The 72,089-nt window shown below is 38.4% G+C and overlaps 1 protein-coding gene across 1 annotated transcript; it reads left to right on the top strand.

Moving 5' to 3' along the window:
* The first annotated feature begins 15,574 nt into the window (after window positions 1-15,574).
* Window positions 15,575-71,491, top strand: LOC131857410 (kinesin-like protein KIN-UB). The gene is made up of 10 exons (XM_059209951.1): window positions 15,575-15,899; window positions 16,884-16,984; window positions 18,776-18,898; window positions 19,359-19,544; window positions 60,054-60,275; window positions 60,410-60,575; window positions 69,847-69,996; window positions 70,336-70,424; window positions 70,685-70,897; window positions 71,153-71,491. Exons 1-10 carry the CDS (start codon window positions 15,806-15,808, stop codon window positions 71,174-71,176), a joined length of 1,368 nt encoding a protein of 455 aa, XP_059065934.1. The 5' UTR covers window positions 15,575-15,805; the 3' UTR covers window positions 71,177-71,491.
* The last annotated feature ends 598 nt before the right edge of the window (window positions 71,492-72,089 follow it).

Raw genomic sequence — 72,089 nt, 5'->3', positions numbered from 1 at the left:
TGTTATAGGAGTATTTTTGTAGAAACAATTTAACCACTTCTTCAAAATATTTAATTCCTATAGGTAGGCTTGAGAACCATTCCATGGATTGTCCTCCTAAACTTCTTGGAAAGAGGTGCATGAGATAAGTATGTTCGTGCATGAAATCCATACATAGGGCACAAAATTCTCAAACATGGTCTTGGGGGTTTGAGTTGCCATCATATTTATCAAACTTAGGAATTTTTGTTCTAGAAGGAAACAAAGGCATATAAAGACTCTTGTCGATTGGAAAAGGACAAATCGTATCCAAGGAATATTTCATAAGAGATTTGTCTTTGTCTTTCATCTCCTTAACCTCAAGTTGTAGTTCTTGAAGTTGTTTTGTCATCAATGCTAGTGGATTATCGTCTTCTTTAGTGATAAGACTTTCAACATTGTGATCAGGGGGGATTTTAGGTCCTTGTTTGGCAAATTCTAGAAAGTGTTCTTCTTTTTCTCGAGCCATGATAATCTTCATCATCTTTCTGGAGTTTTTGTCTTTTTGACATTTTGCTACTGTTTCTTCTCTAGGTTCGGAAACTTCAGAATTGCTGGAAGAGGAATCACTATCATTAGCCTAGATACTAATGTCATCATGAGCTTTACGTTTATCAGTCTCTTTTTCTTGTCTTCCTTGAGACATATTGGAAGATAAGGATTGATCCAAAAATGGTTTGTTTGAAGATGAAGGTCTGTCTGAGTATCGTTGTTCAAATATTCATAAAAAAATGGTTGCTCTTGGTAAAAAGGATTGGTTTGCAATGTTACTGTCTCTTCCTTTTTCTTGTTCTTGTTCTTAGAAGAGCTCTTGGTTTGAACATGCATTTACAACCAACTTGATCGAGAGTCAGATGTGATGCATATGTCAAGATTAAATCAAAGCTAGTTACACATTTTAATATAGTGATTGAGAGAGGTGACTAAGACCTAGTTTGGTTTCAGGAATGATCTATCCTGTATAAGACGTGATCTAAGCAACCTAGGTTGATTTTGATAAGCGATTGATAAGAGATTTGATAAGTTTGATAATTGATTGATTTGAACTCGCTGGAGATAATCAACAAAGTTGTGCAACACAATGACATAGGTGCACTATCGAGGTTGTTTATGCTCAAGATTACGATGACCAGATTTACGCTCACTTCAGACTAATTAGGAAAGTATGACAGTTCTGGAAAAGTACACAAATAGACAAGTTCTAGATTGACAAAATCAGAGATTCGTATGATAGAAGATACTAACTCAAATGACAATTTTACAAGTTCCAAATGACACAGACAGTTTCTTGTACAAGTTGTTTCCTATAATCGAACGACAGTTTAATGTTTACCAGATGACAACTTGTTGCAGACCAGAATCACTCGTATGATAGAGTTTATAAGCTCGGATGACAATCCTCAGAGACTAGAATGATAGTTTAAATAAGCTAGAATGATAAACTAGAAGACCCAAACAACAATGTATTCAACTCATATGATGAATTAGGAAGCTTGTACGACTATTGTGCTCAGAGACAAATTTTTGACAAGGAGACTAAGTTTTTTGACCATTGAATTTTGATTTTTTTGGTGTTTTTGAGTTTTTCTAGTTTTTTTTAGATTTTTTAGTTTTTTCAATTTTATAGTTTTATCTTCGGACAAAAAACATAGCAAACACATGAGATCCAAAGTGACATCAAACACAACACGCTAATTCTAAGGAAATTGGCTGAGAGAGAAAACCTTTGCTTGCAAACTCAGGTACACACCCAATAGCTAATCAAAATATGGCTGTTGAGTCTCACACAATGGATTCTCAACACCGTATTAGCTAACTCCAAATGCTAATGGGGGCACAAAATGGCAAGTATCTTGGAGAGTTACTATCTCTCTTGCACAAAGATTATCCCCCTTTTGGAGCTGAATTGAGTAGCTGCTATTTTTAAGTTCCTAGTAAGGATTTTCGTTCGAAATTACCCCTTGAAGTCATGCAAGCATGATTGAGGCCTATAGCCTGACAAGGTACCGAAAAAGGTTGTAGTCACACAAGCGTGATTGAGATTGCAAGGCCCTACAAAATGCTCGATATGAGAGATCTCAGAAAAGAAAACTCAAATAATCTCGTCCCCCGAGACTTTAATCCCAAAAGGCCTAATTATTATAGTGAGTTGGAATGCTTGGGTTTAGTTGTACTCACTTGGGTCTTTCTCATAGGGTGATTACTTTTTCCCACTATGATAGACACTCTAAAAGGTGCACAAATCTCAAAATTAGAAAAAGCTTCAAGGGTCTGGGTTTCTGATTGTCTGTGCAGACAAGAGCATACTCTCCTACCTCTTAGATTTTTCTTAAAACACAAAAGACAGATTTGTTCATTAACCAAAAAGTAATTTAAGTGCCTAAAAATGAATTAAAGAATTACATGATATTTGGTTGATTCTTGTTAGGTAACCTATAAAACCAACGCATCAATAGTCATGTTGTTTTTCGATTCTTTTACATGCTTGAGTTTGATTGGATAAATTCTTTGACAAGCCTTTTGTAGAAAATGAGTTAGGTTGTGAAAATATCAAGCAGAAAGAAGACAATTCAGGATTAGCGCCAATGAAATTCAAAGCTAAGTAAAGAAAACCCTAAAAAGATATTGTTTATAGAATGAGAAACTCAGAAATTCGTACGACAATTCCCATAGGCCAGAATGAGTATTCTCACCAGACCGAATGAGTAAAACCCAAAAGAAGATGACAAAATAGGAACTCATACAATGATTCCCACAGAGCTAAATGAGTATTCTCAGAACTCGTCTTGTAATGCATAAAAGCTCGTACAACCTTTTGCAAAGGTTGTACAGATAAAAACCTGAAAAATAAAATAAGGATTTTGCAAGGCCAAAAATGAAATTCTTGAGCCCCACAGTGGGCACCAAAAATGTGTGTGTGAAAAGTGGATTTGTATCTGTATCTGTATTTGAATGCACAACACTTCAATTAAGTCATTAGATGCATGGTTAGTAAATCAATAATCAACAATGAACAATAAACCATTACAAAGTGAACTATTGCCTTCTAGTAGATGTGAGTTTAGTTTTGCTCTCAGATTTCCATATGCAACACCAGTGATTAGATGACACCTAAACGAAGGATTTAATCTATATGAGAAAGAAATTGAGCTAAATGGATGCAAGATTAAGCTAGATATGCATGATTAATCTAACATGATTTAAGCAATATTAAGCTAGATGATTTAGCAAATATGCAATAACTAATATGTAATATCTCAATGCACAAATCTCAATAAGCCTAGAACAAAAACAACATAATAACAATAATCTCCAGGTACTTTTTTTATGAGAGATGAGGGCCTGAATTTATAGAAAATCCAGAGAGAGACCAACAGTCAAGATCGATGAACGATGAGCGACAGAGATCCAAGAGGAAGCACAATCTAGGTGAATTGACGCGATTGGTTGCTTTTCTCAACTTTAAAGAAAATTGAACTAATTTTAAGATAAAATTAGAAAAACTGATGTATTTCATACCTTTATATTTTGATATTCAGTTTTGATTTTTAATTGATTTAATTGATTTAATTGCTTTTCTAAGATTTTTCAATTTAATTCCATTTTGATTTCTTTTCTCAATTTTAAATTCTTTTTTCAAATTAATTCCTTATTTACAAATTAATTCTTTTTATATGTTTTAATGGCAAATTGATTTATTAATTAAATATGCTAGGATATTTAATTGAATAAATAGGATAATTGATTAGAATTATTTACTTGGAATGATTAATTAATTAAATGATTATTTATTAATATTGATTGATTTATTTGCCACGTGACATTGATGACTAAGAATTAATTAATTAGGTGCTCATGATTGATTTAATTTGCCTTTGGTTAGGACCTTGGTGATGTAGTCAAGGTTAGGGGCCCATGATTTAGGTGACCATTTTTAGGGTATTACAAAAGGTTATAACTTAATAATATGACCGCTTTTAATGAGGAATTAGACCCTCAATGGGTCAAACCTCTTAGGAGAAGATATGTTTTAATAAAAAGAAACATTTTAACATGTTTTATGATGCTAAAAGTACAACCCTAACCCCAAATTTGAATTAGGGTTTGAGGCATGTTAAAAAAGTGATAGAGGCAGTCTTTTTTGCATACGAAGAGATTGTTATTTTACATCAAATTGCAAGTTCGAGCTCAAGAAGGGTTTCTACAGCAGATTTGGCCTTCTAGGAACAAAAAATCTTGGGAGAAGTGAAAGCTGTACATAGCCTCAGTCCTCAAGAAGGCAAGAGCATCATATTTTCAGTTTGTTATTTGTTGGATATCGATTTGTTGAGGAATAAATTACAGATCAGTCAGTTGTAAGGACAAAAAATTACCATCAAATTGCAGATCAAGAGTTTACATCAGCACTGTAGTCATCCTTTGACCCAACCGTACCATATTCTTATTGGCAGTACCATTTGGAGCAACAACTAGGGTTATATCAACATTTAAAATTAGATCTGCTTTGCATGTATGCATTTTCATGTCATTGGTTGTACAAGTAAACTCGCTTCCTTTTGGCTTGGAACTCCAAGTGTGAAATTCCTGTTATTCAATATTCTAATATTTAGATCTGAAAAATTATTTGAAGCTATCAATAAAATCAGAGTTCTAAATTTTAGATCAGTCCATACTAATTTGTAAATTATGCTCAGAAAGTGTTGTTCTTATGCATGTCATGAATTTTAAACCCTTTGCATTGATATTTGGTATCACACTCCTAAGCAAAAACCAAAAATCCAAAATTGCAAACTTTCAAAAAACTCAAAAACTCAGTGAAAATAAAAAAATCATAATTGTAAGAGGGTAAAGTTAGAATTCTCAGTGAACAACTAGCTGGGGATCTTTCAATTCCTTGTAAGGGTTTTTGTCCTCACAAGGCCACAATATGAACAAGTTCATCAACAAGAGAAAAATCCAAGATATCAAATCTTAGCATAACCAAATGAGCTCCAAAACTCTCTTCTAAATCACCTCTAAAACCCATGCCTAGCTTGGGATACTTTTTAATTTAATTTAAAATCATTGTCTCTCGAAAAGTGGGCATACAAACCCATAAAGTCAATTTATTTAATATTTAGCACTTGATCCCTTCTAATTTTAACTTTGGGTGCCATATATTCAATTATCAAATAAATGTAATAAATTAATTATTTAATATAACTATAATTTATCATTATTTAAATTAAATGCATTGGACTATAGGGTAAGTGCACAAAGATAGGGGACCAAAAAGATGCCAAAAATGTTTTTGGCCCCATCAAGCGTGTGCACCCTATTTGGTGTGCGCCAAATAGGTTTGGCATGTCGAACCTAAGGTTTGGTCACTCCAAATAAGGCGAGCACCAAATTTGGCATGTGCCATATGGTGTTGCATTTTGACAAGTGCATTTTCATTTTGAGAAGCACAATTTGTCTTTCTCTTTCACTCTTTGTCTCAGAATATATACATAAAATATAAAAATACTTTAAGTTATATTTTATGTATATATTGGTAGGATGTTTGAGAGTAGTTTCAGATCTCTAGGAGTTATGATGCAAATTCTAGTATTTAGAGTATTCATATAAATTTTAGACAGTCAAATTTTATTAATCAACATGCTCGTATCATCATTCTCTCTCTGGTCTCTCCCTCTCCTTGCATTCCCCCTCTCTCTCTTCCTCAACCCCTACCTCTCTCTCTCTCTCTCTCTCTCTCTCTCTCTCTCAAGTTTCTCCCTCTCTTTCCCTCTCTCCCTCCCTCTCTTGCACTTGGGCTTTTTCTCCCTCTAGTCTCTCCCTCAACCCCCACCTTCTACCCTTTCTCTCTTTCTCCCCCCCTCTCTCTCTCTCTCTCCCTTCCTCCCTCTCTTCACCTCTCTCTCCCTCTCTATGGTTGATGAAAGGGAAAAAAATACCAGGGAGAGAGGGAGAGAGACTAGAGAGCAAGTGAGAGAGATGGAGGGAGGAAGGGACTGGTTGATGGAAAGAAAGGAAAATACCAAGGATAGAGAGATCTTAAGCGAGAGACAAAGAGAGAGAGTCGAAGTGAAAGAGAGAAGGAGGGATGAAGGAATGGGTTGAGAGAGAGAGAGAGAGGGGGGGGGGGGAAGAAGGGAGAGGTTGACGGAAAGAGAAGGATATATCAAGGAGAGAGGGAGGAAAGGTTGGAAAGAGAGGGAGAGTTTAGAGCAAGAGAGATTAAGTGGGAGAGGGAGGGAGGGGTTGAGGCAAAGAGAGATCCCAAGAGAAAGAGATGGAGGGAGGGAGGGAGGTAGGGGTTGATGAAAAGAAAGGGAGATACCTAAGAGAGAGAGAGAGATAAAGGAAGGGGGGTTGATGAAAAGAGAGGGAGAGACCAAAGAGAGAGCCCAAGTAAGAGAGAGGGAGGGAAGGGTGTAGAGAGAGAGAGGAATGGGTTGAGGGAGAGACCTAAGAGAGAGAGATCAAGTGGGAGAGATGGAAGGAGGAAGGGAGGGGTTGATGGAAAGAGAGGAATATATCAGGGAGAGAGGGAGGAAGGGATGGAAAGAGAGGGAGAGATCATAGGGAGAGAGAGAGGGAGAGATAGCTTAAGTGAGAGAGGGAGGGAGGGGTTGAGGCAAAGAGAGAGCCCAAGTGAGAGAGAGGGATGGAGGAAGGTAGGGGTTGATTAGAAGAGAGGAAGAGACCTAAGAGAGAGAAAGAGAGAGAGGAGAGGAAGGGGATTTATGAGAGAGAGAGTGTGTGGGGGATTGGGAGGGAGAGAGAGGTGGATTGGGAGGGAGAGAGAAAGAATAGAGAGAATGGGAGAGAGATATAGAGATGGAGGGAAAGAGGGAGAAGGGGACTGGGAAGGAGAGAGGGAAGAAGTGCTAGACGAAGAGAGAGAGAGAAAAAGAGTTAGAGGGAAAGAGAGAGAGACTTGAGAGAGTAAGAAATTTAGAGGGAAGGATAGATAGACTTGAGAGAGAGATAAAAAAGGGAGGGGGAGGAAGAGAAAAAACAAAATGGGATAGATACACCTGAGAGAGAGAGAGAGAGAGAGAGAGAGAGAGAGAGAGAGAGAGAGAGAGAGAGAGAGATGGGTTGGGAGAGAATGGACAAAATGGGATAGATACACCTGAGAGAGAGAGTAGGAGGGAGAGAGGGAAAGAGAGAGAAACTTGAGATAGAAAGAGAAAGGGATGGGGAGGGAGAGAGAGAAGGAATGGGATAGAGACATGTGAGAGAGGGGGAGAGTGAGAGAGAGGGAGTGGGGGAGACATAGAGACCCCTTAGGACACCATATGACCCCTTTTAACATCAGAATACATGACATGACCCCTCATGATGCCATATGACCCCTTAGGACAATATGATGTCCTAAGGGGTCATATGGTGTCCTAAGGAGTCATATGATGTTCTAACACATGTGTGGGCTCTTAGGACCCCATATGACACTTAATGACACCATATGACCCCTTAGGACACCATATGATCTCTTACGATCATATGATGTCCATCTGGTGTCCTGGGGGGTCATATGATGTTCTAACACATGTGTGGCCTCTTAGGACTCCATATGACCCCTAACAACACCATGTGACCCCTCAAGACACCATATGACCCCTTAGGACAACATAATGTTCTAAGGGGTCATATGAATGTTCTAACACATGTGTGGACCCTTAGGACCCCATATGACCTCTAATGACACCATATGACCCCTTAGGAAACCATATGACCCCTTAGGACCATATGATGTCCTAAGGGGTTATATGGTGTTCTAACATGTATGTGGCCTCTTAAAACCCCATATGACCAATAAAAACACCATGTGACCCCTTAAGACACCATATGATCCCTTATGACACCAGATGACCCCTTGGGACAATATGATGTCCTAAGGGGTCATATGGCATCCTAAGGAATTATATGGTGTTTGAAAACATGTGTGGGCGCTTATGATCCCATATGACCCCTAACAACACCATATGACCCCTTAGGACACCATATGACCCTTGAGGACACCATATGACCCCTTTTAACATCCTAGTACATGACATGACCCCTTAGGGAAATATGATGTCCCATTGGGTCATATGGTGTCCTAAGGGGTCATATGGTGACCTAACACATCTATGAGCCCTTAGGACCCTATATGACCCCTTAGGACCATGTGATGTCCATATAATGTTCTAAGGGGTCATATGGTGTTCTAACAAATGTGTGGCCCCTCAGGACCCCATATAAACCCTAACGACACCATATGACCCTTTATGACACTATATGACCCCTTAGGACAATATGATGTCCTGATAGGTCATATGGTGTCTTAAGGGGTCATATCGTGTTCTAAGGGGTCATATGGTATTCTAACACATTCGTGGAACCTTAGGAACCCATATGACCCCTAACAACACCATATGACCCCTCAAGACGCCATATGACCCCTTAGGACAATATGATGTCCTAATGGGTCATATGGTGTTCTAACACATGTGTGGGCCCATATGATTCCTTTTAACATTATATAACATGACATGACCCCTTATGACACCATATGACTCATTAGGACAATATGATGTCCTAATGGGTTATATGGTGTCCTGATGGGTCATATGGTGTCCTAAGGGGTCATATGGTGTCATCAGGGGTCATATGGGGTCCTAAGAGCCCACACATGTTAGAACACCATATGACCCCTTAGGACACTATATGACCCCTTAGGACACCATATGACCCCTTAGGATACTATATGACCCCTTAGGACACTATATGAGCCCTTTTAACATTAGAGTACATGACTTGACCCCTTATGACACCATATGACCCCTTAGGACACCATATGACTCCTTAGGACCATGTGATGTCCATGTGGTGTCGTAAGGGGTCATATGGTGTTCTAACACATGCGTGGCCCCTTAGGACACCTGATGACCCCTAACGACACCATGTGACCCATTATGACACCATATGACGCCTTAGGACAATATAATGTCCTAATGGGTCATATGGTGTCTCAAGGGGTCATATGGTGTTCTAACACATGGATGGCCCCTTAGGACCCCTTATGACTCCTGACAACACCATATGACCCCTAAGGACACCATATGACCCCTTAGGACAACACATGACCCCTTAGGACAATACGATGTCCTAATGGGTCATATGGTGTCTTAAGGCATCATATGGTGTCCTGAGGGGTCATATGGTGTTCTAACACATGTGTGGACCCTTAGGATCCCATATGACCCCTAACGACACCTTATGACCCCTTAGGACACCATATGACCCCTTTTAACATCCCAGTACACAACATGGCCCTTATGACACCATACAACAACTTAGGACAATATGATGTCCTAATGGGTCATATAGTGTCCTAAGGGATCATATGGTGTCCCAAGGTGTCATATGGTGTTCTAACTCATGTATGGGCCCTTAGGACCCCATACGACCCCCTAACGACACTATACGACCCCTTTGGACACCATATGATCCCTGAGAACACCATATGAACATCCTAGTACACGACATGACCCCTTATGACACCATATGACCCCTTAGGACAATATGATGTCCTAATGGGCCATATGGTGTCCTAAGGGGTCATATGGTGTCTTAAGGGGTCATATGGTCTTGTAACACATGTCTGGCCCCTTAGGACCCCATATGACCCCTTAGGACATCATATAACCCCTTTTAACATCCTATTACACGACATGACCCCTTATGACACCATATGACCCCTTAGGACAATATGATGTCCTAATGGGTCATATGGTGTTCTAACACGTGTGGGCCCTTAAGACCACATATGGCTCCTCAGGACACCATATGGCCCCTTAGGACAACATATGACCCCTTAGGACAATATGATGTCCTAATGGTGTCCTAAGGGGTCATATGGTGTTCTAACACATCTGTGGCCCCTCAAAACCCCTTATGACCCATAATGACACCATGTGACCCCTCATGACACTATATGACCTCTTAGGACAATATGATGTCCTGATGAGTCACATGGTGTCTTAAGGGGTCATATGGTGTCCTAAGGGGTCATATGGTCTTCTAACACATGCTTGGATCCTTAAGAGCCCATAAGACCCCTTAGGACACCATATGACCCCTTTTAACATCCTAGTACACAATATGACCCCTTATGATACCATATGACCCCTTAAGGCAATATGATGTCCCAATGGGTTATATGGCATCCAAAGGTGTCATATGGTTTTCTAACATGTGTGAGCCTTTAGGACCCCATATGACCCCTTACCACACCATATGACCCCTTAGGACACCTTAGGACACCATATAATGTCCATATGGTGTCCTAAGGGGTCATATGGCATTCTAACACATGCATGCCACCCTAGGACACCTTATGACCCCTAACAACACCATGTGACCCCTCATGCCACCATATGACTCCTTAGGACAATACAATGTCCTAATGGGTCATATGGTGTCTTAAGGGGTCATATGGTGTCCTAAGGGGTCATATGGTGTTCTAACACATGCATGGCCCCTTAGGACCCCATATGACCTCTAACAACACCGCATGACCCCTCAAGACACCATATGACCACTTAGAACAATATATGACCCTTGAGGATAATCTGATGTCATAATGGGTCGTATGGTGTCCTAAGGGGTCATATGGTGTTCTAACACATGTGTAGCCCCTTAGGACACCATATGACCCTCACATGACCCTAGAGAGGGAGGGAGAGGGAAGAGAGAGGGAGAGATATTGAGAAAGTGAGAGAGGGAGGGGGAGGAGAGAGGGAGAGATTGGGAGAGAGATACACCCGAGAGAGGAGGAGAGAGGGAGAGATTGGGAGAGAGATACACTTGAGAGAGGAGGAGAGTGAGATAGAGAGATAGAGGTTAAGAGGGGGAGACTTGAGAGATAAAGAATGGCAGAGAGAGAGAGAGAGAGAGAGAGAGAGAGAGAGAGAGAGAGAGAGAGAGAGAGAGAGAGAGAGAGAGAGAGAGAGAGAGAGAGAGAGAGAGGGCAATAGGGAGAATGAGAGATAGAGAAGGATAGGGAGGGAAAGCATGGGATAGAGACACGTAAGAGAGGGGGAAAGAGAGATAGGGAGTGGAGGAGATATAGAGAGACCTGAGAGGTAGATGGAGGGATTATGAGAGAGAGAGAAAGAGAGATTCATAGATAAAGAGAGTTTGAGTGAGAGGGAGGAAGGGATGGAAGGAGATTACAAGAGACTAGAGAGAGAGGTGAAGAGAGGGAGAGGAGAGGGTGAGAACGAGATATAATGAGAAAGGGAGAGAGGGAGGGGGAGGAGAGAAAGAGAGAATGGGAGAGAGATACACTCGAGAGAGGAGGAGAATGAGATAGAGAGATAGAGGTTGAGAGGGAGAGACTTAAGATATAAAGAATGAGAGACGAAGAGAGATGGAGGGAGAGTTAGAGAGAGGTGGAGAGAGAGAGACTTAAGTGAAAAGGAGAAAGGGAGGGGGAGGGAGAGAATGAGAGAGAGATAACTTGTGAGAGGAGGAGAGTGAGATAGAGAGATAGAGAAAGGGAGAGTGAGATAGAGAGGTAGGGGTTAAGGAATAGAGAGGGAGAATGCAAGGAAGAGACCAGAGAGATAATGTTGATATGAGCATGCTGATTGCTGAAATTTGACTAAGTTTGAAATTTATATGAATACTCAAAAAACTAGAATCTACATTATAACTCCTAGAGATCTAGAACCATTCTCAAACATCCTGACAATATATACATAAAATATAACTTAAAGTATAAGAAATAAAAAAAGACAAAGAGAAATGTGACTTATACTTGGTGCATGCCAAATGAATTATTCAATTTTTTTTCGTTTGGCACATGCCAAATTTGGTGTTCGCCATATTTGTCGTGCACCAAACTGTTTGCCTTGGAAAACACCAAGCCTTTGGCTTGGATTTGCCTTGGACATCCAACCCAAAGGCTTGGATGCCCTTCGTAGGCCTAAGACATGTTTTCCAGCAAGTATTGAAAATTTTCTTACTTTTTTGTTCGCGCTCTCCGTCAGGTTTGCACGTGTTTCAATGAAATAAAAAGAACACCACACAATCGTCAAGATCTCTCTTAGCTATCCAACCATATAATTATTTTTAAATTTTGATAATGTTAACGTCTTCATCCATAATTTCTTTTGTTAGTGTGTTCATTTTTTGTCAAAAACCAATATGTTGTATTTTGACTATAGATTTTTACTCGTTTATCCAATTTTGAAAAAAATTATATTTTCAGAAACTAGACTCCATTCTACACAATTTTTTTTTTTTTAAATTGATTTTTGATTAGTTTTCATAAATTTTTAAGGGGAGCACACTCAAATTTCATTAAAAAATTAGTGTCCACTTCGAAAATTGTCCAAAAATCATAAATTCATTAAAAAATTAGCCAAAAAATTTGGCATAAACTTCATGATGTTAGCTAATTTCTCACTAGAGTGATTTTAAAAATTTCAAAAAAAAAGTTGACATTTTAGGGGGAGCACACCAGGTGCTATGTTATTTTTTTTTGAAAAAACAATACCACTTTGTGCACTCATCCTTTTTGAAACCCTTAATCTCCACCATTTAAAAAAAAATAGTAGTTTAGAAAGTAGACTCTGAGCACTACAACTCTTGTTCTTACTGCATCCCCATATTTTGAGTGTAACTATCTTCATTTTATTGTCGAAGTTCAGATTTTGCTAATTTCAAAAGAAAAAAAAGTGGCATCCTAAGGCCCCTTTTTGGCCCCCCATCTTTGTGCACTTACCCTATATCAAATATAAGATATCAACATCAACTACATCCATCGACAAATCTAAAAATATTAATACTAACAATTGGCTTGGACGGTGCCTAGACTTACTTACTAAAAGTAATAAGTATGGGAAAACTATCCAAAACCACTCTAGAAAGGAGTGTTATGCAAGTCTCAACCTCCTAGGTTCAAAGAAATACCCATCATTGCCAAAAGCTAGATCAAGTTGTCATCATAAGGCCCCTAACCGTAACTCATTAACCTATATGAACTCATTGAATAGGCTAATGATCTGTCGTGCTGAAGTGCTTAGGAATTTTAAAATAGAATGTCTTTACCTTATTAGTCCCTCCTTGAATGGGCACTATTGCAATCAATTTTCAATTAACTAGGAAATATATCAACCAATCATTTGTTTTGATTATGTGCTATCAAAGTTTATATGAAAATTTTAATTCTTAGTGACTAAATATTTTCACTTCATATTATCACCTTCATTTTGTTTGAGGTTTCTATAATATTATGATTAATGAAAAAAATTATTATTTACAACATGATATTTTTGGTCCCTCACGTCCTATAAAACACCCACAATACTAGTTGATAATGATTGATAAAATACTATTTACTTATTGCTTCTAATTTACTCAATCCTATTAGCCCCACCAAAATAAACACTTGTTCAACCAAAAACCTTTTCTCTTAAATATTTAAAATTGGTATGCTCTATTATTTCAATAATTTAAATTGGGCACAAGCTTCTATTTACTTAAATATTTACAAAGTTAATTCAAAAAACAATAATATATATTGTTTAATAGGGCTATCATTATCCTCTATAACCAGTTTGAAGGCTTATCACATAATACTTATTTTATAAATGTTGCCTCTATATATATATATATATATATAAAATAAGGATATTCACATAGTATTTTTATTTGTGATACACATTAATTTCAAATAAATAGCAATAGTATGGAATAGTTTCTACATAACAATTGTTCAAGTTTTCTTTGATGAAAATTAGACCTTTTTAAATGTTATCTTCATGGTGGTATATATTAGTTTTATCAACAACACATTTAAGGATTCAAATATTGTAGCATATAATTATTAGAGACTTGACTATTGATTCCATTAGAAAATATATTATCATTAAGTGAAGTATGTATATAAATGAAGTATATGTATGTATGTATGTATGTATGTATGTATGATTTTCAATAGTCTTTTTATTTTTATGTGATACAATATTTTTTATTATGTAATTATATAAAATTATATAATCTTTAAATTAATGATTTGCACATAATTTCCATCTTAATTCTTCAACTTACATGGTTGTTGTCTTATAGACAATTTTTTTATCATTAAATAATCAACTTTTGAATTTTGTACTACTCTCTCCATGCATTACAACATGATCTATTTTTTTGAATTTGATGAACTTTCTTCAATATAAAAATTTGGTTTGTCTTGTAAGTTCACTTGTTTTCAAAACTAGACTAAAAAACACAATATTTATCATATTCCTTTTGATAGACTCATTGTAAAATCATTGTTTTCATTTGAAAAAGTAAACGATTCCAAGAGAAATGCAAGATTGGTGATTATAACATCGATCAATAAAGGAAACACAAATTAGTGATTTGAACATAAATACCAAAGCTTAGGGATCTTCGCAAGACAAAGCTCTCATAGGCCTATTTATATTACTTTAACATTAAAGTAAATCTTAAACATGATTAAGAAGATCAAGTATGCGAGGCAAAACATAACAAAACAATAGAGAATTCTTATTCTAAACTCTCTTGAATTTCTTTTGTGTTTGGAGCTCCTCCACTTTTGTGGATTTGAATCATTCTCATATTTTCTAATGATTTTACTTCATAAATAAATACTGATTTTACTTCATAAATAAATACACATGTATTTTTATGTGTAAATTATATATATATAAGAAACTGTCCAATATAAATTAAAGAATAAGAAAAATCTAAATATGTAAAATGAGATTCAATTTTATATTTTACAAATTCTAATTGATGCACGTCTTACAACTTAAATATAATTATTAATTATTATTTTTTTGATCTTTCATAAATCACTTATTTATTTCATATTATTTGAAAAAAGATAAAAGTAAATTTTATAAATAAATATTGATGGTGCTTCAAGAGGCAATCTAGGTGCTATAGAAATTGGTGGAATTAGAAGGGATAATACTGGATTGCTATAGATAATATACATGGAGGCCCAAATTTGCCTTAATAGCTGTGGAGAAAGCTTGTGAGCTGAGCTGGAAAAAATGTTATTTGAGAAATAGATTAAATGGTTTTGATTTCCTTGTAAATAATGTGAAATATTCTTAGTCTTCTTGGAGGCTGCCATTATATGTGGAACAAATTTTTCATCTGTCAAGAAATTTTGATTCCATCTCTTTTGTTCATGATCTTTGAGAGTAGAATGCTATTTCTGATTGCTTGGTTAAATGGGTTTTTGATGTTGATCATGGTTAGAATGTTATGAATTGAAGATCTTTTTTTCTATTAGCGTCACAACTTCTTCCACTCCTAAACCATGAATTGAGTTGAAAGTTTGCTTTTATTTTTTGTTGTCTTAATTTTATTTTTTTTATTTTTTATAACACTCTATGAAAGTGAATTTGTAGCAAGAAAGAAAGAAATAAATAAATAATTTTTATTTAGATCAAATTAAGCCGGCCAAAATTTTGGCCAGGGACCCTTGCATTGAAGTTTTAAAGTGGGGTGCCGGCCGCATGTATGGCTAATATATGCCACCCTCGTTTCAAATTACTTCCCTGCCCGCATGACGTCCATGAAATAAATGTCTTTTATTTCTCGTTTATTTGTTGTTGTCAACGTAGCAGCTAGATCCCTTGTACCGTTTCTCTGTTCTTTGCTCTCTCTTCGCTTTCATACGTTTTATATTTAAATTAACTGAAACGAAACGAAATGAGATGGATTGTTATGCTAGCATTATTGTAAGAGTAAGAGGGCCTGTGAGAAGGCAATGCCAATGGGAATAATGAGAGGGGCAGGGGCGAGCTCAAAGCCTTCATACCCCGCAAGGCGCCCTAGCAGTGCATTCAAAGACGATTCCGCAGGTCCATTAACATTAATTTCACGCAAATGCATGCAGATTTTCTATTGTAGTTATTATTTGTATAGATACAACTCTCTGTTGTTAAGTTTGGGAATTTTCTTGTTCCAATGGAATTCACCATTAAATTGCTTTGAATTTTGTATTATTTGTTTTGTCGAACATACTATTTATCTTTCCGGATGTAATGCCTTATTATCTTGAATTTGCTGTTTTATTTCTACGAAGACCTCGCGGTCTTATAAACGAATTCATTTTCCTTAGATGCTCCTGTTTAAAATTTCAGTTTTCTTCCTTCAATTGACAAGGAGTATTTATAACTTGTGATATTTGGTCGGTCTTATGTGTGAGTTTATTTTCAAACAGGCTCCTTTGATAAGTTCTGTAGTTTTGGTCCTTATATAGACTAGAAATGTTTGAATTTGTATTATTTAGTGAGTCTTATGAATGAATTTACTTTCGACACTTGCTTCTTTGAAATTATTTGTTTTGCACAGTTTCCTTTCTTCAATTAAACTAGAAATAATCGAGATTTGTTTTAATTAGTCGTCTTAGGTGCAATTTGTTTTCTATGCATGCTTTCCTTTGTTATTTTGAAGTTTGCAGTTTTCTTCCTCCAATAAAGTAGAAATATTTGAAATTTGTGTTATTTGGCCGTTCTTATGTGCTTAGTTTTTCATGCATGTTCCCTTGTTATTTTAAATTTTGCAGCTCTCTTCCTTTTGTGGTAAACGATCTTTAAAGTTTATGTTATTTCGCTGGTCTTATGTGCAGAATGATTTTCCTCGTATGCTTCTTTATTCTTTTAGAATTTGCTGTTTTTTGGATCCAATAGACTTGAAAACTTTGAAATTTGTGTAATTTGTTTGGTCTTTGCAGAATTATAGTTCATATATGGTCCTTTCTTATTTTCAATTTCGCACTCTTTGTTTTGTTGTCTAGAAATATTAGAAATTTGTGTATGTTTGATCTGAATGATGTGGTATAGTGGCAGGGAGAGTAAGGGTAGCAGTGCGGTTACGGCCTCGGAACGCAGAAGAGGTTGCTACAGATGCTGATTTTTCTGATTGTGTTGAACTGCAACCTGAGGTCATATCCTTTGTTTTCCTCTCTTTTCTAATTTGAAGAAATGTAGAGTATAACCAGATGATGAAAAGCCACAAAAAGATAGAAGTTGTAGGCATTATGTAGAAAAAATGTGAGAACTACAATCAATCAAAGATTAAAGTATATGATTTATAAGCAAAATGTATGGAATAATTAAGGTAAAGGCTGTATTTCTGAATTCAATCTGGCTTCTCAGTGGCTAGAGAGTGATTTCGTCAACTCCATAGTGATTATGTTCAAATGGCTAATCCAAACAAAAAACTGTGGAAGTTATTCCAGAATCTTGCAAACACAAGGATTTCAAATTGTTTTTCTATTTTTTATTAAACATAGATAGGTTTTGGGAAAGCATAAATCATGTTTCATCATGAATTCTATTAAAGGTTTATTTGAAGTTTAGTTTTTCTTTTCCCTGAATAAAATTGGTAATTTCCATGCATTTAGGCTTTCTAATGTATTTATGTGCTACGATTACTCATCTAAGATTATTGTGTGATGCCAAATTTTTCCATTTTGCTGACCTCATACGAACAACTTCTACTAGGAAGATTCAGGAGAGATGTAGATGGAAAGGGAGAGGGAGAGATTGTTATTCTGGAAGGAATTCCCATCTTAGAAATTTTTCCAAAAAAATTTGAAGGGATGGACAATTTTTTAGAAGCATAGAATAGATGGAAAGCATTTTTATTTCAAAGTGTTCATTACCATAGGCTAGCTAACTTAGGAAAACATGGAATCTATTCTCAACCCTTGTGATTTGTGACTAATTTCATAAATTTATGTGCTTTTTTAGTACAAAAACTTAGCTGATTCTTTTGGCCGCTTCATTTATGAGAATTTTCTGAACAATTATTCAGTTGCTAAATATCTGAAAATATTTTTGGCAGTTTAGATCTTCAAATTCAATAAAAGACAAAAATTAAAAACAAGTAAAGAAAACTAGACTCAGTACATTTCAAAAGATGATTAGCTCCCAAAAAAGGAGTACAAGAGGTATCTGTTTAGTTCTGAAGCCCAACCATCAAGATGGCCACATAAAGTCAAGGCTTATGAGAGCTGTGAGGGGCATTAGATGGGAGTTTTATCCAAAGGAAGAGCTGCAGTCCTTGAAGGAAAGGAAAGCCTTGAATCCATAGAGGAGTTGCATTCATTCTCGCTTCATTAGAGCTATTCTCACTCTGCGACTTTATTGAGTTTAATGTAAGTCCCAAGAGGCAGCCATTTTTATGCTAGAGTTTTTGTTGCATGGGTCTCCCCTAGATGAATTTTTGTGTTGTGAGTATTCTTATGTGTGTGCATTGGTACACATATCTTTAATGTTGTTCATGGTACTTGTAATAGAATGGATAATATTTTAAAATGTAACAACACTTTAAACATTTGTACTTTAAGTTATGCTGTAACAGTAGTTCATGAGTATGTACATATTTGTAATTCACACATTCTACTTTGGCATATTGGATGTACATTCTACTTTGTATCTCACATCTAACTTTAGCCTCGCATATTGAGTTTCAGTAGCAATTCATTGAATTAGCAACATTGTTTATCTTGTGAGTTTGTAGTAGATAAGTCTTGACAAGTTTACAGTTTAAGCAAAAAATAGCTCATAAAATTTTTGTAACTTTGAAATAAACTCATTTTTTGTTACATAATGTGTTGACACAGAAAGTCATTTTTTATATAATTTATAATTTAATAGTTTCATTCAGTATGAAATACCTCATCAGACGTAAAACTGGCTCTAAAACTGGCAGCAATGTGCATATGCAGCTTAGGAGGCTAAAGTTGAGGAAGAACATTTGGAATTCTGAGACATTTCAGTTTGATGAAGTCTTCACAGAAACAGCTTCACAAAAGCGTGTCTATGAAGTGGTTGCCAAACCTGTGGTTGAGGTGAAATATTGGCCAGAGCATGTGATTTTAAAGCATATTCTATGATTATGAGAGAATGTTTTAGTAATGCTGTTTTTGATACCAATTGGTGCTGATTAATCATCAATAGCAATGCCAAAATGTGGATTAAGTATCTTGGACATCCTCTATTCTGGTGGAGGTATAGATTTATCTAATAGGAACGGTTTTTGCAAGACAGCTACATTTTTACAAACTTGTAACTGACACATTTTTACATACTTGTAACTGCATTAATTTAGATAAAATGCAAGAAAATGAGAAATATCACATGATGCTTCAATTCTGGCTAGTACACAGTAATGGCTTCTTCTAATCAAGTAGATAATCTTACCTCTAATACAAAAGCAATGCTAAACTGTATGAAGCCATCTTTGGTTCAGCTGATATGTTACCAAAATCTGAATAAAAGACTTATCTATGTTATATTTTTTTCTTGCAGAGTGTCTTGAATGGGTACAATGGGACGGTGATGGCCTACGGTCAGACAGGGACAGGAAAGACATTTACTCTTGGTCAACTGGGTGCAAAAGATCCTGCGGATCGAGGGATAATAGTTCGGGCTTTAGAGGACATTTTGGCTAATATGAACCCAGCTCTGGATATTGTCACTGTTTCATATTTACAGGCACAACTTAGCTTCCTCTTATTATACTTAAAAAGACAATAATTAAGTTATGAAGGTTAGTATGCATAATTAAATAGCAGATATATTAAGCATTAGGTGACATCACAAAGCATCAATGATGAAGCATATAAAATAATCAGCAACTAAATGGATTGGCAATAGTTGCAACTTGCCATAGCTTGGTCAAACAATTGAAACCTGAAGAATAACAAATTTGAACGACATACTAGGTAAATGGGAAAAAGTGCCTTACAGAATCCTGCAAGGGGCATCTCACACACCAAATTGGGTTCATGGCGACCTAAAATATTAGCTTTACCTTTATACTCATAAAAGTGAAAAATCCCAGGCTGCAAAGTGAAAAATCATAGATTGGAAGAAGTTAAGAACAGATTCAAGAGAATAAAAAATGACACATGATCTTTGCTTGCAAGCATCTTGCTTGGGGAGGCTATTAAATGAAAAGAAAAGCCTTTTTTTAACGAAACAGGAAATATGATAGCTGAGTTATATATTTAAAAATTTGAAACTCTGCAGTAGTATTGGAGTATCATCTATCCTGCTTGTCTTCCATCTATCGTACCATTTGTCCATTAGAAGATAGCTAGAATTGTCTTCAAAGCAGTAAAGGTCTAGGTGGCCTGCATAGTAAGAAATATACCTATGTAGTTAAAAGTATCAACATGACTACCTGCAGGGAATAACTGCAAAAACCATAAATCAAGGACCAATCCACAATACCCTGATTAAAGTCCATGCTGGTATAATTCACACAAAAATCAACCAGCATGTGCATAGTCTTGACCTGAAATCCAAACTAGCAGTAATCCAAGCAGTATAAGGAGTACCATTAACAAAGGTAATACCAGAGATACTGAGTTAAAGATCTTAGCAAGGAGTCCATCATTTGATTTTTTCATGGCTGAGCTCTTCATATTTCTCAGCAGCAACATCATTATCTTTTTTATTACTTTCCTTTAGGAAGGGATTCATGGCCACATCTTTGATAGGAGACATGTTAGCTAAAGCTGAAAGTCGTCACAATAGGTTTCTATTGGCAGTGGTAAAATAAATTAACAATAGTGCTGCCTTAACCTGTACAACTTGAAACAATATCCCACAAATGAAATTTTTGATGGACAAGAAAGGTTAAATCTTTCCTTCTATTATCAACATTGATATCTTTTGAGACCGTTCATCTCTTTGCATTTCAATGTGTTGTACATGTTGCCTTTTCGTTCTCTCTCTTAGTGTTCTCTCCTCCATCCTCTACTTTATTGTATATACTCTAGTGAGGAGGTTAGGGAGAGAGTAGAAACACAAGCACCTCTCTAGGCCTCCATTTTTTGTCTAGGAACAAAGCTCCCATTAACAATAGCACCACCAAGATTTTCTTCTTAACATTAATCCTACTAAGGATAGAATACGAGTGCGCAATGGAGTTAACATTAGGACCAATATTGCCAAGAAATTGGTGAAGGGAAACAACTTATAACTTTGAAACATGTTAAAAATAAGAATTTCAAGCATAGGGACGTCGCCTTGAGACTACATGGTACATAGGCAATTGGAAAGGATATCTTTGGCCAGGTTATAAAATGCCTGATTTTTAATTTCACTTGGCTTGATTTGGGTTAGACCCATCTTCTAGTCTACAAAAAAAATGTCTTTCCTAACCTGCATATGCTTATTGTTGTTGGAGCTCTCTCCTTTCTCACTATGCTTTAGGAGAAATTTGTGATTTTCATAGGTAAGGTGTATGGTATCATTTTCTAGCATAACCTTGTAAGAAAATTCCTCAATAAACCTAAGCTTTATAGAAAGCAAGGTTTTGGTCCACTCTTGATGTAGGAGCATCTTGGGGGTAGTGCAATCTTGCATCACCCAAAGGTGTTTACATGCACAAGTAGGTGAATAAAGCTATTCCTCTTTGCTCAAAGGCCATGTTGAACATGAATGAAGGTGAAGAGTCATCATATAGAAGTGAATAGCTATCATACAAAAGTGACGAGTCATCTTGAAAGTGAAGAGATAGGAATGCAAAGAGTTAAGGTCCAATGTGCAAAGATGAGAGAAAGTGTTGGCAAACCAATATTTAAATGTTAGGATTAGGTGCTAGGACTTACATAATCATTGCCTTCAATAAAGTTGACCATCGCTCTTGTGTAGTGTTGTGCATTATGCACACCTCGCCCTGTCCTTGACGGAGACCCCTTGTGGTTGTTGCAGTTTGCCTGTTAAAACAGAGAGGATTGACCTTTCAAAAGTCGATAGGATGTTGAGCAATCCCTTTTGAAGCCCGATAGGAATGGTTGGGAGATGACCGAGGACGAAGTGAGAGCTTAAAGACCGAGGTTCAGCTTTTTTTCCCCTAGCACAAGCTCACAATTTCAGTCTTTATACCCACTTTGCTAAGCTGGCCGAAATTACACATCTTTTCTAGAATACCCGAAGTTTGAAAACTTAAGCAAATACTGACCAAAGGAGGCCCGAAATCTCGCATTTTGGTCTAATGACCCGAAATTTATAAAGGGCATTCAAACATAAATTCAAAATGGCACGATATGTTCTGCCAGGCCGAGGTAGGAGCCGAAATTCACAAAGTCTCCATTTAGGCCGAAATTCACAAATTTGCCTAACAAGCCAAAAATGGCACAAAGTTTGAAATCATGAAAAATACCCTTTGGCCCGAAACAAAACAAATGCTAAATCTTGCAAAGTCTTCTCTTTAGCCGAGAATCAATCAAGTTCGCGAAAAGTGTCTTAGAGGCCGAAAATCGAGAATACGTGAAATGTGCCCAAGGAAGAAATTGCACAAAAGACCAAATAGGCCCGATTTTGGTAGAAGGGCGTTTTAATTCACAGGTAGAAATTGTGCATTTATCCCAAAATCAGGGAAACCTGGCATTTTTCGTGTTTTGTGAAAAAAAACTTCAATCTCGCAAAAGAGCATTATGGGCCGAAAATGATAACAATACACAAAATGTCCATAGTGCCCGAAAATCGTTAAGGCTCACGAAGTCTCTTTTGGGCCCGAAAAACTTGAGGTTCGTTAAAGCTCACAAAATAATCCAGTAGCTTGAAAAGAAAATGGATGGTCCAAACATCGAAAATTGTCAAAGGATTAAATCGCAAATAGGCCATTCAAGCTGAAAACAAGTAAAGGCTTCATAGATTTTGTTTGAAGTATAAAGTTTGAATTTCCCTTTATTAGCCCGAAATGGGCAAAACAAAACAAAATCGCCATTCCTTCTAATGCTCGAAAATCACAAAAAGAGTCGAACTCGCCCAAGTTGGAAGTCGGCCTCAAAGCCCAAAATGCGAGACAAAACTCTTCATTAAGCCGAATTTCTTCAAAGTTCACAAACCGTGTCATTAGGCCGAAAATGAAATAAACGTCCAAATTTCATGCATTTTGTTGTAAAGGGCCGAATTTTGGGTCAAGTAAGGAGGAAGTCTAAGTCCAAAATCGTACATTTTAATGAAAAGAACCGAATTTCATAAACAAAGGATGCATTTAGCCCAAAGTTTGCAAGTGAAGGGCGCCTAAACACAAACTCGCAAAATAATCCAGTTGCCTGAAATTGGCTAGTAGAGGCAAAAATCATGCAATTTCGCCTATTAGGCCGAAAAAGCAAAGCTCATAAATCGGTTAAGTAGACCGAAAGGAAAGAAAGACTCAAAAGCAATGGCACAAAACCTCCAATATGCCCAAAATAAAGATACATCTCACAAAGAGCTTTTCGAGCTGGACGTTAGAAAACTTAATGTTTGTCAAATTAATTTAATTAATTTTCCAAATTGATTTATTAAAGTGAAATTGATTGTTTGTAGGTCGAAGGCATCGTCCGGAAGAACCAGGAGAAATCCTAAAGCCTCAAGCCTGAAACGCTAACCGACAAAGACGCAAGAATGCAGATCGCGATCAAAGCCAGGAGTGAAGATGCAGGAGCGCAAGATCGGAACCAAGCATTGGGAAGCGTGTTGCTAAGCCACCTAGACAACGAATTGAAGTCCACCATCGATACCAAAAGACCAAAGAACATTCAAAATGCTACCAAATTATACATTCTCAGAAAAACGCACAGCTAGATTTAATTCCAGAATTTCAGTTTTAAAAACTGAAACTGTTTTATTGTAAAACTGCCTGTGGGCCCCACTTAAGATATTTTGAAATAGAGGGGAAACAGGTCAGTTGTGGACAATTATGTTCAACTACCAGATAGACCTAAATCAAAGCCAAACAGTTGTCAGTAGTTGAGATAGTGGTTGAAGCGATAACTAGGAATTAAGTGGGTATGGGCAGCTTTGTTTTGTGGGATAAATCAGGACCCTTGGATGCAGTCCATCCTGGCCGCCAGTTCAAATTGTAAATCTATAAAAGGTAGAGGCCTTTCTTTTGTAAAAGGTTAGAATTTTGTAGTTAGATTTTAGAGTTAAAATAGGTTAGATTTTAGGCATAGCATAGAGATGCTGTAGAAATTGTTGTAATGGCAGCTAGAGCAAATATATAGACATTGATATGGTGTTTATTGTCTTTGTTTTTGTTCTGTTTGCATGGTTTCTTTTAGCTAGTTAATTTTAGAGTGCAGGGATTTTAATGGTGAAGTGTGGAGGGATATTTGATGCATTTCTGGTTCATACCATTGGGAGTCTGCTGATTGCAGGTCACTGTGCATGGTTAGTCTGAACCTAAACTGTGCTTAGTTCAATTGCAGGTGTTCGTCTTAGGCTGCGCTAGAATTGGGTGCCTAAAATGAGTGTCTCCGGTCTGAAAATCCTTCATCCCTTGGAGCTTGCACCGTTCTTGTCTAGTTGTGAGGGTGTCTCTGGCAAAACAAGAACCGGTTTATTGAAATCTGTCTACCCGCTACATCAACCGTTATCATCCTCGTCCTTAGGCTTCCTGAACCCTTCCCTTTTGATTTTATTTCGCAGTTCGAAAATCGCAGCAGACCATCTTGTTGCAAAATCATAAGACCCCTTGTGCTCCCAGCAAATCACATCAATCATTGAGTAATCCTGTAGTCAAGACTTGACAATCGAAACCTTGAGGTCGTCCCCATTGATCAATTGAAACAACATTAGGGATTTTCTTATCTCAAGAGAGGATAGGATACTTAGCATTCTATTCTGTGTTGGCCGGAGAGAGTCATAGTTCTGCGATTTTAGCCACGTCAACATGTAGTAGTTGGGAGTTCACCATGAGATGCAGAGCATCTTGTTATGATAAGTGAGGTCCACTTTAGTTGGCCACCCTACTATGGAGCAATAGACTTGGGAATGTGAGCTTACCTTCTTCATGGGTCAAACATGTATTAGTTAGATCCATCTTGAGTGCATTGATGAATTTGGTCATGGGGGCATTGGATTTTTTCCAAGACCATGGTTTTATTGGTTGTTGATTTTGGGAGATTACTTATAGTTTTCTCTTCTTAGTTCTATATAAATTGGATGCATTAGATGGAGATTTGTCTCCTAAATTGCTAAAGTAGATTTGTCTCTTGGGATCTAACCTAATTGGTTTTATCATGTCTTGTAGGTGAAGTAATGTTATGCTACTAGAATGTTGTTTGACTAAGGACATGGATCTCTTTGGTGGTGGAGTTTTTTTAAAAGGGTTTCTCCATAAAAGTTTTGGTATCAGTGTGTTTTATAGAAGTTTGTTGATGTTGATTTGTTGATACATTTTTCTCCTTGTATTGTTCAATGATTAATCACATGCCACTTTAATTGTTATATCAGGTTTGTTCACTATTTGCATATGCTTTCATTGTAGTAGTTTAACCTATTTCTTGCCATTTATATCAAAGTTCTCTTTTTGATTAGAGAGGGATGCCTTTCTTGGAAGTGTTGTGGGAATTTTAGCTGCAATGGGAACTCTTAGCTTAATTGTTTTGTAGATTTGTGTGTGGCTGGAGCCATGGATAGCACTTTCCGTAAGATATTGATAAATTCAATCCTTCGAGGTATAAGTTGTGGGAGTTGAAAATGAAGGATTTCTTGTTATGAAATGAATAGAACACAAAATTATGTTCTATTAGATATTAGGAGAAACAATACAAAGACATTCACCTCCTTATATAGAGGTTGGAGTGAAGACAAATAACCTAATCTAATTTAAAGTCACTTTAGTGACTTTATTACAGAAGTCTTAATTATCTCTAATACCCCCTCTAAGACATACTGTACTAAAATAAACCAAAGTAACATAATACATATCAAACTAAAAACAACCTAAACTGTGAATTCATCATTCTTCAAAATATTTACTAAGAAAATAGACCATACACTACGTAGAATTCCATCAAGCTGCCTTGAATCATCATAAAGATGTAGCTCTAGAAGTGAATTCCCAAGTTATTACTGCCTCCTTGAACTCCCAAATCATTGATCTCCAAAGCCATTGGACAACAATCCATGCTGAGCTACACTTGTAGATCTCCATCAAGTTGTCTCATAACCCTTGTAAGGGTATGATTCCCAAGATCCACATACTCCCAAGCTAATTGGACAACCATCTATTCAAAGCTTTATCTATACTAGATTCCTTCCTATCTTCAAAGTGCGGGCTTCTTAAAATATGTGCAATTCATCATTCATCTTGGCATACTTATTATTTGAGGCTCTTCTAGCAATGCGCCTAGAGGATCATCAACATTGTGATAGTGTGTCGACAGTAACTTCAAGAAGTAGCTCAACATTTTACTTCATGATACCCTTAGGCAATGTGCATGGTTGTTCAACCTTCTGATTTTGCTTCATCTTTGTTTGTATCAAGTAAGACTACATTGAATGCAATCATTAGAGTAACTGCTGCTATTAATCTAATTGCTAAAGTATTTTTGTCTCTTGGAATCTAAACACTCATAACCTGAAAAATGTTTGGATCATTCTAGTACTTCATCATCGTAGTTGGACCTCTAGTCTCTGTCGTTGTAGTGACCACAATGTAATTTTCGCTTTTTGGCACTTACTCAATTTGTGCACATTTAACTAGGTTCCAAGTCTTTCAAAGGCTAACTAGTTAGTTAGGGAGGACCCCAACATTCTTGGAGAAGAGTTTGATTAGTCTTGTAGAGAAATTGTTTTTGGGTTTGAGTTTCGTTGGTTAGATGGAATCCTTTGATGCTTTTAGAATCGATTTCCGACCTTCTGGATGCTCTCCAAACTTCTTCGAGGAGCAGACTATATTTAGAAAGTCACCCAGTTGCCTTCAATCATCGTCCCTCATCTTCAATATTACTTTGGTATGATTGAAACTACAATATTAAATCATTTGGGTTCTCTTTGCAACTTGGATATATTATTGAGTTATTTAATTAATATTTCACTTAAGTTGTGTAATGTTGGAAATATAAAATGGGACAACTAAGTGTAATAACTCATTTTAAAGATGTTGAAAAGTTATTTCTAATGGACGCCTTTGAAAAGGGACTTTTGCCTTCAATCATCGTCCCTCATCTTCAATGTTACTTTGGTATGATCGAAATTGCAATATCTAATCATTTGGGTGCTCTTTGCAACTTGGATATATTATTGAGTTATTTAATTAATATTTCACTTAAGTTGTGTAATGTTGGAAATATTAAATGGGATGTAATAACTCATTTTAAAGATGTTGAAAAGTTATTTCTAATGGACACTTTTGAAAAGGGACTTTATTTATGAGAAAACATTATTATTCCTCAAAAAGGAGAAAAGTGCTCCATAAAGTTAATTATTTATTCTATAAAAGGGGTTTTGAAACAAAGAAAAAAGTAACATTTTATTTCTTTAAAAAGGTATAAAAGGAGGTTGAGGGCCCATTGCTTGGGTTGTTGATGAATTTGATTTTAGTTTTGCATTTTTGGAGAGAACATGTGTTCTTTTCAAAAACCCTTGAGGATGAAAACCTTCTTGAGTTGTTGGTTTTGGTGGTGAAAGATCCTCCCTAGCCCGTCTATGGTGGTTTCACTTCAAAAATCACGTTGGAGTTTCAATGGAGTTTTTTGTCTTTTGAAATGAATTAGAGTTTGATGATTTTTGGGGTTTCGGTTAATGATTTTTTGTATAGCTTTTTTAGAAGTTTTCTTGAGGGCGATTTTGGAGGTTATTGGCAGGTTGTAAATCTTGCCTAGAAGCCTTTCCTATTGCTGGCCATTCTTATTGGTGTGCATATTTCAAGTATTAGATTGCAGATTCTTCAAATTGTGGAGATTGAAGGATAATAGTTGTAGGCCTTACAAGTTTAAGGAAGATTGCTATTTTGTGTGGGCTGTACTTTGTAGCATGTAATGGGCTTCTTGTAAGAGTGGCATGAGGATTTCCTAACCTAGGAGATTCACTTTTTGTTGACTTTCCTTGCTGATAGGAGGCGCCTTGCTGTTTGGAGAATAGTTGACAGAGTTTTGGGTTGAACTTTGGATGTTATTATGATTTAGGAGGCCATACATGAAATAAACATTTAAGTATAAGTTTTGCTCATTTGTTTTTCTTATGCTTAAAGTTATGTTTCATGTACATTGTCAAGTTTTTTGAGATGGGTTTTAGATCTTTAGGAGTTACAATGCAAATTCTAGTTCTGCAGGATCTGACCAGTTTTTAGACTTAGTCAAATTTTAATGATCAGCAGTTTTCAGTGTGCTCTCAATCTGTTTTCAGTTTGGTTATTACAGTTAGACAACAACAACTGAAAGCAGACTTGAAGCAGCATAATATTCATTATTTATTATTCATCAAGGTATATTGCTGTTGTTTCAAGTGGGGTGATTGTCATTCATGTTGGGCATTGCTTGGTGGTGTTTTCAATAGTGTTTCCCAGTATATCAATTCTGCAATATTCATATAAGACCTGTAGCAACTGTACAAGCCATCAAAGAGTGTTTCTAGTTCAACATTTGATCATCCTACTCATTTAGGCAAGGTATAATATTGTTAATTCCAGTTGGGTGTTGGGTTTATGCATTTGGCATTCTGGGAAACTGATTTCATTAGTACTATTTATATCAGCTTTGTGAACCTTATTAGTATTTATAACAATAGAGATATGATTGGTTGCATGTTTATGTTGAACTTTCATATTGTCAAAAATTTAGAAAAGAAGGTAGGGGTTGTTATTATGCACAAATCAAAACCCAAGTCACCCACAAAACTTTTTGCACATGAGGCAAATGTGAGGAACCAAATAGTTAACACCCTTGATAGAAATTCTTCGATAAACAGCCTAGCAAAACAAATGAAGAAACCCTGTGCGCTAGATTCAAAACCTAGCCATGGTTGGTAAAAACCTAGTTGTAAATTACATATGCTGTAGTCATGGGTTTCAATAGAGGTAAAGTCAATCTGCAATGTTTGAAAAAATAATGGACGCTGAACTTTATTACAAACCGTACCTATGAATTTCCTTTAAAAATGGATTCTGGTGTTTTGAGCTGTGATTTTCTTTCTTGGGAGTTGTTATTTGTAGACGTAAATGCTGGTTGTGATTTTACTGCTTCAATCCTTGCAAGTTTTCTCAAAAATTGGTGTGATTTAACTCAAAGAAACTGTTGTTTTCAGGTTGAAAAAATTTGCAATTTTCTATCAAAAATGATTCATGATTTTTCCTTGAGGCAGTGTGATTCATATCAAAAAACATGTAAAAAATTAGGATACAAATTGCACTAGAAACAATGACATGGATTTTAAAAAAAAAATCTCCCCTTAATTTTTGAACAAAACAACCTGCTATTTTTGGAAATAAAAGCTCGTGATTTCTAGCAAAAAGAAAATAAAATTCTTGATTTTTGCCCTTTCACTACAATTGGTAAATTCATGTGATCCGTTGCTCTAATACCATGTTATGAGATGAATAGAACACAAAATCATATTGATCTATTAGATATCAGGAGAAACAATACAAAGACATTCACCTCCTTATATAGAGTTTGGAGTGAAGATAAATGAGCTAAATAAAACCTAATCTAATTTCAAGTCACTAAAGTGACTTTATTACACAAGTCTTAATTATCTCTAATATCTCTTGGAAGAAAGGGATCGGTTGAGAGTTATTGTAAATGAAGTAAAACATGTAGAAATGTCTAATGAAGACTTTAGAGAGTTGGACTAGAAGGCATGTAGAACCATTTGTTTGGGTCTTGCCGATTCTATTTTCTGGAAAGTCTTGGAGGAGACTATTGCATTCAACTTGTGGAAGAGAATAGGTGATATTTACCAAACAAAGAGTCTTGTTAACAAGTTGTATGCTAAAAGGAAACTTATTAAAAAATGGAGGAAGACTTAGTTGTAGAGCATCTCAATGCTTTTAATTTGATTTTGAATCAACGAAGTTCTATTGATGTTAAGTTCGAAGAGGAAGATAAATGTATATTTTTGCTTTGTACTTTACCCAAATCTTGGATAATCTAATCATTTCTCTAAGTGGTTTTATTACAGATCCAAATATGTATGCCTTGTTGCTACTTTGCTTAGTAAAGAGGTGAAAAAATCCACGGAGGAGGGCTTGAAAGATGCATTGCGTATTTAAGGACAGCCTCAGGATAAAGGTGGTTCAAAAGGGGGAAGAAATAAATTTAAGGATAGGTCTAAATCTGAAGGATGGTCCAAAACCTTTGGAAATAGTATAGTGAATTGTTGGAACTACGAAAGTAGGGAAATGTGAAGAAAAAATGCAGAAAAAATAAGAAAGAAAAACTTCAATGATATTCTTCCATTATAATCCTTTAATGATGATGCTAGTGATGCATTGTGTATTTTTGATAGTTAGGCTAGTGACGACTTTTGGCTTATTGATTTAGGTGTCTCATAACACATGACTTCTCATAAGGAGCATTTTTTGTCGTACAAAGTTTATGATAGCGGCAAGACATATCTTGGTGACAATAGTTTGCATTAGATTGTTGGTAAAGGAAAGATAAATTTGTATTTTAATGAAGGAAGAGTGAACTTTTACTACTGTTTTGTATATTCCAAGTCTTATGAGAAACTTACTTTCTATGTCTAAGATGAATGATTCTAGATTTCTTGTCACGTTTGATAAGAATGGTTGTACGATGGAAAGAGGGAATTTGGTGCTAGCAAAAGGATCTCAATATGAGACTGTTTTAACCTTGAAGTTGCTACTTTTTGTAACTTTTCCAATGGAACTAGTAATTGTGCAGATTTAATGCTGTGGCACTAGAGATTGGGCCACATTAGTAAAAACTAAAAGGGTCTTTAGACCATGATTACTAAAATAATAATTGATGTTTCTTTTGATCATTCTATTGAGTTTGATTTTTGTGACCATTTTTTGTTTGGCAAGTAATATACAATTAGTTTTCTTTTTGGAAGCATTAGAGCAGACAAATATATGGAAGTTATTTGTTCAAATGTTTTTGGTCCAATGGATGTTCACTCTATTGGAAATTCTCATTATCATTTTACATTCTTAGATGATTACTCAATATTTATTTGGATTTATTCTTTGAGACAAAAATATGAAATTTTCTCTAAGTTTAAGGAATTTGAAGATTTCGTTGAGAAACAATATTGGAGATGAATATTGCTCTAGGGAATTTGATGATTTCTATAGACATGTTGGTGTTGTGTGGCTAAAAACTATCCCTCGTACACCAAAATAAATGGAGTTGTTGAAAATATGAATTAAACATTATTGGATAGAGCAAGAAGTATGTCGAGTGGTGCTTTTTTGGTCCAAGGTTGTAAGTTGCTTGCTACTTGGTAGGTGAACTCCTTGTTAGGACCTGGTTGATAGGACATTATATGAATTGTAAGAAACCCTTTGTTTGACATCAAAGACTTTTGGTTGTGAGGCTTTTGTTCATGTGCCATAAGAGAAGTGGTCTTAGTTATATTCCAAGGCTCCAAAATGTATATTTGTTGGATATGGTGAGCACAATAATTGTTACAAGCTTTGGAATATTTAATGTTGAAAATGTTTTATTTGTAGGATGTATTTTTTTAGAGAACTTAGAAGTATTTTTTGATCCAAGACAGAAAAAGGAAAACGAAAGGAAGACATTGCACTTTGAGACGAGGATTGAGAATTTGGAAGATGCATATGTCGAAAAAGAATAGATTGTATATGAGGATGGAGAGGAAGATGAAGGGTCAAGAGAAATTTCTCATCCAAATGAACATCTAAAAGAATGGGGAAAATCTCTTACTCCACCCTTGAGGAGTGTTGAGCACAAGGTTATACTAAGAGGGGACTTTATCAATCACAATAGCATCATTTACTTAATTTCAACAATTATGCACATAAGAAGAACACAGTAACACGATATTTACGTGGAAACCCTTAGGGGAGAAAACCACAACAAATTACTTGCTTATATAACGATCGAACAAATTTTGTGGACTTAATCTACTAGAGGCACCAACCCTCATTCAATTCGCGAGCACTAGTCCACTAGAGGCACCAACCCCTCATTCAATTTTCCACCTTGTCAATGTTGCTTCTATAATAGATGATGGATAATCTTTTTCTCCACAAATTTTTCTGTAACTCTCTTCTTCAAACTTTCACAATCTCCTTCTCAAATCTGCTATAACCTGATAATAAATCTGCCACAAAATGATCACAATCTCCTTTTCAAATCTGCTATAAATCTTCTCATACTCCTTGTTGATTCTACATTTGTACCTCTGCATGTATTTATTTAAATCTGCTTGTGTTATAATTCAACACGTATTCCTTCTTAACATAATCTGCTACAGTAAAGCTTCCTCTAGATCTGCTTTAATTCTGAATAATGTCACATTAAGATACTTCATAAATCTATTTGTATTTCCTCAAAAGTCTGCAGTAATTTTAACTCTAAATATGCTTAATAAGTTTTCTTGCATTTCCCTTGAACATCTGCATTAAATATGCTTTTGTATGATATATCTTTCAATCTTACGCTCTTCTTCTCCCCATTTCTTACTTCCTTAATATCTTCTTTCTTCTGTTAAGGGAGGCATTCTTTCAAAATGGATGCATCCTTTTATTAATAGAACTTTTAATCTGATCGCTTTCTTTGTCTTTTAATAAGACAAAATAAAGCTGTCTTTTATGCCACCATTGCATCTCTTCATAAAGTCACACCATGTAGATGAGTTTGCACATATTAGCAATATGAAATTGCTCCTTTTGGAGAGCAAACCGTTTTTGTTTTATTCAGTTTTGTCTTTTCCCTATTTTGTTATTATGTACTATTTTGACTTTTCTGGTTTTTGTCTTATATAATTTTCTGTCTTATTAGACTTTTGTCTTAAAACAATTCCTTTATTTTCTGAACTCTTAATCGCTGTCTTCGATATCAAATTACTCATCATTAAAGAAGTCAACAGTATTATTAAGGAAGTCGCTACTTCGTTTATTCTTTGTAAAAGCAAAAGGTAATTGCTGTATAGTTTTGTACTTGTATTATTCTTTAAGTCACTGCCATAGTGTGCTCCTGCTTGCCACCTTCTTCAAGTCACTTGATTGCTGCATATCAATACTCTGACATTATTGTTTGCTGTATAAAAATGCTTAAGCTCCGGTAGAATATATGCTCCCATGAATAATGTTTATTTGTTAGTTTTTAGTCCCCACTTTTGTTTTGAGTTTCAATTCAAAAGTCATCCTTTAATTATTATTTTCCTTTTCGGTTGTGTGTTTCCTTCCTTTGAACTTAAGTGATTGAACCTTGTCTTAGTTCAAGTTCAATGTCCACTTTAAAGTTAGTTGTCTTTGCGGCTTTGTTTCATAGTAAAAGGCGAGCGCTATTGTTGAAAGTTCATGTTGAACTTGAACCTTTGAACCTTTTGGTTCAAGTTTCAAGGTTCAAAGTGAGTTGTGCGTCAGTCTTACCTTTGCTCGTTTGTTGTCTTTTGGTTTTTTATGCTGTGAAGACTGCTTTGTGTTGTGTTCTATGTTTCTTCTCAGAGTTGAACTTGAACCCTTGAACCTTTTGGTTCTTGGTTCAAGGTTCAATGTTCGAAATTCATAATACGAGGCCTCATTCAGAAGTGGTGCGTGTATCATGGAGGGAAATGATGGTGGGAAAGGGAATATTATAGCTGTAAATTTTTTTCAGATGCTTTAAATCTTGAACTTGAATTCAAGAAGTTCAATTTGCAGTCATATGTTGCTAGATGCAAATTTGATAGCCGAAGGTATGCCATAGAAAACTTGAATGTTGGTATTGATTTTCATCATGAACCTCAGCTAGAAGACTACTGGGAGAACTGTAATGATGAGTTTGAAGTCAGAAAGAGATTGTGGTCTCGGTTCACAGTTCAACAGATTGTGACGATGGGTTTATCTATGAATGTCTCCGATGTACAAGAGGATGAGGGTGAAGAAGTTGTTGATCCCGAGTTCAATGAGAAGATAGTTGATTGGGATAGAAAAGTAGATGACAACATTCAAGCTAAAACTTTCAATGTTATTAGACGGACTGAAAGATGGCTAAAGGACCGCCGTTTTGGACAACAATCCATTTCTACACCAAGGAGTAGAAAAGTTGGCCGAACTTGTGCAACTTTACAAGTATCTTTTCCCTCTTCTAACATTGCTATTGATGTTGCAGGTAATGAAAAACAGAGGACTGAGAAAATTATAACTGCAAACTTAGGAGAATATTCTCTAAGTTCCTCCCTTGTTCGCATCACATGCTCCCGTAGCAAGAACAGTCAGAAACTTCTCACAAATCCACTTGTGGGAGATTTGGACTCTAGAGAAGAAATTCAAGGGACGATGGATGCCCACTGCCCAGGTACCGGACAAGCTCACTGCTGATGCTACTGACAAGGGAAAGGAGATTCAAGAAGCAGGGGACTTTGTAAATGCCGTGGCTATTGTTATCACTAGCCAACAAACACCTCCACCCAAGGAAACGTTTACTGTCCCCAAATGGTTAAGCACTTCACTTAGCAAGAAACGAAATGTAATTCCAATCTCTATTCCAATGGAAGATATGATTAGTAAATGTTTGGGGAGGACATCAAAGTCCAAGAAACTCCAAACTGAAGCAGTGATAGATGTAGATGATCAAATGGCGCATTGGGTTGCAGAGGTAGCTCGACCTCCAATAGATAAAGATGCTGTGACCGTCACTGAAAAAGACTTTGTTATTGAGAAAGTTGATTTAGGGGTGGCCTCTTGAGCTGCAGACGCCAAACACCTGGAGACCTCCACCAAGAGAATTCTGACCAGGACTTGGAAGGACGAAAAAGATAAGAATGAAATGAAACAGATTATAATGCAGATGGATCAGTACATCAATGCCATACAAGATCCCAATCCACAACCGCTTTCCCAGGTACCTTTGTCATTTGACTCAAAGTCACCAATGAACCAGAAATTGCTTGATCAGGTTCAGAGAAGTTGGATGGTAGCAGGCATTTTTAGTGAGTGGCTCGAATCAATTGCTCAACAACCCACAAGCTACATCTTTGATCTAATTAAGGTATTTGGAAGTGCAGAGTTTGTGGGCAAGGAATTAGAAACATAAATAATCACCTGGGAGAAAGATAAAAGCAAATGTTAAGGATATAGCTTCATTCAGATTGAAGCAAGTAATATATAACGACATTGAACGAAGGGTCATGTCCCTGTAGGGTCATGACTCTACGTGGCATAAGCCACGTAGAAGTCATGCGCCTATAAATAAAAGGATGAAGAGTCATGTCCACGTAGGGGCATGACTTCTACGTGGCATAAGCCACGTAGAAGTCATGCCCCTACGTGGACATGACTCTTCATCCTTTTATTTATAGGCATCGACACTTGCTGTGAACTAAAACCAATAACCGTGGCAGTTTCACGAACCAGCAAGCTGTCGATATTATCATAGAAGATTAATAGTTAGAGTTATATAGATATACACATCGGAGGTAAAACATATTCATTGCAGTGATCTTATTAAAGTCTATCCTCACTACATATTACCAGACTATTGTATTCTCTATCTCTGATCTAAATTCCTTAACATGGTATCAGAGCCACGTTGGTAGAGAAATAATAAAATAGTGACACCTCTTTTCTAAAAAAAATTCAGACTTGCACTCAGAATCAAAGGAAAAACAATCATGGTGAACAATGTTTAGAGTGGAGGATAGACTCGAAGGCGCATCCAACTTCATCTTGTGGAGAATTTGAATAACAACAATTCTTCAAGAATTCGAACTAGATGTATACATAGAAGAAGATACTAAGATGGCCAAAGACGAGCCAGAGAAAACAACCTGGAAAAGACACAACAACAAGGCTAAGAAAATCATAATTGATGCTGTTAAAGATCACATTCTCCCAACCATCTCAAAACTAACTACAACTTATGATATGTTCAAGACCATTCAAAGCTCATATGAAATAAATAATGCAAGCATATTGCTCACTTTAAAACAAAAATTAATGCATATCTACATGAACAAAGGAGAAACAATCACATCCTATTTCATGAGGATTTCAGAATTAAAAGACCAATTGTTAACTATTGGGAATAATATAGATGATATGGAGCTATCTCTAATAGCACTTAAGGGATTACCATTTAGTTGGGTATCCTTTATTCAAGGCATTAGTGCTCGTCCGACACTACCAAAATTCGATCAACTCAAGAATGATTGTACTCAAGAAGAATCTCGACTAATCACAAGAGGATTGGGTCCAAACAAAGGGGGAGAAATTCAAGCACTACATGCTAACACAAGCAACAAAGGGAAGAAAAGGAGGTTCAAACGGAAGAGAGGAAATAATCACAAAAGCAAAGACTTCTCCAAGATTCAATGCTACAAGTGTGATAAATTTGGACACACTCACAGGTACTGCCCAGAAAGAAAGAAAGCTCAAGCAACCATAGCCGAAGTCAAGGAAGTAGAGAATCCTCTATTTTTCTTAGCCTTATCAAGCGAACTAAACTCAAACAAACATACGTGGATAATCGACAATGGAGCATCTCGACACATAACCGGTTTTAGAGATCAATTCGAAACCTTTGAAGGCCACTCAACTAAAGAAGTTACAATAGGAGACAATTCTACCTATCCAGTGAAAGGAATTGGGACCTGCTCAATTCAATTAAGAACAAGAGTTACATTACAATTGAAAGATGTTCTCTTTGTACCAGGTATCAAAAGGAATTTGGTCTCTATTTCAGGACTAGCTGATCAAGGATATCATGTCACCTTTGTTGGCAGCAATATTGTACACGAAAATAAAACTAGTTAATTAAGTTGTAATTGTCTTGGTTAGTTGGCAACCGAGGGGTGGCAGTTGCGGTGCGACGGTTGGCGCTCGCACCCCCTTGGTATCTTTATATACTTTCGAATGTAACTTGGGAATTACGATTATGAATGGAATAACATCTCTTATATTTTATCTGAGATCTATGGCATTATTATTCTACATTATGGGTTTTATCTGTATGTTATAAGTTATTCACCCGAGAGGGCAAACATTTGGTGCCGCTACCTAGACATACTCGAGAACGGAAGAAGCGGATGGCGCACGGACATGATGGGCCTACCCATTGGTGAGATAAACCCAGATGCCGACGACGCACAAACAGAGCTATACAGCGGAGAAGACACTGCGACAAGGGAATTTTGAATCCTGCTCCAGGTAGCCATCGAGACCTACGTCCAACGAGAGGCCACGGAGGCTGAAATCCCACCAAGTGCCATGTGGATTGCACTAGATGTTAGCCCTGCAGTAAATCGGTTGATGAACCACCTCCCCCGGTTGCTTGCACAGGCATTGTTGGCACAACAAGCTTGCCTGGAGGAGATTGCTCGGGAAGAGCGACGCCAACAAATCCTCCAACAGTACGAAGAAAGCAGCCGTCGGGAAGCGGAGCGTGATGGCACGAGGCCAGGAAGGAATTGAACCCTGAATTCCATAGGGATAAAGGAACATTCTATATTCAAATAAAGGTGTCATAATAGTGACACAAGTTGTATTTGATGAAATGAATTAATAAAGGAGTGTTCTGGTTTTATGTGTTGTTATTTATGGAAATGTACGACAATTAATGCCCAACCTATTAAACAAAGATAGAAATAAGAAAGCAGAAACGGACGAGTGGGAGGCCCCACAGAGGGCCTTGATTCTGGATTAGCAAGTAGAACATAGACGGAGGCTGAGGCAACTTGCCGAAGGACGACCTGCTGAAGGGTGGCTCGAAGGGAACCAAGAAGGTGTCACGGAGGGTGCACAAGCCGAGGGAAATTTCTACATGTTGCCAGAACACCATAGGGTGAGAAGCCACGAAGAGTTTCTAGAGGAAACAAGGTTACGGAGGAATCTAGTCGAAGAGACTCGGGATCAGTTTAGAAACTTATCCCTTACGCCACGAAGTGAGGATCACCAAAGGGAGCCAGGAGTGGGTGCAGGTGAGAACGAAGGGGAGGACAACTATACGATTGTAGGTGCGACACACGGCAGGCAAAACACCATACCCCCAGTCACCCACGTAGGACACACCACCGGCTCGGAGGGAGTGGCGTAGGGGCTCAAACATAGCCACAACCACCTCCGGGGAGACGACCCCCATCAATGGTGAGTAAACAGAAATTGCCGAAGTTCAACAGCGACGGGAAGGAAGATCCTGTCCGCCATTGCCGCACGTGCGAAAACATATGGTCAGCGAACGGTGTTACCAACCAAGACGAATGGGTAACACAATTCCCAACAACCTTAAGGGGAGTGGCCATAGACTGGTACTCAGATATGGATAAGGCCAAAGTCGGCACATGGCTCGACTTGAAGAAGGAGTTCGAGATAGAGTTCCGCCTCCTGAGAGACGACAACGAAATAGTCGCCGAAATCTATGGCACAAAGCAGAACAAGAACGAGATTGTCCGAGCCTGTAGTAGGCAGCTGAAGGAACTGTTGGGGAAAATGGAGAGTCAACCAATGGATGGGTTGAAAAAGAGATGGTTCGTGGAGAGACTGAAACACTCCCTTTGGAAGAAGATGAAAATTGTTCCACCGACATCGTACGAAGACGCATACAATAGAGCGATGGATCTCGACAGCGAGACCAAGACATCGAAGAAAAAAAAGAAGGATAGCTCATCTGAGGAAAGCAGCAGTGATGGCGAGGCTGGCAAAAAGGTGCAAGTGCTCCAGAAAGACATGGAGCGAATGAGGAGGGAATTCAAAACAATGAGAAGCACTGGTCGGACTGAAGGGGACATATGGTGCACTAAGTGCAAAGAGGAGGGACATACAAAGGGTACTTGCTCGAAGAAGGCATTCTGCAAGATTTGCCAAGTGATGGGACACTCCACCAAGGAGTGCCCATACAACATGAAGACCCGAAGTACGCAAATGAACCAGGTGTTGTTCATGGAGCAGGCCACAACATCCGCACCAGCAGGTACGGGCCAACAAACTAACACAACGACATCATTTGGAGGATACTGGGATAACAGACGTGGCAGCAGAAGAAATAACAACAATAACAATAACAAAAACCAGATCCAGTATGATGCCAAGGGCCGGCCAATGATCCAGTGTAGGGCTTGCAATCAGTGGGGACACTTCGCCCGCGATTGCACAAAGGAAGCCACCCCTCAGCACCTCTACCGATGGTGTGGGCCAGGCGACCATGAGGACGCAAATTGCCCGAAGCCTGGTGTAAACCTTCTAAACATAGAACCCGCGAAGGCAGAAGCGTTGGCAATCACAATGGCACAGGCCAAAAAGGTTGCATACCCAGATCCCCACACGGAGACCGAGAGAGTGCGGGAAGCAAGAGACGAGATCACAAAGGAAATGGCCGTACAAGGACAGAACAGCCATGAGGCCGCAAGTCTGCCACGGATGAGGGGAGAAGAGAAAATCTTACGGCAAATATTGTAGATAGAGGTACCAGTGAGGATTCAAGACCTCCTTGAGACCATATCGCAGTTACAAACGGCTATCTTAAACTCCGTACCCCCACAAGTGAAAATGAGGGAGGTTGTGAGCCCCACAGCTGACCCCGTGTTAAGGGAGGTCATAAGCCCCACGGTCGACCCCATGTTGTTGGTAGTCAACAGTGGATGCCAACCGATGGTGGTAGAAATGGGCATACTGGGGACTACCTTGACAGACACTATTGTGGACGGAGGGTCAGGAGTAAATGTGCTCCTAGAAGCGACATGGAAAATGTTGGGAAAGCCTACGTTATGGCCCCCCACGTTCAACCTACTAGGGGCAGATCAACACGGGATTAAACCCCTTGGTACACTCATGGGCCAGCAGGTGATGATTCACACGCAGCCATTCTTGCTGGATTTTGTAGTAATTCCCCTAAAGCAGAAAGGGTATGATGCCATTCTCGGGCATGGGTGGCTCATTGCAGCAAAAGCGAACCATAACTGGAAGCATAATACTCTTTCCTTGGAAAACGTGGGGAGGAAGTATGTGATCGATCTCCGTACGTAGATGGTGAGTGAGGAGTTAGCATCCTCCTCCGACTCGGAATCTGAGGGAGACCAGTTGGGGGAGGGTGGAGACGGACGCCGCATGGAGCCTAGTGACGAAGGGGTGTTAGAATTGGAGGCATGCTCAGGGGACGACGGGGACTCCTTGAATGGCCTCTTCCATTGGCAAATGGGAGATTATGAATTATTTACACCCTCGTGCAATGTATTGACCATCGAGGAAGAACCAGATATATTTCCCCCAGAATATGGAGAGTACAAGGAAGGGGAGGCCTCGATGAATGAGACGTCGGCACACCAATTCTCGAAGGGGGAGCCCATTAAATATCAGGAATCCAATTTAAAGGAGACAAATCTTGGGGGGACGAGTGACCCCAAGATCATTCTTGTCGAAGATGACTGGAATCCAGTGCTGAAGGCTGTAGCCTTCAAAATTTTCCTTGAATACAAGGATGTCTTTGCATGGACGTACAAGGACCTGAAGGGCATGCCCCCAGAGTTATGTGTACACTGAATAACATTGGTACCGGGAGCCCAACCGGTAAGGAAGCAGCCTTACTGTATGAACAAGAATTATGCTACACGGGTGAACGACGAAATTGAGCAGATGTTGGAAGCGGGCATAATCTTCAAAGTACAGACAAGCGAATGGGTGTCTCCCATTGCGATTTCCCTCAAGAAAGAGGCCAATCAGATACGGATCTGTGTAGACTTCCGGTGTCTGAACACTATCAATATTAAAGACCCGTTTCCCATACCCTTCACCGACAACATCTTGGAGGAAGTAGCTGGACATGAAGTCTATTCCTTCATGGATGGGTTCTCTGGGTACAACCAGACATCCATCGCGGAGGAAGATAAGTTGAAAACAACCTTCGTGGTGGAGGACGGTGTGTATGCATACAACCGAATGCCCTTCGATCTATTGAATGCACCTGCCACCTTTTAGTGCATCATCTTGCACATCTTCGACAAGATGTCAATGGGGAACTTCAAAGCCTTCCTGGACGATTGGTCTATTTACAGCGGACAGGACATCCACCTAAAAACTCGAGGAGTGCCTAGAGAGATGTCGAAGGGCACGGTTGGCCCTCAATCCGAAGAAATGTAGATTCATGGTACCACAGGGAAGATTGCTTGGACACATTGTGTAAAGAAGGATTGAAAACAGACCCGGACAAGATTCGGGTAATAGTAGAAATGGAACCTCCTACGGACGTCACTGGGATAGAGTCCTTCCTTGGTCATGTGGGGTACTATAGGAGGTTCATCAAGAACTTCGCTGAGGTGTCCCACCCATTGGATAGGTTGACACGGAAAGGGGAACTGTACATCTGGATAGAGCCACAGAGCAAGGCCTTTGAAGAGCTAAAGACGAGGTTGATGGGAGCACCCATACTGGCATACCCGAATTGGGATAAGGAATTCCACGTTCACGTGGATGCCTCAAATTATGCCATCGGGGCTACATTAGCCTAGGTAGGAGGACACGGGTTGGACCACCTCGTTTATTTTGCGAGCAAGTTGCCCTCGAAGGCTGAAAAGAACTACAGTACCACAGAATGCGAAGCCCTCGGCATGGTCTATGCTGTACAGAAATTTTGTCATTACCTACTGGCTACACCATTCACATTTTATGTAGACCACTAGGCACTCATGTACTTGGTAAACAAGCCGATTATCCAGGGGAGGATAAGCCTTTGGCTATTGCTACTACAGGAGTTCACATTTACAATTGTGGTAAGACCGGGGCGAAGCCATGTCATAGCCGATCAGCTGTCCCGGATTAAGTCAGGGGAACCTCCAGAGGGAGTAAATGATGATTTTTCTGATGCGCACTTGTTCCAAATAGCCGTACTTCCTTCGTGGTACAAGAAGATTGGAGAGTACCTGTCGACGTCCTGATTTTCGGAGGGTATGCCCCCAAGGGAACAGAGAAAGCTCGTATTGAGGAGCAGGACTTTTTCGCTCATCAACGGTTTACTCTACAAAATGGGGCCAGACCAAGTATTAAGGCGTTGTGTCATGGAGGAAGAAGTCCCGAGTGTATTAAGGGAGGCACATGAAGGACCCGCAGGTGGACATATGGGCCTAGACACTACAGCCTGCAAGGTGCTTCTGGCAGGACTGTGGTGGCCAACCGTACATCACGACGCTATGGAGTGGGTTGTGGGGTGTGACACTTGCCAACGGGCGTGCAAACCTTTGAAGCGGGACTTCATGCCCCTCAACCCGTCGCACGCACAGGAACTCTTTGAACGATGGGGACTCGACTTTGTAGGGCCTCTTAAGGCTAGCCGCACACAATGGTGCCATTACATTGTGGTTGCGACAGAATACTTGACTAAGTGGGTGAAGGCGAGGGCTCTCCTGGATAACTCCGCAGTAAGCACAGCTAAATTTATCTATGAACAAATCATTACATGATATGGTATACCTATTCAGTTGACTAGTGACCAAGGGGGCCACTTCGTGAACCATGTCATACAGCTGTTGACCTCAGAGTTTAAGATTTTTCACTCATTATCAAGCCCGTACTACCCACGTGCCAATGGGTAGGCCGAGGCCACGAACAAAATATTGGTATCGGTAATTTACAAGTCCTGCGGAGTAGAAAAGGAAGATTGGGAAGAGAAGTTACCCTCTGTACTATGGGCCTACAGAACGACTTACAAGGTGACCACGGGTCAGACTCCGTTCCAATTCATGTACGGGAAGGAAGCTGTGGTGCCAGCAGAATTCATGTTGCCAAGCCTTTGCATTGCAGTAGAGAACAGACTCGGGCATATGGAGAGCCTGAGGGAGAGACTGTATGCCTTAAGCAAGTTGGACGAAAAAAGAATGATGGCACAATGGGCCATAGAGGCAGCCTAGCAAAGACGGAAGGTCTGGCACGGCAAGCATCTTCGGCGAATGAAGTTTACTCCTGGGTAGTTAGTGTTGAAATTCAATGGGAGGAACGAAATCAAACCAAGAAAATTTAAAGTGTGATGGCTAGGGCCCTTCAAGGTACGCGAGGTCAATACCAACGGGGCGATTGAGTTGTGGACGCTCGACGGGAAGGAGATACCAGACGCCATCAATGGGTCGAAATTAAAATAGTACCACGAACGGGCGACCGATCTCGGACCCTCTACAAGAAATTAAAAAAAAAAAAAACAAAAAAAAACCGTATGGTCATACAGGTCCGACGGTGGGACCACTGTGCGGTGGATACCACGCCCACACAAACATAAAACGCCCACTGCGCAAAGCATAAAGGCATAAACACGTAGTCGCACAAACACATACGCAGCTGCATAAACACGCAACGACAAGGGATAAAATTACAACACAGCACCGAAAGGAAAAATATCTCGGAGGGAGGAGATTGCACCGGCACACCCGCACGCCAAGTACACCCACCCGCCATACACTGTACTATCGATCGACAGAAGCAAAGGGAACGCTGGCAGTTGGAAGCGAAAAAAAAGTGGCAGCAAGCAGTTGGAAGTGGCAAAAGTGGCAAACTGGTTTTAAAGCTATAAAAGTAGATTAAAGAATTCATCCGAGACCAATGGACACAAATAAGAACAAGGCAGATTGGCGAAAATGGTTACAGTCGTTAGAAGACAAGTTGCAGGGAGGGTGAAAAGCTTCAGAAGCGAGTGCAGACATAGGCAAACGAGTTTTGCCATTTGGGGTGCATATTGCAGGCAGCCTCGAGATGAGCAAGAGTCAGAAAAGCAAGAAGGATCGTCCAAAACCCTTGGCGACAAACGACAGGGATGAGGTAACAGCAAATAATATTGTGTTTGAAGGTCTGAATGGAATAGACTGTCGGAACTGGTGGGCGAAGACACCTCACGATGATCTGATAAAGAAAAGCCTTCGCCAGGCACAGGTACACTGGGCCGTCCAGATGCCAGTTTTCTATATAAAGGACTTTGAGGTGGTTTTGCGTGCCATGATTGGCAGCTATGACAGACACTGCCACCAGTCTGTATTTGATTATCAACACCAGCAGATAACCGTTTCATTCACGGCAGGCGAGTTCACCAGGGTGTTTGGCATATCGGGGGTGAAAGGGAAAAAAATAGACACTTCACAGAAAATATCTCCAGAAAATCGTGCCACATTATTGCAGTTGATGTTGCGCGATAACCTCACCCAGGGAGAAAAAGATAGCCTCAAAAGTGCAGGCAAGAGTCGGGGGGTAAAGAAAACATTTTTTGCCAAGGGAGTATGGCGATGCCTGTTGTCCGTGGTGAAGAGTCACCTCATAGGTGCCAGCTGTGCGTCTGACATAGCTATCGCATAGATAGTGTTGATGAATGGGCTGCACAATGGGGTGGTATATGATTGGGGGTCACTACTCGCAGATAGAATGGACGAGTTCATGGCCCTGCAGTACAAAAAATTTTACATGCCCCATCACGCCATTGGGTTATTTCTAGATGCAGTTCGCACACAGATCACCCCAGGCTCACAGCCATTGGAGCCGTAAGGGCGTGTTGCACCAGACCGGCCGCCCATATTCTATTGGTCGCACTTGGACATCTTGGCACATGGTGCAGCGGCACGTTTGGGCACAAAAAGAAAGAAGGCCGCCATGGCCGACACAGAGTCTGACACAGAAGAGTCTGATGCAGAGGAGGATGCAGATAGCGCCAGGGAAGAATCCGCAGACACCTCCCAGGTGAGCGGAGGGAGCTTCCAGTTGGCAGGAAGAAGAGGCGACTAGTTGCTTGAAGAGGAGGTAGTGGAATCGGCCGGTACAAAAGGGTTTGTTTTAGCATCGCAGGTACAGGTCCACTTTACACCAGCATGCTTACCGAAGACTTGTCAGTTGGCGGTGCCGCGGTCATTCGGGACAGTGAGCGTAGTCACCACGGTGCCAGTTCCTAGCTTTGGGCAGCCTCGGGTGACGATAGCGATGACACCACCATGGGTGGAGACCTTGGCGAGTGCAGAGGCTTCCATGGTGCACGATGTGCTAGAGGTTTCCATGGTGCACGATGTGCCGGATGTGCCAGGTTTGCCAGGCTATATGTAGGAGGCAATGACGGAAGTAGGTGCTCTTCATGGTGACCTCAGTGCTTGGTTGAGCCGTTACCAGCTTACACCTGTGGCACCAGCGAGAGAGGCCGCTCTATCTCCAGGCAGGACCATGCATTCCTTGGATGTCATTGATCTAGAGGAAGGGAGTTCTCCGAGTAGTAGGGTGCTTCAGAGGGTTGCGTCACCCCCTGCGGTTGTAGTAACCAGTCCGTACAGAGAGGAGGGGGTGCCTTTGGGAGTACAACAAGGTACAAGAGAGTTGGAGCAGTTCATTGGCGAGATGACTCTGAGAGCACAACGGCTTGTGTCATCTGCCACACTCCGCCATGGTTGAGCAGATCGAGGGGCTATTGACCTTTGCCTGCACCGGATGCAGAGAGGAGTTTGAGAGGTGTTTTGAGTGTGCTGGGTGGCCTGAGACGGAGAACCAGGCGATGTTGGAGGCTTGGAGCCTCACTGAGGGGGTTGGCGAGACCCGGATGCAGTTGTTGTTGAGAGAGGTGGAGCAGGCCTTCTGAGAAGGTTATCTTGGGCTTCGGAGGACACAATAGACAGCAACGATAGTTGAGGCTTTGCGCGTAGCAGCAGTGACAGCTCGAGAGGAGCTGACTATCGGGTTTCGGGAGCTAGAGGCTACCATGGCATAGGCTTAGACAACAATGGACACTTTAGTAGCAGAGAAGTTTGCCTTACTGATACAACTGGAAGAGGAAAGGGCATCCAGAGGCCAGTTGGAGACTCGATTGGTCAGTGCACTGGAGAGCGTGGACAAGAAGGATAAGGAGGTGTTGGAGGCAGCCTATATGGTAAAGACTACCATGGAGTGGCAGATGGTGGAGCGGGACTTGAAGAGGAGCACGGAGCAAGTGTACGAACTCTGTGGGCAATTGGCGTCCGCTGCTACACCACCACTGACGCCTTCTTCATCAGGGATGCCCTCTGCACCCCCTTAGTTTTTTATTTTGGGTTCTATAGTCCCCATGTATTCTCCATTTTGTTGTAAGTCGCCTGGAGACGACTTTTCTTTTGGGGAGGATGATGTTGGCAACAATATTGTACACAAAAATAAAACTAGTTAATTAAGTTGTAATTGTCTTGGTTAGTTGGCAATCGAGGGGTGGCAGTTGTGGTGCGATGGTTGACGCTCGCACCCCCTCGGTATCTTTATATACTTTCGAATGTAACTTGGGAATTACGATTATGAATGGAATAACATCTCTTATATTCTATCTGAGATCTATGGCATTATTATTCTGCATTACATGTTTTATCTGTATGTTTTAAGTTATTCACCCGAGAGGGCAAACAACCTTCCATGAAGATAAAGTTCTACTCTAGCCTAAAAACTCTAACATAAAGAATGCTATTCCTATAGGATCTAGAGATGGTAGTTTATACAAATTATGTAATACTCAAAACAAGCTCTAAATCATGAAGTATCAAACTCTAATGAAATTTGGCATAGAAGATTAGGACATCTTCGATTTAGTGCCCTACCTTCTATAGGGAAAATTACCATAGGATTACCCAATCTAAAATCTGATCATGTTGGAACTTGTAAAGGATGTGCTCTAGGGAAGAACTCAAAAGGGTCCTCTCCCTCAAGTGAACACAAATCAAAAGTTGTACTAGAACTTGTCCACATTGATCTGTGTGGTCCAATGTCATTACCATCACTAGGGGGATTCTTTTATTATGTGATATTTGTTGATGATTACTCTAGGAAAACTTGGATCTATTTCATAAAACTCAAAGAATCAAATGAAGTGTTATTGAAATTTAAAGAATTTAAGGCCCTAGTGGAAAATCAAACTGGGAAGAAAATAAAGACTCTAAGATTAGATAATGGGGGTGAATATATCTCTGAAAATTTTAAAGAATTCTACATTTTTGTTGGGATTAAGAGGGATTGTACTATACCTTATAATCCTCAACAAAATGGAGTTGCAGAAAGAAAAAACAGAACCATCATCGAAGCTGATAAAACCATGATGCATGATCAAAATCTACATATCTCATTTTGGGCTAAAGCCTCAAATACAACAGTGTACATTCAAAACAGATGCCCTCATTCAATCCTAGAGAATATAACACCTGAAGAAGCCTTTATAGGAAATAAACCATTTTTAAGCCATCTAAGAATCTTTGGTTGCCATGTGTATATTCACGTTCCTAAAGAAAAGAGAACCAAACTAGAACCCTCTGGGAAGAAAGACATATTTGTTGGCTACAGTGAAACCATTGAAGGATACAGAGTCTATATTCCAGGACGAAGATCTATTGAAATCAGTAGAGATGTCAAATTTGAAGAAGATGTTGCTTATAAACTATCTCTAAGTGCAGAAGATGATCTAACTGCAGAATCAGATGAAAATCCTACAATTGAAAATCAGAGGGAGAATAGCATAGAAAATCATGAACTTCAATCACCTAATTTCGAGAATGCTGAAAATCCTAACAACAAGAAAAGACCACTATGGGCAAGAAAGATGATTGAAGAAAATAATGTGGAACCCGATGAAATCTTCAAAGAGAATAAGAAAACAAGAAGTCAATCATGCTATGTTGCACTCATGACCGAACTTACAAAATTTGAACCATCAAATGTTGAAGAAGCTTTAACATGTCAAGCTTGGAAAGATGCAATGATTGAGGAATACCAATCTATCTTAAAAAATGATGTCTGGGACATTGTACCTAGACCAAAAGACAAATAGTTGTCTCATCAAAGTGGTTATTCAAAATCAAATATGCACCAGATGGTAGTATTGAAAAACACAAAGCCAGATTCGTTGCCAGGGGGTTCTCTCAAAAGGCTGGAATTGATTACGAAGAGACATTTGCTCCAGTTGCCCGATATACTTCTGTAAGAACTATCATTGCCATTGCAGCTTCCAAAGGGTGGAAGATACACCAAATGGATGTGAAGACCGCATTTTTGAATGGTGTTATTGAGGGAGAAGTATATATAGAACAACCTGAGGGCTTTGCTACACATGATAGAAATCTCTATGTGTGTAGACTAAAAAAAGCTCTCTACGGCCTTAAGCAAGCTCCCAGGGCATGGTACGGAAGGATAGATAGTTATCTCTCCAAACTAGGATATTCCAAAAATGAAGTAGACTCTAACATATACTTCAAAATATCGGATGGTGACATGTTAATACTTGTTCTCTATGTTGATGACTTGTTGATAACAGGAGAAGATCACCTCATTGCGAAATGCAAACAAGATCTTGTGGCTGAATTCGATATGAAGGATCTAGGTCTACTGCACTATTTTGTGGGCCTAGAAGTATGGCAAAAAGAGAATTATATTTTCCTAAATCAAGGAAAATACACCACTGATATCTTGATCAAATTTGGTATGATAGATTGTAAGCCTCTATCCATTCCAATGGAAACAAATCTTCATAAGCTCAAAAGTGAAAGACTAGATTCAGAACCTACAAATCCTACATACTATAGACAAATTATTGGATCTCTTATGTACCTGATAAATACTTGCCCTGATATTTGTTACGCTACCAATGTGTTAAGTCATTTCATGTGCGAACCTAAGAAGATTCACCTAATGGCTGCTAAGCATATTCTGAGATACTTGCGTGGCACTATTGGACTTGGCCTGAAGTATAAAAATGTTGAGATACAACTCCAAGGGTATTCTGATTCCGACTGGGCAGGAAGTTCCATTGATCATAAAAGTACAATGGGATGTTGCTTTAGTCTTGGATCAGCTATGATATCCTGGTTTAGCAGAAAACAGTTAGCAGTTGCTCAGAGTTCCATTGAAGCCGAATATATGGCTGCCTCCATGGGAGCACGTGAGACAGTATGGTTAAGGAAATTGCTAGTTGGACTATTTGGGAATCCCCTAAACCCCACTGTGATAATCAAAGCTGCACCAAACTTTTTGTAAATCTAGTTTTTCATAATTGATCCAAGCATATAGAAATCCCATACCATTACAGAAGAGATATGGTAGACAGAGATGTCATCAAATTGACCTACATCAGCACTGAAGAGCAAAGTGCCGACATATTCACCAAACCTCTTGCAAAGTTGAAAGTGGAGTACTTTAGAGGTAAACTTGGTATGACTAAATTATAATGGAAATTTCTGATATTAATCTTAATCATATGTAATTGATATATTCATGAATATCTTGAATGCAATATTGCATGTATGTGTTATGTCATGGAAGGTGACGATCTTTCATGCGATGTAAGTGTAAGATCGCTATTGTAAGGTGACGACTTTCACAATAGCCTAATCTGTTATCAAGATTGACTACATTAAGTTGCTCTCCCGGAATGTGCCGGAAATCTTTATACTAAATTTGCTATGATGAGTTATTGAATTGTTATCATTAAATGATTGTTTCGAAATATGTCGGAAATTATGATAACAATCATATCATGATTGACTACATTAATTTGCTGTCCTAGAATGTGCCGGATATCATGATACTAAAATTATTTCACTTGTGATAATGACAATGTTACAATTGTCACTAGAATCAAGGTTGTAATCTGATAAGACTTCAAGTAGTTGTTGTCCCAGAGTGGTGGATATCAGATAATCCATATCTCTCTGAGATATGAAGTATTTCACTAGTAAGTGTTACTGAGTGAATGACCATGTCAAATGAATGTGTATATCTAGAATGTTGTTCCTTAAAACTTAATTATGAAATTGAATCCTGTTTTGCTAAGAGGGAGTGTTAAGGATATAGCTTCATTCGGATTGAAGCAAGTAATATATAATGACATTGAGCGAAGGGTCATGCCCCCGTAGGGTCATGACTCTACGTGGCATAAGCCACGTAGAAGTCATGCCCCTATGTGGACATGACTCTTCATCCTTTTATTTATAGGCATCGACACTTGCTGTGAACTAAAACCAATAACCTTGGCAATTTCACGAACTAGCAAGCTGTCGATATTATCATAGAAGATTAATAGTTAGATTTATATATATATATATATATACACATCGGAGGTAAAACATATTCATTGCAGTGATCTTATTAAAGTCTATCCTCACTACATATTACCAGACTATTGTATTCTCTATCTCTGATCTAAATTCCTTAACAACAAATGGGTAGCTGTGCTGAAACAAATGAGAGATACCCAAAGGTATGGAGTCATGAACATCCTGGTAGAAAAACTAGTGCATGGTCTAGACGACAATGTTCTTTTTGTATGTAAAGAAAATATCGAAAGGAGGAACTCAATTATTGAACAGGGGCATGAAGAATCAATCAAACTTTTGAAGGAGTTAAAAGAATTGATTAATATTATGCAAAAAGATATGAAGTGCATAGATATTCAACTCCTGAAAGATGATAGGAAGACACTTGAAGATTCAGCTAATATGATTCAAGCCTTCAAGGATCGAGTTCAACAAATCCAAGAAGCAAAATCCTTAACAATAGAAGACTTCTCAAAAATTGCACGAATTGAATCCATGCTGGTTGTTTGCTTTGATCATCTCGAGACACATAAGGGCAAAGTTGTACAGGTGAGCAAGAAGAAGGAGGTATGGAAGCAGCAGATACTTCATATTGGTCTTCCGCATTACCAACTCATCCTCAGTTTCTCTACAACTCATTTGGAATGGCGCAATATCCGTAGCACTCCTTCGCCTCAGGAGAAACAGGTGGATGCCACGTCGACTGTTGGAGCTTGATCACATAGTCGTTGCTCGCGGCTTATGCCGCTTTTCCTGTTTTGGTAGTTGCTTTTTAGTTATAGGGATAGACTTCTTTGACTCTCGGGGAGAGTTAGACATTTTACTTTGGTTTTAATTGTAACGAACTATCATGGCCTGGTGGCTATATATACTTTGTTATAAGCCTTGTAAAAGGTCCAAATTATTTTTGGTTGAGATAGGACATAAGCTTTATATTTTTGCAGTGCTATGTATTCTGAAGGAAAGACAATTTGATCTGTGAATGAAATTGCAACATATTCCATCTTTTAAATCTGCGTATTTATGAATTGAAGTGTGAATCTCTGTGAAGATTTGATTCAATTGTGGAATTTGTCATCTTTCTTATGCAGTGTATGTGAATGTGCAAAAAGAAAAACTTCTGAAATGTCTGTCTTGCCAATTAAAGGAATGAAAGTCTGTGAGCTTTTTAAAAATATCTGTGCTTAAAAATATTTGCGGTATTCATTTTGTGTTGACAAATGAATGCTTAAATATTTTTAATGCTTTCTAGTAAAAAATGTGCATAGAAATTGTTGTAACCTAAGCTTATTGAAAATCATTCTTGGGGAGCTGTACCCATATACAGAGGTTAACTGTTTAAGCAGTTATCCAACTGTTGGTGTGTTTTGTCTTTTGTTTATGGACATGCAGATGTTAGAGAATTAAATTGTGTGAAAGACAAATCTATTCACCAACAAATTTTTGGTCTCGAATAGTAGATTAGATCCAATCATGAGGCAGGGCTGTCTTGTGATTAGCTTAAATATTCATCCTGTGTGCATATTGAAGGGACATTTTGTAAATAGGCTGGAGTCAAGAAGATATACAAGGTCCCAGAGGCGTGAAGGAGTGTTTGATTCTGTATTTCAAGAATTACAAAATTTGAATTTTTCCTCTTCCTTTACACCCAAAGGAAGAGCAAGATGTAGACCTCCAAGCTCGTCTCCAGTTTTACCTGTGTCTTCCGTTTGTCATGCCCTAACTTTGCATGGTGTTGCGCTTCTTGCTGCTGCATGAGGTGGAACGGTAGAACAATAGATAATAAAATCTTTCTTAAAATCTGGATTAACAAGGGTAGGTGCTTGCGCTATAGCGTCTTTTATCGCTTCAAATTCCTTCTTCCCCTCATCACTCCACTTGAATACCTTCTTTTCACTCATCAGGTTCACAATGTATCTAGTGGTCTCCGCAAAACCCGTCCTGGAAATGACCTCTGCGATTTTGCAAAAAATGAGCATGTATCTAGTGGTCTCCGCAAAACCCGTCCTGGAAATGACCTCTGCGATTTTGCAAAAAATGGCAATGCTCAAGAAATGTCAAAATCCCATCCCCATGTCCCCGTTTCGTCCCCGGTATCAGTATGAGGGAAAAATGCCCGGGGATGCATCCCCATGGAACACAACTTGTAGCTCTTCATGCACTAATGCTTCCAGACATTGATCATTACTTTGGATTATTTTGTTGACTTGGATATTTTCCATTGCTTCCTTGACTTCCACTTCAACTCATTCTTCCTTTGGTGCAATGCATGAAAAGTGATCTTCCATTGCAATACATTGATCATATTATTGCTGGTCGTGGGAATTAAAAGTGTATTAGTAGGATTATATCTCCATATTTCATTCACAACTTCCTTCTTATTGGTGTTGAATATTCAAATCATATCGATCAAATTCTAAGAGTATATTGGAGTCTATTTAAGTAGACTTGAGAATCCTTTAACAAGTCAATTTGGGAATTTGGCAGTTTGTGGACTTTTTACCAATTCATGTGGTGAAGGGAAACATGTATTTGTTGATCGATTTGATTCCAACCAAACAGCGTAATGATTAGAAGGGAGCCGATATGCTAATGAATCTTTGCTAGGTGCTTTTGTAAGAGGTTGAATGAGATGAGTGAAGGAGAGTTTGCTCCTTTTGCTGGCCAGTTAGTTCCTTCATAGGTTGGCATGACTTCTTTTACTTCATGGACTTCATTTGGAATCCTAGACATGGAAGCAAGCATTCATGGAAGACATCAGGATCATGGTTGTTCGCTAGACATCATTAACTACTCATATTAAGCCTTGGAAATGATTAGAGTGAGGTCGACTAGCAGAAAATAGTGTGGGATTTAAATGACATTTGCTGCTGGGTGTTTAGGAGGATACGTGAGTCTTGCCAGGCCAAGTCGAGGGCTCTGTGTGTGTTATTTTTGATTGCAAGAGCTTCCAATGAGATGACATAAGCTTAATGTTTTCTTCAAGAGCTTATCTTGCAGAGTTTGGAGCACCTCGATACCTTCAGATATTTGGTTCAGGACTACAGATTATTTCACTATGTAAAGTCAGGGCATTACCTCCCATACCATCTTCAAAGAGAAAAAGGTTGCTGGTCATTTGCATGTAAACTGACTAAAATTATGTCCTTTATTCCACAACAAATGAGTTTCTATTTTCTATGTTCCAAGAGTTCAGAAAACTCGTAATTTCTGCTGTATAATTCTATTACTATTGAATAATAGTGTAATTCATTGCATAAGACTTCTTATTTTCTGAAAATTGTTGAAGAATCTTGCTCTTTAATCTGAAGTAATTATCAAAAGATTAAATATTCCTTAAGTTTGTGATCCCCAAAGCAATTACATATGCAAAACAAATAGTTACAAACTCAAAAAATCAGAAAACACTATAAGCAATTAAAATGTTTGATATTATTACAAGTGGGAGAAACAAAAAAAAAAAATGGTTCAAACTAAGGTAATATCCTATAGTGGTATCAGAGCGGTTGAACCTGCCAGTCTTGGAGTTGAGAGTTGTTGGCAAACGTGTGTATCAGATTTTGGTGAACTTGAGTTGCATGACAGTTTGGAAAGCAATTTTCAACTCGGAAAAATATTGCAGCTAGAGCAAATCAGAACATGGGTCTTTTCTCAAAAGATTTAAATGATTCATTTTAGTGTATTGAGCCTAGGAACTTACAGAAAGAGAAGGAAGTGGGAAATTGGCTCTTTGTAGTTGGAAAAGTATTGGAGTTTATGCAATTTCCAAATGATGTTCTTCTTAAGTTGAAAGAATTGGAATAATGTTTGTCCAAGGTAGACCAATTAGAATGGAGGATTTTGAATTGGGATTTGAAGCCATCAATGCTCACTTTGGTCCAGCACAAGCTTATGGAACATCTTCATGATGATGTAAGACTTGCAGTTACCTCTTGTCTCAGTGAGATCACAAGAATTGCGGTTCCTTTAGCATGCTACAATGATGACATAATGAGGAAGATTCTATAGCTTCTTATTGGAAGCTTTCATGGGTTCGGTGATACCAGAAGTCCTCCTTTGATAAGAGGGTTAAGATTTTAGAATTTATGGCTAAGGTCAGGTCATGTGTTATATTTCTTGATCTCAATGTAATTATTTAGTTTTCCAAAAATTTTAAGGCTTCTTTGCCAAAGTCAGAAAGCTTCATGCCGAAATCTTAAAACAGCTATGTGAACTATTTTGTGCTTGATTTTAAATGAGGATGATGATATCTTCAAGCAGTTGCAATCTGACTTGTTGGCCATTTGGAGAAAGAAGCAGGAAAAGGGTGCACATTTAATTGCTTTAATGTTAAAAGCAGGCTAGGTGCACCCTTTTGGAGCCTTTACCACTTAGGATTTGGTGGAAAGCCAAAGGGAGCGCTTCTAGGGAGTCTTATCCACCCAAGCTCAAGGCACAAACCTGATTGTCACACTGCTAGAGGAATTTATCCACTAAATTTTTTTCCAAACATGTTGAGAGTGTTCTAGAACCACTTTTGTCTCCTGAAACATGACACAAATCTTTGAGGCATGCTTCATGGCTGTTCCTGCCACATAAAATAGGGAATCCTCCCTAGGTACACTCCATGCTCTTCTTTGCCACTAAAATACTAGCATTGACCTAAAAAGCATGCTTCACTACTTATGCCACTTAAAACATGACAATGCCAATGCTGTTCACTCCTAATGCATCTTCGTCATGTAAACATCAACAAAACACCTAGGTGACCTCTAGGACACTTGTTGCCAATTGAATCATTCTTTATTTGTGTTAGCTGCCTCCACTTTGCAGTTTCAAGTCAAGTGCACTCTTCTTGTGTTATTGTCACTTTAAATTGTTAGGCAAACTTTATATTTTATTCATTCTCTTCCAATTCCTCATTACTTAGACAAGTCTACTTCCATCTGAGAAGCTTACATCATTACTTGCTTACACTTATGGCTTGACCAATGGACAATAAAATGACAAATCTTGCCCAAGTCAAAACAAGAACAAAATCAGCACAAATAATACCACAACAAATCAGATTTCTATTAAGCTGCTTATTTTATGCTAGAAACAGTTTTGTCCAGACAAAGAAATTATAAAGTACAGCTTTCATCTCTTGTATCTATAGATATTAATATTGATGTATCTTATACCATACTTGCTTCTGTTTGTTACCAATCATCAAAAGAAATGCTAATATTCTTGTGAGACATGGACCAGCTCTGATACCATGTGAGATTTTGCCAAGATCAAGAGGCAATGGAAAGCACAAATAAGAGAGAACAAAATATTGATAGGAATAAAACTATATTCTATCAAGATGAAAAATATGATCAACTAGATCATTAATCGATACATACAATGAATATGAGCCTGCTTATATAGGCAAGGCTATATGGATATGTGAGCACACAAACATGACATGTGGCTCAATAAGAAACAAGGGTAGGTAGGAAATAGGTGTGGGTAGGTAGGAGAAATAATATAATAGTCCACATGAGGTGGATCACCCACTGAATGTGGAGTGTAACAACAAGATCAACACCATAAAAGGTGGAATTTCTCCTACACACATTATCCCAATGTGGCACAAACACCCAAGTGTCTCATACCCAAACTACTATGAAATGCATTTCCTAAGTAAACTTAAGTAAGGTGTAATAATATCCATGATGAATAATTATTTACACCAACACCCCCCTTTAAGTGCAACTTAGGGGAATGCACTTTAAGTCTACAATGCAACTAAGCAATGCAAGATGGTTCCCGACTACGAGGCCATGTTAGGTACCCATGTACAAATGCAAATGCATGAAAACCAATGCAAGGAAATCTCTCACAAAGTGGGGAAAGAGAGAAAATCCCGATGGGAAAAAACCCTCCCCCAAAAGAGAGATGAAAACTAGATATAAAGGACTCTCATAGAAGTATGTGAAGGACAAAACCCCATGTGAGGAAAAAGTCCCCCTCATATGAGAGAAGAATAAGAGAGACTAGGAAGCCCCCCCTCAATCTGGAATCTGCACCAATGATAGAAGCTCGAAGATGAATGAAGAAACTGCTCCATGAACATCGAACAACATTCCTCCCCTTTAGGAAGAAACAAAACCAAAGGTGTATCCATGAAGTCTCCCCAACCATGAAAGGAAGATGGAGAAAAAATACTCATGATGAAAGGAATCTCTGAAAACTGCTCAAGTGTCCCCATGTCGATGCTAAAAGGTACCCCCTCCAAAGGTGGTAAACTGTGCCACACTGCTGAAAAAGGCACTCCAAGATGTAGTGGAGATGAATATAGAACAATGTCCAAAGACTCATATGTCTCCTCAAAAGATAAAGAGACCTCCTCCAAGTGTTGTACAAAAGTATCCACAATCATGTCAACCTCTAAAGATTGATCATGTAGAAAATGCAGAAGAGGGTCAGAGTGATCCCTCGCACCAATCAAAGAAGGATCATCTTCATCAAAGAGAAGATGAATGTCATCAATGGTATCTCCCAAATCTACAATGTAGGAGTCCACAAACAAACCTGCAACGTCTGTCAAGTAGGCATCCCAATCAACTGAAATTGGAAGACATGAAATATCCTGCTGCACTGAATCACAAGAAGGCAAAACTGTTGCACTAGCTGCATCATCAGGTGCAATAGGTGGTGTGATATCAATAGAAGGAGATGAAATGAAAGGCTCAAGAACGGGGTCACATGTGAGAATCCCCAAGTTCAAATGCCCAAAGTTCTCAAAATCTGAATCATCAACATATGAAGAATCAACCTCATCGATAGGACCAAAATGTGAAAAAGAGTACAACCGAGATGCATGATCAACCACCCTAGTCGCAATGATAGCTCCACTCTCCAAGTCTCTAATGATAACTGAATCAGGTGTGAACTCCACAGTTTTCCTAGTTGCCCCATGTGTGATTTGATAGATGGAAAGAAGATTATTTGTCAAGTGGGGTACACAACACATCATTGAAGGAGTTATCCCCAATGGCAATAGATCCTTTCCCAATCACATCCATGTATGTATGATTTCCCATCAAAATCTGTGGCATGTGGCAAGGCTCAAATATAGAAAACATAGACTGCGAAGATGCCATATGATGAGAAGCCCCTGAATCTAGAAGCCATCTCCCTGAATCATGACTTGTAGTAGCACAAAGAGCTTGTCCCTTTCCTTTATTTGTCCCAAAAGATTGATCATTTCCTTTATCCTTGGAAGAAGAAGCCGATGTAGACATTCTAGAAGGTAGGTTGATTCTATTCTTCTCAAGAAGATTCTTCAACTCATCAATATCCTTCTTATAACAATGATGTTCATCATGTCCTGACTTCTTGCAATATCCACAAAAAAGATTGTCCTTATATGATTTCCTCTTAGGTGAGAATGGTGAATCACCTTGTTGTGGAGAGGAAGATTGTGCTCCATCTTGTTGTGGTTTAGACTTAGGTTGCTTTTGATTCTTGCCTTTTCCTTGATTACTTTGATTCCCTTTGTTAGCCACCAAAGCTTGTGACTTTGAAGATTTGAGAATCCCCATTGTGGTCAACTTAGATTGCTCAAGTATCAACATCTCTATGAATGAATCAAATGAGGGAGAAGTGTATGAGGAACCTTAAGCTAACCTATGGGTGTGAAAGCTAGATACAAAGGCTGCATACTCTGAAGGAATCTTGTCCAACAAGTTATAAACCAATTGAGCATCCTTTTTGTCAATTCCACAATCCTTTAGCTTTGCTCTTAGCTCAATTACTTTTGTGACATAATCTTGGATTGTATCAAAATCCTTAGGATCCAAAGTTGTGAGTTCACTATCAAGCTTGTAGCCCTTAATCTCATCAACTTGACCATACAATTTCTTAAAAATATCCCAAGCCTCTTTAATTGTTGTACACTTATCAATGTGAAAAATGAGGTCATCTGATACATACTTTCTAAGAGTTCCAAGTGCCATAGCATTCTTAGTAAGCCCTTCAATTTGAGCATTAGGATCAACCTTAGCATCAGGTGGTGCTGTAATAGTTTCATTTACATAATGAATGAGTCTTTTTTCCATTAGTTTACTCCATGCCTTAATTTTCCATGATGCATAATTATGAGGAGTTAAAAGTGTAAATTTAGGAGAACCCATAGCACCAAAATGAAAAAATACAAGATAGAGAGAGGCACAATCACACAAGACACCCCCCCAAAATACTCAATCAAGAAACCCCCCAAAATGGTGATTTTGGCACTTTATATTTAGTGCGTATACAATGGGCCACTTGCAAAACAAGGCAAAGTGGACTTCTGATTTCAATTTACAACTTCTCAAAATGAGATCTAAGAGACTTCAACAAATACTGCTAGTGATCTAAACTGAGATCCAAGAAAAATGCAAGTACCAAATATGCCAAAAATGGTCAAATACTGAAAGTACAATTTCTACTTAAAATCACTGCAAACAGATGGCAGGTTATGAAAGTAGATGAAAAAATATGCACTTTCAAAAAAAACGGCACCTGAAAAGGAGTCCATATGAGCCCAAACGAAGCCTCCAAAGTTGTAAAAATCGGGATTCCGCGATTTCCGGAAAACCTGTATCCGAAAATCAGAAATATTTTGCACCACTGTACAGCTCACGAAATTCTACCCCAAAACAAAAAAAATTGCTCGAAAAAACGAGTCCGGATGAGTGAGATATCGCTATTTGAAAATTGCTTGCAAAATTATAATTTCTGGAAAATTTCCGCCGCAGCGTCAAATTTCAAATGCCTCTAGATTTGACCTCCGAAGTTCGATTTGGATGAAACAAAAGGCAAAACTGACTTTCTTGGTCCTCCTCAATCCAATGGTAACCTCAGATTTGACCCATCAAGCTTCAATAAAAACCTCCAATAGAAAATTCCAAAATACACAATACCAAATAGCATCAATTTCTCTCAATTAGCAAACCAATGACACTCTAATGGCTCTGATACCATGTGAAACATGGACCAGCTCTGATACCATGTGAGATTTTGCCAAGATCAAGAGGCAATGGAAAACACAAATAAGAGAGAACAAAATATTGATAGGAATAAACTGTATTCTATCAAGATGAAAAATATGATCAACTAGATCATTAATCGATACATACAATGAATATGAGCCTGCTTATATAGGCAAGGCTATATGGATATGTGAGCACACAAACATGACATGTGGCTCAATAAGAAACAAGGGTAGGTAGGAAATAGGTGTGGGTAGGTAGGATAAATAATATAATAGTCCACATGAGGTGGATCACCCACTGAATGTGGAGTGTAACAACAAGATCAACACCATAAAAGGTGGAATTTCTCCTACACACATTATCCCAATGTGGCACAAACACCCAAGTGTCTCATACCCAAACTACTATGAAATGCATTTCTTAAGTAAACTTAAGTAAGGTGTAATAATATCCATGATGAATAATTATTTACACCAACAATTCTTGTATATCTAATGCAATGATATTAGAACCTTAATGAAAAGGTATATGAAAGGTGGTGCAGCCCTTTTAAACTTTGCTCTCCTGACATAGAATTATTATTTATTATTGTTCCTAAAGAGAGATATGTTTGTAATAATTTTAAATTTAACTTTTTCTAGACATGATTGCTTATGCCTTCTTACGAATTCTTTATAGAGATGAAACTTTGCAAATATACAAGGGAAGTTGTTACGGCTTGAGTTTGTTGTTTTCATGCTGTTTTACTAGTTTAGGTGTTTGAACAGAATCAACTAGTTCAATTATACATTTCAAAAAGCTATAGGAAATATATGATTCCCTATAAGTTCTATTTTAAGAGGCTACTAATGATTCTTATTCAATTCGTTCTCCAGTGGTCCTTGTTTGATTAACAGTTGTGATCACGAGACAGGTTAAGCTGTTCAATGTTGTATATTGCTCTGCTTTTGTTTTCAAAGTTAACTCGAATTGTTGTGGTACCAGGGGAATTTTTTCCCTGCATGCAGAATCTTGTAGATTTTGATGTAGGTCAATTTTATTTGAGAATTTTCATTACCTGGAATCTTATTTATATCATCACTTACTTTCCAGTTTTGTCATTGTTCTCTTCAATCAGCTTTATTTGGAGACAGTGCAAGACCTACTTGCACCTGAAAAAGACAATATACCAATTGTTGAGGATCCAAAATCTGGGGATGTATCTTTGCCGGGAGCCACTGTGGTACAAGTACATGACCACAAAGATTTTGTGCAGCTGCTACAAACTGGTGAAGCAAATCGTTTTGCAGCAAACACAAAACTGAACACGGAATCTTCACGAAGCCATGCAATTCTTCTGGTCAGTGACATTTCTGAGGCAAACACATGAAAATTTTTAGTTTTCGCACAGGTTATTCCAATTTTCCAAGGTATATATTACATGATCCACATTTGTATTGATTGAATGATTAGATAATAATGATGTCTCCGCAGATATATATAAAGAAATCTGTGACAGAGAAGAAGGAAAATGAATTTCCTTTACTAAATAAAAATGGCAGTAGTTTGCAGCTATCAAAAAATCTTTCTGTGCCTGCCATCCGAAAAAGCAAGTTGCTTATAGTTGATCTTGCAGGGTCAGAGAGGATAGATAAATCTGGTAATTTCTTCTCCATATGTTGATGGCTTATTTAATATTTTTCTTTTTGGTATTCATAATTTTGCAAGACCTTTGTTGTAGTACCGCTTTAGCACCATTGATTACAAATTTAAGAATGTGGGATTATTCTAAAAACAACTAATTTTTTTTTTGTTGAAAATTAATCTCACACAAAACATGCAATTATGCATTTGACATACACAACTGTTACCATCATTTCTACCTAGTTGGTGTCCCAACTTGCATAATTAGAGAATTTCTTGAACAATGTGCTGATCTGCTACTATGACATATCAAGGATGTTGGACTACATGGATTCTCTGGACTCTAAGGTTGTGTGCTGTCATAGTAGGTTGAAGTAGCTGTTCTGATCACTTCCCCTAGTCAAACCACGTACTGCTATGGAGAAAAACAAGCATTTCAACCCACAAGTATCTAAATTGTTTGAGATGCTTCAATACTTTAATCATCCATATCAATCATTCCATCCAAAGAAGATGCATAATAGTGTCAGACTGCCAACCCTGAATATTGTAAAAACACAAGAAACAACAACTGAAGAGCAAGAGTTTCTCCATCGCTTCAAATAAACAAGTAGAAATTACAAACTCAACGTCTTCCTGTGAGGACTGTAGTAGCACTGACTCATCAAATTAGTCCATAAAGTCAAGAGATTATAAATGCATACATGGATGTATGGCACATTTGCTGGATCCCTAGAGCATCTACATGTTCCAGTCACATATAGTAGTATGGAAAGACAGGTTGCTTCTCTAGTAAGCCAATCTCCAAGGTTAGGGATGCTTTCCTAAATCACCATCTCCCTATCCAACACTTAAATAAACCATATCAAAAACCTTACAAGTCTCAATATTCCCACTTCACATAACAACTAAAAGGAAACACCATACACCAGTATCCCCTCAAACATATAGCAATGCGTGGAAATGTATCATACTGGTATCCATTAAGGATCCCAAACAGAAGTGATCTAAATGTATAGATTGGCAGCTTATAACTAATCTCAATGCATCAGATAAACAAGTATACATGCTACTCCCAAGGTAACATACACATAAATAAACTTTGTAAGAACCACTATGCTATATATACATCATAGCCTTCATAGATATAAATAATTGCAAAGTGAAAATATTTCCAACAAAAGTAAGAATAAAGGGTAATGATGTTGTGCAAGACAGCAATGCTTGAGGCTCTTAAATTCCGTTAAGAACATGATAAATCCATTGTTTCCCACCAAGGTAGCATCCCATTCTCCAACATGATATGAAACAGCCAAGCAAGGAATACGTTTGCCATGTGCTATGCATCATGTTTTATTTTGTTAATCTCCATCTTTTGGTTTTTGTACCTTTTGTCCTGGGAAATTTCAGTTTTATCAGACATTTGTTGGGTCATTCTCATTTTGGGAAATTTGAGAGCTCTATTCTTGTACATACAAGCACCTTTTTGAGTTTGTTTTTGGAAAGTGAATGAGTTTTTTGTGTTCTTATTCAGTTCCCATTCTTCATGAGAAATGTTCTTTCAGCTTATTGGCCTTATTTTTGCACACTACAAAATCTAAGGTCAAAATCACTGCTTGTTGAATTGGGAATGTACTACTCTATGAAGTGCCAAAATATTCATGGGGATCATCTATTGAATAAAATGATAAAGTTCCATTTTGGGGGGTTTCATCATGTTTTATATTATTTACCAACCACCCTTTTTTGTTGTCATATTGAATCACCAAACTATACATGTTGGCAAGAAGCACTACACAATAGGATCTATTACCCTATACCCTTGAACTCATTCTCGAGCCAAGTGATTTTGGCCAGAAGCTTGAATGGGGCAGCACAAATGATAGAGCCTATGAACTAATCTGTAATATTGTTGTTCTTGAGGATATATTAGAGCTCTTGTACCACACTGAGTGCACTTACACTACTTGGACCATTAACTTGGTAGTTTCTTTGGCTAAGTTGCCAGCCTTGGTACAAGGATGAGTATGGGTACATCAGTATGGCAAATTTTTCCCAAGGCGTGGGTACAGGTTCACACACACACACACACATATGAACCTGCACCCAATTGGTTATGTTTAACCAAGTTGATAAAGGAGTATGTACTCCAAATCTTCTCAGTTGAAGAGCTTGCAGCATGTTGAATTTACATACAATATTTACAAAACATAAATTATAATATATATAGCAGTGAAGTTAAAAATTTAAAAATAAACAGATGCATACTTGAGAGAGAACTTTTATTGCAAGAGGTTGCGAGTAAGTAGAGCCTTGGTTGTGTAGGTACCACCATTCATGAGTGTTTTTCCTATACTTATCTCAAAGAGAAGAAACATTATTGAAGATATGAAATCACTGAATTTATACAAGACAACACTTTATATATCTACATTTGGAAATATTCTTTTGAATGCAATCTTCTACCTAGTGGCAAACTCATCATCTCTATATGGTGCCAACTTCCTTAGGAAAGTAAAGTATCTCTATGCTATAATACTTTGAGGAAAAAGAAAATGCTAGGAGAGGCAAGGGCATGGTCATTTTGTTCCAATGGTTAACAATGGTCCTTTGTACTCTTTCGAAAAATGTTTTTTGTTGGGTCATGCTCCTTGGCTTCTATTATGTTTCTTAGTTTTTCAATCATAGAGTCCATGCCATAATAAATCTTAATCAAATATGGTTGATCTATATGTGCACACCTAATCATACTCATGATGTGCTTAGTGAAACAAAATATATTCCACACAAGCTCCCTACTCATCATCTAAGATTAGTGCTTTGAATTTTTGGGCTCTTTCTATTTGTGATTGCCTCCGTACACTCCAAAATGTTGATGACTATAACACTCATTGCCTCTTGCACCTTCACAAGTCATCTTAAGGTGATTGTGTGTGATGCAAATTGAGCCTCAACAACTTATGGTGTAAAAATAAAACAAATTAAAAAAATTATAAAGTAGCAACTTAGTAAAAATTGTAAATTTGAAATAAAAAATACTTAAAAATATTAAAACAAAAATAAAATCACCTTCAACAACTCCAAGTTGGAGGTCCTCAAGATGTCTTGTGACATATGATGATTTGTCACAAGCATTTGAATCTCCTCGGCATCTGCATATTTTTTTGACACACTCAATTTTTGAGCCAATCTTTTGCAATATCAAGTTGAGAGTGGATGACACACAATGTCCAAAAAAATATGCCCATATGTACCCTCCATTATTGAACTTATTTCCCTACAATTTTTAGCATCGTTTATTAGGACTTAGACAACATTTTGAATTTTTGAGAATTTAACCCCAGGGTCCGAAATTCGGCCCCCTGGGCGGTTTGGGCAACTTTCTAACTTTTTGAAATTTTAAAATTTTGGCCTCCGGGTCCGAAATTCAGCCCATAAGGCAATTTTGGCAACTTCGGTGAAATTTCGGATTTTTTTGAGGTTTTGCGAATTTAACAAATTTTCAGACCCTTGGCCCATTTTGGGATTTTAGCAAATTTTGAAATTTCTCTCAATTTGGCTTGAAAGTCCGAAATTCGCCCTTAGAGCGATTTTGGCGATTTAAACTTTCTCCTTGAAAAGCGTGAGCTTGGGCAAGTTTTGTCAACCTTGGCATTTTGGCCAAGAAATTTGCTCCTTCACCAGCAGGCGAAAATCATCCTTCATTCTAATCCCACAAAAATCGCAAAGACAAACCTTATGCAATCTATCTCATTGCTCTTGTGCGAAAAACGACAACTTTGGGTCCTCGTGTGACCTTCAGATGCATTGCTCTTTGCTTGGCGGGCTTCGCCAATTTCTATCACCTTATGCCTATCCAAGGAGATTTCACAATTTTGAACAAACTCTTGGCATCGTGCCCGAGGGCTAGACTAGCCTAATGGAATTATCGACTCTTTCCTTTGACATCATCACTTCAAGGACCGGTCGCGGACTCACTCGAAAGGATGTGAGATGCTCTGCGTGAAACTCAACAGGGTAAAGACGAAAGGCTCAAAAAAAGGGAAGAGGGACCCTGTCGGCGACAGGGAGCGTGTGCAATGCACAACACTAACAAGGTCAAGGAAAGTCCCCTTGCGGGGGTTTGGGGGTAGCGCCTCTTGTGGGGTCCCAGGGTAGCGCCTAGGGTGCGCTCCATGTCGCGGTATAGGGCAGGGTCGAGGGGCAGTGCCCCTGCTGCCATCACCAAATTTAGACTTCCAAAACCACACGAAACTTCATGGCGCACATGATTCTCATGATTTTTTAAGACACCAAAAATATTGTTGATGAAGCCAAAAAATGGAGGTTCCGTGTCAAAATTATCATGTAGGAGGTGTGAAAGCCTTAGAGAATTGAACTTATGATGCTATCGCTGCCACACCCAATGGTCTGATCACACTACACTCCTACCAAGGTGCTGTTGTGCTGCTGCCAAGTGGCTCACACAATGTACTAGACCCCTCACTTGTACGGGCTGCTTGATGCAAGGCTCCCAAACACCGTATGGTAAAACCAAAAGTGTCCTCCGTACACCATACCACAAAACTGATGGGCGTGTTGTTGAGTGCTTCCGTACGTTGCATGGTAGAATTGAAAAGTATCATACGAAGCATCTAGTCTGGATGTTGTATGATAGAATTGAGGAATATTGTGTGTGGTCTATGTCGTACATCGTATGGTAAGGATGTTACCAAGGTCCATCTGTTAGTTGGGAGGGTTTGTACACTGTATGGAAAAATTGAATTCTGTCATGCAGTCCATACATCGTATGGTGAAGACAAAGATTGTCGTGAAGAGAGTTGTACGTTGTACGACGAAAGTACGGATTGATGTGTGAGTTGAAGCTGCCTTACGGAAAATGTTGTACATGATGAATGCCATATGGAATAGTTATGACGTACGGGATAGTTATGACGTATGGGATAGATGCCAAGGGGATTCTGTATGTGCAGATGCCAAGGGGCCAAAATGCTAGACTATCGTACAGGTTTGGGAACAACTTGCTCTATGTGGAAATGACCACCTTGCTGTATGTGGAAACAATACCAATGAAGTCGTACGAAATTCAATGGATGTGACTGTACGGTTGCATGCCATCATTGTATGGTGTGGAATGAAGCAAACTACCATTGTACAAAATAGTAGGGAGTCTGTATGAGTTCAAGATGTCATATGCAATATCGCCATACAAATGCAAAATGAGACTGTCATATGGGTGCAACCTGAAACTGCCGTACACAATGTCGTACAGGTGCATAATGAAATTGCTATATGGATGCAACTTGAAACTGCCATACAAGGAAGTTGGGAGTATGAGTTCTTCATAAATTTCCTGTGACGTTGATTTTCCTTCACAAGTACTTGTAAACTCCACATTATATATTTTTCTCTTCGTACTGTCAGATGTATCCTTCATAACTTTATATGCTTTCATTGGTTGCTCTTCACCGAGAGTTGTAGCTTCAAGAAAATTACATGTTGGTGAAAATACCTCATAGTCTTCCATTTGCCAGTGGAATAGTCCATTCAAGGAACTCGTCTCACCTTCAGAGAAATCTTCCAGTTCAAGCACCCCTTCATCGTTGGGTTCCATGCCTTTCCTCCTTTCATCCATACCTAACTCTCCACCCTCAGACTTTGAGTCTTAGGATGCCAGTTCTTCACTCACCGCTTGGTTCCTTAAGTCAATGATGTGCTTCCTCCCATTACTCTCGATTGAGAGTGTGTTCTGCTTCCAATTATGATTTGCCTTGGCAGTAATCAACCATCCCCTCTTGAGGATTGTGTCGTATGCCTTCTTTTGCAACGGGATGACTATGAAGTCCAAGAAAAATTGTTGTGCCCCAATCATTTCTTTTTGTGCCATCAATGTTCCCAATGGCTCGATGTTGTGTTGGTTGGCACCTACCAAGTGGAAGGTCGGTGGCTAGAGTGTTCGCTTCCCCAGACATTTTCAAGTGTCCTCCGACAACACATTAAATTCCGAGCCCCCGTCGACAATGGTGTTTGCCAACTTTTGGCCCATTATTTCCATCTCGACAACAACCGGCTTCCTCCTGATGCTCACCGTCAGCAACATTGGATCACTGGTCTCATCCCCTTCGGGTGGTGGTTTTCTCGTCAGTTCCTCCTCTTGTGGCTTACATTGTTTCTGGATGACTGTGTCGTCATTGGCTGTGTTGGTAATTGCCATTCTTAGTTGCTACATAGTTTGAAGGCCTACCACCTTGATGGGTATGGTTGTCTGGAGCACTTGCCGAACTATGTTCTTCTCTGATTCCCACAATGATGTACCTACAGTTCTATTGGAGGTTACTCGTTCCTTTTCCAGCACTTGTTCTACTTCCACTTTGGCTTCTCGGAGTCATTCCTTCTTGTCTGGGTACATTGCCTTCTTCATTTGTGCTCTCGTGATTGCCAAGATTGCCTCATATTGTTCCTCTACATCTAGCATATTAATACCCTTTTGCTTCGAGTAGTCGGTGTCTTCATGATTCTCGGGTCCACACCATTTGCACAACAGTTGTATGTTGTCTTTCTTATTCTGGCAGTCTCTCGCAAAGTGTCCTCATTGACTACATTGTCAACACTATATGATAGGATGTCCTTTGGAGTCCTACTGTATTTGATTTTGCGCTCCATAACTGCTTGGCAATGCATTATGTGGTTCCGATGGAGTGGACTCTCCATGTGTGAAGAGCACTTGTGTACTTCTCGTCTTCAAATTGTATGGGCACTCCTTGATTGAATGTCCGAGCACTTGGCAAATCTCACAAAACATATTTCTAGGACAATTAACTTTCGTGTGCCCCTCACTTTTGCATTTAGTACACCATAGTTCATTACTTTCTTTATTGGTTCCTTTCTTAGCCTTCAATTCTTTCATCATTCTCAACATATCTCGTCAAAGGGCTTGTATGGTTTTGGATTCTTTGTCGCTGCTACCTTTGGTGCTCTCGTCATCGTCAGTCTTCCTCTTCCCGCGGGAGGAGGTCTTGTTTCCACTCTCGATGTTCATCGGCCGATTGTAAGCATCTATGTATGAGGACGGAGGCACTAGTTTCATCTTCTTGCATAGTGAAGGAATCAATCCCTTAGTGAACCACATCTTCTTCAACCCGTTGACTGGTTGGTTCTCCATCTTGTTCAACAATTCTTTGAGCCTACGGTTCTAAGCACGTGCACTCTCTTTTTTACCTTGCTTGGTATTATAGATTTCCGCTACAATCTCGTTGTCATCCCTTAGGAGTTTGAACTCTTCTTTGAATACCTTCTTTAGATCAATCCATCCTGCCTTGCACTTGGCGTTGAGGTTTGTGTACCAATCAATGGCAATTCCTCGAAGGGTAGCGGGAAATGCCTTCAGCGAGTAGTCTTGGTCATCTAGGTCATTCGCCTTCCATATCATTATACATGTTTTGCAATGTCGTACGGGATCCTCTGATCCATCTCCTGTAAATTTAGGGAGATTTTGCTTCTCTTGGGTGTTCATCATTGTTTTCACTTAGAAGGTACTGGAGGAGTCTTCGGCTCAGTTCCTCAACGAGGGACAAGTTTTCGCAATTTGGTTTCATTCCTGCTTACTCCCTTGTGTGCCGGACTTGGGGGACTAATCCGACCGCTACGTTCCAGTGCTTTCCTTGCACTCTCGACCACACACACGTCCTCTACATGTCACTCTCTAGTGTCCCCAACACTCTGGGTACTTATAGGTGTGCCGGATGTGGGTAGACTGTTCCAACTGCCATGTTCCAGTGCTTTCCTTGCACTCTAGGGCACGCGTGTGTCCTATACACGTCCACCTCCAACATCCCAACACTCCAGGTACTTCCAGGCTCTAACTCGTCCTTGTGCTCCCTCTGGCCAAGGGTCGGTGAATCACCTAATCGCTTGGTCTTGACCACCCAGTGGCCTCTTCTCACCTTTATTGGAGTCTACGGACATGAATCACTTAAGGCCGACCTGATTTCTTTTAAGGCAACGATGCCAAAATGTTTGTTGGTATATTTGATAAATTAAATACAGGAAATAATAATGTACATGACAACGCATACCAGACACGACAGTAAAATATATATTCCGCACATGCAGTTATTACAGAGATGGTCGGCCAAGGATTACAATTCACCCGACTACTGTACTCCCTTCCCTGCACTACACAACATATTTAAAGGACCCGACGGTTGTCGAGAGGTTCACTACCATCAACCAACTGACACATTAACTGCCCAAGAGTGACAACCCAGTTAATACAAACAATTAATACATTGGCAAATAACAAATATTATCAAACATAACGATAGGCATTTTATGCCGACTACAAACATCCTTATATCCTTTGAGCATTTTGTTGTATTTTTTAATTTTATATCACATGCACATTGACAATGATTTATAGAAGCAATTAAATTCTGAGTTTTGGCATTTATTAATTTGTTTTACTCTCATGTGAACTTTGAATTCAATGCTAGTGTTGTGTATTAAAGATTCTATAATGTATATGATGAATGCCTTATAAATTTTCCTCTTATGTGGACTTGAAATTACAGCCATTCCCTTTTGCTGTCCCTTGTTGTCCCCTAAGATGGCCTCGAAAAAAACTGTCCTGGAAATGCATGCCCCCATCCTTGCCATTCCTGTCCTAGAAACTTGGTGGAACATAGTTAGCTATTTGAACTTTTCTTATTTTTAATGTTCTCTTTCATTTCTTTGCATATTAAATGGAATCTTACATATGTTATCTAGAATAGTTACAAGGAAAAATAGTAGTAAATTATTGTCTTTTGAAACTTATCATAGTGTCGAGATTTAGTCAATTGGCAGAAATTTGGAATTGTGATTATTTTTGTCATGCTATATGGAAACTGGAATTGTGGTTATTGTTTTTCACACTATCGTAAGATGAGGGTTTATAAGGCATTATATGCACTAAATCTTTGTTAGTATGAAAGCATGACTTTGGGGCACAAGTGCTTGGGTGGAGATGTTGTTCATTCTGGTGCTAACATCACTTAGAAGTGTTGTGTTCTTTGTGGGCCCCTTGTGATTATTTCTAGTTTGAATGCTCGAAAGACTTACAATCTCGTTCTAGACAAAGAGGCATATCCCACTAGTTGAGGATTTGGGTACCCTATAATATATATCTTTGAACTTCTGTATAGTAGATCTGTTGGAAGCATTCTGGTAAAGGTCTATGTAAAATATTGATGCTTTTCATAGTCTATAAAATTTTATAATTTTGACGAAATTTTGGTTAACTTTTGTAGGAAGTGATGGTCACACATTAGAAGAGGCTAAATCCATTAACCTTTCCCTCACAGCACTTGGAAAATGTATAAATGCACTAGCTGAAAATAGTTCTCATATCCCTGTCAGGGATTCAAAGCTCACCAGATTGCTTCGCGATTCATTTGGAGGTAATTGAATTTATTTGCACCCTATTGAGAGTTTTTATGGTTTCATGTGTTTATTGATGTTCTTTCTTCATGTATTATTTCATTAGAGTCACGAGCAACAAAATGCATCAGAACTTTCAATTTGTATTTAACTGTACAATTATGTGATTAGTTAATAAAACTACTGAATTAATATTCCTTTTAATACTGATTTTATCAATCATAATGCACTGCTTAACATTAATGTTTGTATCTGTAAAATGGAACTCTGGTCATTCAATCCCATGCAGCATAAAAAAATATGTTATTTTAGGGGTAACCAATCTATTTGATGGCTAAGTCTTTCTGCATGGTGATCAGGAACTGCTAGAACCTCACTAGTGGTAACAGTTGGTCCATCACCACGGCACCAAGGGGAAACAGCAAGTACAATTATGTTTGGCCAGAGAGTGAGTTGTAATCTTAAAACCTTTCTGTAAATGTTATCAGTTCTTTTTCTACGCATGTAATACTTTTTGGTTTCAAAATTTATTACTTGTTGCTATTAGCTATCCATATTAAAAGAAATGAGCTAATATATTGCCATTCTAAAGGTGTATGAGTGCTGAGATATTTTGTGGGATAGGGTACACTTTCAACTTTTCCATAGGAAAACATTTCATAGTTCCATGATATTGTTGATTTACTTGAGGTTGACATGTGCCATTAGGCCATGAAAGTGGAAAATATGTTGAAGCTGAAGGAAGAGTTTGATTACAAAAGCCTTTGCCGTAAGCTTGAAAGTAAGGTCGATATCCTCATTGCACAGAATGAAAATGTATCTAAATTAGCTCTTGATACCAAGCAAGATTTGGAAAAGAAGCTTGAAGAATCCCAGAAGTCTCTACTGGAGGTAGAGAAAAAGCTTGCTACCAGTTTTGAGGTGACATTACTCTATCTCCTTTATGAAATGCTGGGAATATGAGAATGATAACATATGTTATTCCTCACTGATTGCAAGTTTAGTTTGTTTCTGTCACATGTAATTTGATATTGTTTTAAGAATTATAAATAAATTACAAGCTTGCTACATATAGTACTGACTGCATTATCTTCACTTGCGCTGCCAATTCTTTTATTTTTTCTTTAGAAAATTGATGGTACTGTTCTTCATTGTTTGTAAACTTTTCAATGACAGGCAAATATGATGGGAATTGTTTGAAAACATCGCTGTTTTATAGGGACTTGGCAAATGCACGTGGAATATCCTTTGAATCACTAGTTATTTCTCATGGTCAATTATATATGGAAACAGTTACCAGAACATGATGCACAATATTAATGAAATACAGATTTTGTGTGTTGTTTACAATGATGCTTTAACTATGTATGACACATGTTAGTCCTTCCTAAAAAGCTGGTGCAATCTCTAACCTCCGTCATCACTGTATTACATAATGCAGATGTAATACAATTTCAGACGTTTATCTGTAGAATGTAAAGGTGAACATTGAAATGCTAGTCATAAAAAAAGGTAACTATTGACACTTCCTCAAATACTACTTACTCGAGTCATAATATAGTCATCATTGATGAAATGACATATGTTAACTTACCAAAATATCAATGATGAAATGACATATGTTAATTTAGCAAAATAATTGATATAAATTAATGTCACATGATTTAGAATAAATTTGCCATCTGCCTATATGAACCTCGCATGGGCAACACAAAACAAAAAGCTTATGTAATAATCTGTCTGGTTATTTTTTACAAAAGTTGCAGCTTTCACAATATTTTTTTCATTATGCAGGCATTTCATCCAACAGTTTGCAAGCAACAGATTCTGAGTGTATAATGCAATGTTTCTTGGCAGATATTTTTATTTAATAACTGCTAACTAATTTCCTTAAATAATAATTTTTCTCTACACAAAATATCATTTTCCAAATACCTAATTTTCTGTTGCAGATACATCTACATACATGTAAGTATGTATGTATGTATGTATATGTATGTGTATATATATACATACATATACATATATATATACATATGTATATGACATGTGTGTGTGTGTGTGTGTGCGTTCACATGAAAAGTATATGGCATAGTAGAGCAGAAAGCAGCAA

The sequence above is a fragment of the Cryptomeria japonica genome, chromosome 8 (assembly GCF_030272615.1).
Source record: "Cryptomeria japonica chromosome 8, Sugi_1.0, whole genome shotgun sequence".
Classification (NCBI taxonomy): domain Eukaryota; kingdom Viridiplantae; phylum Streptophyta; class Pinopsida; order Cupressales; family Cupressaceae; genus Cryptomeria; species Cryptomeria japonica.
Note: the sequence above shows the minus strand (reverse complement) of the source record. Positions and strands in the feature narration are given on the sequence as shown.

Bases quoted from the DNA above. Each gene is read 5' to 3' on its own strand.
- LOC131857410 (XM_059209951.1), top strand. From the start codon at position 15,806: ATGCCAATGGGAATAATGAGAGGGGCAGGGGCGAGCTCAAAGCCTTCA. The intron at 60,276-60,409 runs GTCAGTGACATT...ATGTCTCCGCAG, and splicing joins GAAGCCATGCAATTCTTCTG to ATATATATAAAGAAATCTGT. The intron at 69,997-70,335 runs GTAATTGAATTT...CATGGTGATCAG, and splicing joins GCTTCGCGATTCATTTGGAG to GAACTGCTAGAACCTCACTA.